A 52,117-nucleotide genomic window follows, 5' to 3' on the forward strand; every position below is an offset into this window, starting at 1 on the left:
ACAGCAACATCCAAAGAGACGTGGAGTGCAAGGTGAACCCAACAGATAGCTACCTGGTGTAAAAACTGTGTAGGGCCCAATGTACTGTATGTGTTTAAGTGCTAGAGCTAGGCATCCAGTGGAGTCTGACGGAGTTATGGCTCACCCGCCCCGATTCGGTTTTGAAATACGCCTGGCTCGAATTGAGCCCGATTCAATATCGAGTCCAGCATGCCTAACTAGATCTAGAGTCCAAGTCTAGTTGAACTAATTCAGACCAAGTTTGACCCAGACATAAATATTGAGTCAGGTTGAGTCGGCACCAAATCAAGTTGGATGTAATAAGTATACACGAGCTGAAATCACAACTCAAAACCTATATTCACTTGTTAGAATTGCAGCTTCTATATCAACTACACCCATCTTATATTTGAAACGGTTATTCTTTTTTTTTTTTCAAAAGATATATATGTACCAGACGAGTTTTAGATTGAGTCGTGACACCGACTCGACTTTGAATCCGGTCTGATTAAAGTCAACTCGATTTGGACCAAGTCACCCACTCAGTTTAGATCGATTTGGATCTGAACGAGTTGGACAAGTTAAGTTTACCGAGTCGAATAGTCGCGTCATTTTGAGAAATTAGAGCTCGGGTCGACCAAACCACGGGAAACAGTGGGATAAAAACATCCACCGTCAAAACTTCCCTAACGCATACAGTAATTTGCATTTGTCTTCCACCGTGTTCATGAGGTCACACAGACCCCGATGAAGGGAAAATACAAATACCAGCTTGATCCAAAACTTCTGCGGCCTCCATGGAGTTTTGGACAATAGGCATTCAATCCCCACGGCTTCCTCTCGTGTGGTCCACTTGAGTATTGGATGTGGATCAATTTTGAGATCATGCCCTAAAATGAGCTGCAAAAACGGATGGACGGCTTGGATAAAACACATACATCGTGGGCGGTTGGGGTTCACCACGCAATCCGCGTCTCATCGCAAGAATGAGAGAGAGAACTGCACCACTCTCTGTTGTGCAAGGCGTTTTCAGCCGTTAGATGGATTAAGTGGGGCGATTAAAAATAAATATTTAATACATCCAACGGCTGAGATCGCCTTGCGGAGTGGTGCAGGCAACGATCAGTTTCTTTTTCAGATTATTCGTACCTTTGGGAGAGTCTTTCCTTGAAGGTGGAACGGTCGACGCGATTCCAACGGACGGATTGAGTAATAATCCAATAGAAACCGAACCAAACCTCTGCAGCAAACACACCAATCCAAACCCATCTTCCTTCTTCTCCTTTCCTTGGAATATGAGTTGCTCTATACGCCCATATCATACAAATGCCCAAAAACATACAGATAACATACAACCTATATGCAATCCTACCCGTTGCTTCTCTCGTTTCAAAGAGAGGCAGATACCCATCTCCTCTCCTTTCACCTCCCATCTCTCTCCCTCTCTCTCAGGAAGCTTTTGGATTGAGAAAATTTTTGATACTCTGGCAGAGGGCGATGGATGATACGCAGGCACTTCGAATCTAAGTGCATAAATAGCATACAAAAGTCAAATTAAACCGGTCAAATTATGCTTCCTTACGTGAGGGTCAGTGGTCTGCACATTTTTTCTCTTTTTTAATTTGGGTTAGTATATGACATGTATATGACGTTAGAGTGCCAGCACAATTACAATTTTCTTTTTTGGGCTGGAGGCCGGATGTAATGCATGGAGCCGCAACCAGACAAAAATAAAAAATAAAAAATAAAAAATAAAACCTACTCTGCATCGTGGCTTATTTTAGTGTAATTCAGCCTCTAAATTGACTATGCTATCCTTGTACAATACTTTTATTACAACCTTAATTTAAAAATTGAAGAAGCCTTTAGAAAGTTGAAATGGGCTCACTTGCAATAACTTCGTTGATCGATTCTGTCCATCAGTTTTTTCATCTCCTTTTATATCATTGGACTAAAAAAAGACGTGAATTCGAGTGGTAGGTGGTTCGTAAAAAGTTTAAGTAGTGAGTAAAATATGAACCATTAAATGGAATCTAGATAATTTGGACCACTTAATTATTTGATGTGCTTCATTTTATAGGCTCGTCATATAATAATTTGTACATTTGAACTAACGGTGTCGAGCATCAATATGATAAAATAAAAAATTTGTGGCCGACTCTCTGTGTGGGCTCACCTTGACGTTCGAGTAATTGCCATTGAGATGAAATAGTTGAGTGAAACTTCAGTCTTATCCAAGATGGTACAACCCTTTCTATGGGGCCCACCTTTTGTATGTATTCTATATCGCGACATCCATACTTTTTCAGAAAATGGACCATACCAAACATTAGTTATTGAACATACCACCATTAAAAACTTCTTAGTGTGCACGTAAACGCATCTTTATTGCTAATGTCCCATCCAATATGTTGATAAATAAGGTCACATAAGCATGGTTGATAAGGTCACGTAAGCATGGATGAAGGGGAAAAATAAATACGAGCTTCGTACAAAACTTTTGTGGCACATTAATGATCAATCACCATTGTTTCCTACGGCATGGCTCACCCTATAATCAGATCTCTTGAATTTTTTGGATAACACCCTAAATTGACTTAGAAAAATGCATGGATGATGTTGATACATAATGAATGCATCAAAGTGCGCCCCATGTTAAGAGGTGTACTATCATTGTTGAGTTTAGGGTTGCAATGTCTTTGGTGAGCCCATGAAGGCATACTAGTAACTCAATGTACGGAGTAAACTATGTGCGGCCCACCTTGATTTATATATTTTATCCCCTCTATCCATCCATTTTAGAATATAATTTTAGTGCTTCAGCTAAAAATAGAGCATATCTGAAACTCTAGTGAACCACATCATAAGAAAGAGTTCAATGAAGTCTGCTGCTAAAATTATTATTCTAATTGTTTTCTTTCATGTGTTTTATTTTTTCCTTCAATATACTTTATTTTGGGCTACACTCATAAAAGACACTAAAAAAATTTGATGGAGAGCATGGATAAACCACATGCATTCACTGTTTGCCAGGATGGACTTCAACATATGTTCAAAGGAGTTACAGTGCAAGTTGGTGTTGGTCGATGTACGTACGTCGGTATGAGGTTTGATTGTTTGCAGAGTGTCCATAATACAACATCTTCTCAAGTGAATATGCACCCTCACATAGTCTGGTGAAAGCATTTGATTTTTGTTTGAAGGGATTGCAGTGCAAGTTAAAGTGGATTGGTGTTATTTTAGGGGTTCGGTATGTTCTGGTGAATGTCAGTGTAGGTTTTCATTATTTCCAGAGTGTTATACCCTGATCTGACCTCAACCCAAGTGGATACGCACCAACTCCTATTTCAATGAAAGCGTCTGACGTGTGTTCAAATGGGATGTAGTGCAAGTTGGAGTAAATTGGTACTATTTTATGGGGTCGGTGTGGACTTCAAGTGTTTTTGGAGTGTCCATATCCTGATGTGACATCTTATCAAGTGGATCCGCACCCACTTGTAGTTCAATGAAAGTGTTTGACATGCACTTGAAGGGACTGCAGTGCAAGTGCGAGTGGATCGGTGTTATTTTAGGGGTTCGGTGTAGGTCAGTGTTCGTCGATGTAGACTTTGATGTTTTTGGAGTCTCCGTACCTTGATATAACATCTTATAAAGTGGATACTCTCCACTCGTAATTTGGTGAAAGCGTTCGACATGCATTCGAATGGATTGTAGTGCAAGTTAGAGTGGATTAACATTATTTTAAGGGTTTTGTGTGCATTGGTGTATGGTTTGAGTATATCCAAAGTCTTTGCACCCTAATGTAACATCTTCTTAATTGGATATGCACCCATGTTTAATTTGGCGAAAGGGATTCAACGTGTTTTCAAATAGGGTGCAATGGAAGTTGAAGTAGATAGGTGTTATCAGATTAGGTTAGTCGATGTTCATCGATATAGGCTTCAAGTATTTTCGAAGAATCCATACCCTAATGCAGCGTCTTCTCAAGTGGATACACACCCACTTGTAGTTTAGTGAAAATATTCGACATGTGCTCGAATGGGCTGCTGTGCAAGTTGGAGTGGAATGGTGTTATTTTAAGGTTCGGTGTAGGTCGATGTGTGTTAGTGCGGGCTTCGAGTGTTTCTGAAGTGTCTATACCCTAATGTAGCATTTTCTCAAGTGGATACACACCCACTCGTAGATCAGTGAAAGCGTTCGATGTGCGTTCGCAGGGGCTACAGTGCAAGTCGAAGTGGATCAATATTATTTTAGGAGTTCAATGTGGGTCATTGTGCGTCGATGTGGGCTTCGAGTGTTTCTGAAGTGTCCGTACCCTAAAGTAGTATCTTTTTTAAGTGGATATGCATCCACTCATAATTCAGTGAAAGCATTTGACGTACGCTCAAAGGGGTTTTAGTGTAAGTCAGAGTAAATAAGTGTTATTTTAGGAGTTCAGTGTGGGTCAATATACGTCCATGTGAGCTTTGAGTATCTCTGAAGTGTCTATACTCTGATGCAACATCTTCTCAAGTGGATACGTACCCACTCATAGTTTAGTGAAAGCATTCGATGTGCGCTCAAAGGGGTTAAGTGCAAGTCAGAGTGGAATGGTGTTATTTTAGGGATTCGGTGTGGGCTTTGAGTGCTTTTGGACTGTCCGTACCCTAATGCAGCGTCTTCTTATGTGGATATGCACCCACTCATAGTTCAGTGAAAGCATTCAATATGCGCTCGAAGGGGCTACAGTACAAGTCGGAGTAGATCAGTGTTATTTTAGGAGCTCGGTATGGTTTAATGTGCGTCGGTGTGGGCTTTAAGTATTTTCGGAGTGTTCATACCCTAAAGCAGTGTCTTCTTAAGTGGATACGCACCCACTCATAGTTCGGTAAAAGCATTCGAAATATGCTCGAAGGGGCTGTTGTGCAAGTTGAAGTAAATCAGTGCTATTTAAGGGGTTCAGTGTGGGTCAGTGTGAGCTTCGAGTCTCTCCGAAGTGTTTGTACCCAGATGTAACGTATTCTCAAGTGCATATACATACACTCGTAGTTCGGTGAAAACATTTGATGTGCGCTCGAAGGGGTTGTAGTGCAAGTTGGAGTAAATTAATGTTATTTAGAGGTTCGATGTTGGTATGCGTTGGTGTGGGCTTCGAGTGTCTCAAGAGTGTCCATACCTTAATGCAACGTCATCTCAAGTTGATACGCACCCACTCGTAGTTCAATGAATGTGTTCGACGTGCACTCAAAGGGGTTAGAGTGCAAGTTGGAGTGGATCAGTACTATTTTAGAGGTTTAGTGTGGGTCAGCGTGCGTTGGTGTGGGCTTCAAGTATTTCCGGAGTATCTGTACCCTAATGCAATGTTTTCTCAAGTGGATACGCACCCACTTATAGCTTGGCGAAAGTGTTCGACATGTGCTCAAATGGGCTGTGGTGCAATTCGAAGTAAATCAATGTTATTTTAGGGGCTTGGTGTGTGTTAGTGTAGGCTTCGATTGTTTCTACAATGTTTGTACCCTAATGTAGCGTCTAGTCAAGTGGATAGGCACCCACTCGTAGTTTGGTCAAAGCGTTTGATGTGCGCTTGAAAGGGTTGCAGTACAAGTCGAAGTGGATCGATGTTATTTTAAGGATTTGGTATGAGTCAGTGTGCGTCGGTGTGAAAATCGAGTGTTTTCGAAGTGTTCATACCCTGATGCAATGTCTTCTCAAGTGGATATGCAACCACTCGTAATTTGATCAAAGCGTTCGACGTTCACTCGAAGGAGTTGCAGTATAAGTCAGAGTGGATCAGTGTTATTTTAAGAGTTTGATGTGGGACGGTGTTCGTTGGTGTGAGTGTCGAGTGTTTTCGAAGTGTCCGCACCATAATGCAGTTTCTTCTCAGGTGGATACGCACCCACCTGTAGTTCGGTGAAAGCATTTGACGTGCGCTTGAAGGGGTTGCAATCCAAGTTAGAGTAGATCGATACTATTTTATGGATTCGGTGTGGGTCAGTGTGCATTGGTGTAAGCTTCGATTGTTTCCGGAGTATTTGTACCTTGATGCAGTGTATTCTCAAGTGGATATGCACCTACTCATACTTCGGTTCAAGCATTTGATGTGCGCTCAAATGGGTTGCAGTGTAAGTCAAAGTAGATATATACTATTTTAAAGGTTCAATGTGGGTCGATATGGGCTTCGATTGTTTTCAGAGTGTCTGTGGTCTGATATAACGTCTTCTCAAGTGGATACGCACCCACTCGTAGTTCGGTGAAAGCGTTTGCTGGCATTTAAACATAAAGATGAAGCCTAGTAAAGTTTCAACAGTAGCATTTCTTTTCCCAAATTCCTCACAAGTGGCACACTTGAGTTTTGGATCCACTTCATTTTTTGTTTTTTTGTTTTTTTCTTATTTTGTCCTAAAATGGGATGCGGATTGCGTCCTACCCCCACCTGTCTCTAGCTGTGGACGAGCAAGAGCTTTGAGTGGCCACCATGATGTATGGGTCTTATCCACACCGTCCATCCATCTTTCCCTATCATTTTAGGGCATAAGCCCAAAAATGAGTCCTATCCAAAGCTCAAGTCGACTACACAATGGAGATTAAACTCTTAAGGTTGAAAACTCCTTGGGACCACAAAAGTTTTGGATGGAGCTGATATTTGTATATGTAACTTTATGAATAGGTTAGATGGCAAATAAACATCATGGTACACCCTAGAAAAGTTTCAACGGTGAGAATCATTATCACTGCGCTTCCTGTGGTGTGGTCCACTTGAGCCTTGCATATGAGCCCTAAAATGACACGTAAAAACGGAGGGATGGTGTAAATAAGACCCATACATCACGGTGGCCACTCAAAGCTCCTGCCCGTTCCCAGCTGGAGATGGGTCCCCTGAAATGATCTCTCAAAACAGATGAACGGGATGAAATTTTCACAAACATCACGGTGGTCCCCACCTAGCATCCAATGTAGAACTTCCTGTGAACCGACAATCCAGGTCACGTCCGACCAGTTCTGAGATCTCTGCACAGGAGCTAGGGTCACTACCGAATCCAAATCCTTGGTTTGGAGTTAAGGTACACGTGGCAATCATCTGGATGCATATGACAGGAAACGGATTGGCTACTCCCCCGGCCACCAGCCAATGGCTGATGGTCGGTACTCTGTGGGCCCTACCATGATGTATGTGTTTCATCCATTCCGTCCATTTATTTTTCAAGATCATTTTATGGTATGAAACCAAAAATGAGTTTTATCCCAATCTCAAGTGGACTACATTACAGGAAAGAGTGTTGAATGAGCGTCGACCATTAAACTTTTTTGGGGACCATAAAAGTGTTGCATCAAGCTGATATTTGTTTTTTCCCTTCATCTGGGCCTGTATGACCTAATCAACAGATTGGATGTCAAATAAACAGTACAGTGGGACTTAGGATGATTTTAATGGTGGATATTCAATCACTATTGTTTTCCTGTGGTGTGATCCACCTTAGATATATGTCCCTCTAATCTTTGGGATTAAGCCTAAAATGATCTTTAAAAATGGATGAACGGAATGGATGAAACACATACATCATGGTGAGGCCCACGGATCACCAACCACCAGCCACGGGGCTGGTGGCAGGGGGTAGCCAATCCGTTTCCCATATGACATTTGATACGCCGGCACCGTTTCCAAGTCATGTTCCCAAGATCCGGAATGCACTCGAAACTGTACACGTGGCATATATTAACTCAAGTTTAGCCGTCTAGATTTGAGATCCTATTGTTTTCAAGTCATAATCCCAAAATCAGATTGTTTGAATAACCCTAGCCTCTGATTCTTAGACACTTGATTGTGACCATTGGACCGTTCTATATTTATATTATTAACTGTCCAATAAATGACCATCAATCCGGTACTCTGAAAAAGAAATAAGCTTAATTTTTTAGTTTATAATGCATCCATGATGCGTAACACAATTTCGACCGTTTAATTTTAGTAACGATACGCCACGTGTACAATTATAAAGTGCCTGGATATCATCCATACACCTATCGAGGGTGTCAGAGCCCCCGTCTGGGAGTGGATGCTAGCTACCGGTGCGGATTGCGTACTGATTACCATGTGGGGCCACCGTGATTTTAGCAGATAATTTTAATAATTGAGCCTTAAAATGAATTATATCAAAAACTCAATTGTACCACAACACAGGAAAAACAGTGAATGTAAAGTCTGCCGTGGAAAATTTATCAGGGCCATAGAAGTTTTGGATGAAGCTGATATTTGTGTTTTATCTTAGCTTATAAACATCACCTTAAGCCTTAGGAAAGTTTGGACACTGCAAATCATTAGGCCCGTTTGGGAGAGTGGATTTGGAATCCCTGGACTCCAAACCCTTAGATATAAAACTCATGGATTTGAAATTCTCCTTTTGTGTTTGGCACCTTAGATTGGGAATCAACTTTAATCCAAAAGTAGCTACGGATATGGTATATTTAAAAGGTTTGAATTTAATTACTAAATCAACTTAATACCAGTAATTAGTGAACATATGTAATATTTGATACAATTGTTGTAATAAGCCCGCTGAAATATATATTTTACCTAAAAATGATGAAATTCCAACTCTCTAATGGCCCACAAGCACAAGATCATGTTTGAGTAACTAACCAACAATTTTTAACCATTGATTTAAATGAACAATGTTTCCACAGTGCTGATCATCATATTAAAGTAATTATAGTGATGTATTTGATAATCTAATTGTTTTGGGATATCATTAGTGGGCTTATGTGCCCAATAGTTTAATAGTCTAGTGACACACATATTACATATGCAACTATTGTAAGGATTTAGATATAATCCAACCTCTCAGGTGGATTTCAAACCGTTCTTTGAGGGATTTGAAACCCGGCTTTGAAACCCAATTACTTTATGGTGCCAAACAATCAGAGGGTTTAAAATATCCCCCTCAAATCCTCCCAAATCTATGGTGTCCAACGATCCCTTATTCTCATTGTGTGGTGGGGTGTGGTTTACTTGAGCTTTCCATATTCTTCAATTTTGGGCTGAACCCTTAAAATGATATTTTTAAAAAAAATTATACATTGACAGCGTGACTAAACCACATACATTTACTGTGTGTCCAACGGAATTTACTTATTACCATAAAATCATATGATTAACTCAATAGCTAATCCCATTTGGCTTGCCACATGAGCTATGAAATTGGATTGCATCGTGTGCCACACAAGAATAACTCCAGTGGTGTGTTGACTTCACCGAGTACTATGGGCCTCCATGATGCATATGTTATATTTACATTGCCTATGCATTTTGTAAAGCTCAAGTGGACCACACCACATAAACTAGTAGGGACTGAACGTTTGCCATTCAAAACTTTTGGGGCTACAAAAGGTTTTAAATCAAAATGATCTTTACTTTTCCCTTCATCCTGGTTTTTGTAACCTTATGAACAGGTTAGATGACAAACAAACATCATATGAGTCCTGGGAAAGGCTTCAAGAGTGGAATCCTTGTCCCCACTTCCTCAGTTGCGCAGTTCATTTGAGCTTTGGATCTGCTTCATTTTTTTACCCTTCTCCTGGAATGATATCTAAAAATGGATGAATGGTGCGAATGTAATACATACATTATGATAATGGGCCCTACATAACTTGATGACATCAACACACCATTAAAGTGGGTGGCACACGACGTAACCTGCTTCTGCATAATGAGCTTATACTTTTTGACCCGGGAGCGGATTAGCTGTTACTCGTGTAACACCTCAGTGAGTGTTGGAAACGGATTGGCTACTTCCCCTGCCATTAGCCTCGGTGCTCTGTGGGCCCACCATGATGTATGTGTTTCATCCATTCCATTCATCCATTTTTACAAATAATTTTCGGTTTAATCAAAAGATGAGAGGGATATAAATCTCTGGTGGACCACACCAAAGGAAAACAATAGTGATTGGATATCCATCATTAAAATCCTCCTAAGGCCCACTGGACTGTTTATTTCACATCCAATCTGCTGATTAGGTCATACAGGTCCAGATGAAGGGAAAAAAAACAAATATCAGCTTGATCCAAAACTTTTTTGGGCCCCAAAAGGTTTTTAATGGTTGACGCTCATTCAACACTGTTTCCTGTAATGTGGTCCACTTGAGATTTTGATATATCTCATTTTTGGTCTCATACCATAAAATGATCTGGAAAAATAGATGGACGGCATGGATGAAACAAATACATCATGGCAGGGGGAGTTGCCCATCCATTTCCGTGAGTGTTATCCTAACAGTGTGAGGTTCACCTGATTTTATTTTATTTTTATTGTTATTATTTTAATATCTATGCAGTCCATCTGTTTCACAGTCAATTTTAAGATGTGCTGGAAAGATTTTTTTTTTTGTTTTATTATTATTATTATTATTATTATTTTTAAAGCAAATAGAATCTCATGATCTATCAATAATGTGAAGACATGGATGAGGGGAAAATATAAAGATCAGATTATCCAAAACTTGTGGCTTAGAAAAAGTTTTTAAGGGCCTCTTTATGAGCGTGGATTTGGAACCCCTTGATTTAGAACCCTCCGGATTTGAAACCCCTTGGATTTGAAATCCTTCCAGTATACTTGGCACCCCAGAGTGTGAATCAACTTTAATCCAAAAGTAGCTATGCATAGTATATATATAGGGGTTTGGATTTAATTATTAAATCAACTTTAATATCTTTGATTAGTGAGATATGTAATTTTTGACATAATGGTTGTGATAAGCTCGCTGAAATATATGCTTTGCCTGCAAATGATGAAGCTCTCACCTCGGATTTGATTTCAAACCCTAAATTTGCTTTTTATTATTATTATATATATATTTTTATTACACACGTGCACACACACCTCACACACTCACCCTAGTGAAATTTCACCACCTATGTATACTCAAACCCTTGACCGGGTGTTGAAACTTCAGTCCGAGAGTCTACGCCCAAGTTAGCCACCTCCACTAGTGTATCGATGCCAAGACTTCAGTGGTGAAACGGGATATCTTTCACTCAGTCTACCACTTGAGTGTCAAGTCACAGTGGGGTAAGCTAATATATATATATATATATATATATATATATATATATATATATATATATATATATATATCAAAACAGCCATTTTCATATAAATCACACCTCCTCAATTTATATTTCAACAAAAATATTTTATAAGTTATATTTTCATTTGTACTGATGTCCATATTAACTAATTAATGCTTGAGCACTGATCAGGTGCAACTCCTAGTAAGAAGCTTGTCCATGCATCCCGACTTCTCCCACCAAACCTCACCTGTTGGGAAATCCATACAATGAAAACAAAAATTCCCTACGTGAAGATACTTGTTAGAAAAATTAGGCATGTTCACTCATCAGGTAAGCCACATATATTTATATTGATTCAGACTGTTATTTCAAAACAGAGTGGCCCGCCTGAGGAAAGTACCCGCCTGAAATTTGTGGCAGTTGATTTTCATTATTTTGCATGGTATGGATTTCCTATCAGGGTGAAAGTCAGGCAGGTAGGGTCAGGTTGGTGGTCAACCCTCTACCAATCCAAGCCTTCTTATACCTCAACCCCAACCTTGGGTTGAGAAATCTCAACCCATGCCCAGCCTACTTGGGGTTGAGAATTCTCAACCCATGCCCAACCCAAGCGGGCTCGGTCAGGTTCATTAGGTTCGTCAGGTTAATACATGCTAATATTTTCATTATATATATATATATATATATATATATATATATATATAAAACGTAAAGAACTTTATTTATTTTTTTAAAAATAAATCAGCTAAAATATACTAACACTATTCTTTTAAAAGTCATATTACATGGCATGCAATCTATTTGGAAGAGAGAAATTCAGCATATCTTGTTAGTTTGAGTCGTAAGAAATGACATAGACTAGACCTGTTGGAACTGAAATTTTCAGTGCCTTCAACACAGACGATCCACACTTAATTATAATTTGTAACTTATATATGGATCTGATACAGGTTGAGTCGAACAACTGCCTAGCCTGACTCAAGTTTTATTGGGTTGGTGTTTGTATAGCCTACGCCGAAGACCGAACCGATACATCCTGCCGGAACCCAACCCAATGCCGGGACGGTCACGGGTCGGTCAGGTTAAACCGGCCCCACTTTCAGCCCTATTTCCTGTTGTGCGGTTGGACGTCAAAGTTCCCTACTTCCCACTGTACCTGACCAATTCCTGAAAAGAAAACTTTTTTGACCGGCAATAGGGTAGAGTGAGACCGGAATCAGCCAGTACAACGACAAAGATCTGTGGGTCCCACCATGTATCTTTTGAGAAATCCACTCGGTTGATCGGGTGCACCCCTTGATGCTTGGCCCTGGAGACGATTATCAGACGGATCCAAAAATGGACCACACCACAAGGAACGATGGTTATGGGATGCCAGCCATAGGTAGGTGTCTGCGGCCACCACCACGGTGTGTACGTTTCATAAAACTCATTAAACAGCTGTGACTCATAAGGATGGATGGAAAATATAAAACTCATCCTGATTCAAAACTCAAGTGGGCCACACCGCATGAACTTGTATGTTTTAAGGATAATTTTACATTGTTCTCAGTGATGTGGCCCATTTGAACAATGTATCGGACAGATATTTTGGATTTACGGTGAAAATAAGGTTTCTTACCAGTTGGATGGAGTGGATTTCACAAATACAACCTGGTGGGCTCCACAGAGTATGGGTGTTGAACGGTTACTTAAAGCAGTTGTAGTGGACTATTCTGGTCAAGAATGGCCAACTAGAATCCTATGCAATGTCAGCCTGACACATCCCTTAAAATATCTAAGCTCTATGGGTCCCAATACCTTGCGTATGTGAAATCGAGACTGTCTATCAGGTGAGCTTCTTGATTCTAGATGATGGGCCTAAAAAATTAGCAAGATCTACAAATCAGGTGGGCCACATCACAGGAACAATTGAGGATGGGATGGGAACTAGATGTCTGTGTACAGGGCCAAATACGAGTTTTAAAAAACTGCGTGTATTATCTTGATGAGGCCTTTCTTATATTATTAAGTTTCTATAAAAGTAAAATATTCAAATCCAATATTGGCGCGTATTATTTTGATCAAGCAGCTGACAAAGCTATTGAATTGCCAATTCCAATCTTTCAACTAAAATGAGTATCTTATATTAGATGGAGAGGTAGAGAGCTAGCATGTCAACGTTGGAATAGGTTCAAGATAAACGGATAGAGCCGCCACGGATGGGCCCCACTTGTGAAAATTGTGATAGTAGGAATGAGAAATGATTCTTTATTTCTCTCTCTTATCTTTTGCGATCGGTCTCTTTTTCTTCGTGCAGATGACGCCATGGGTGGATACACAAGGCTCTCTCTGTCTATCACTCTAAGAAAAAGATAGGATATATATATATATATATATATATATATATATATATATATATATATATAAATTAGAATTTTAAAGAGACAGTAACATGTGGTATTCTATTATCTTATAATCTTTTATATACCCATATCATATAAGAGACATGTGATCCTGCTTTCCCATATACCTCATAATTGATTTAGTCCTTCCTATACTATTGATCTTATACCTATTCAAACTAAGTAGATGACCCTTATATCTAAATCATTAATGTTATTAGGTACGAATAAAATATTTGTAATGATTAAAACAAATGTTTAATAATTGAAAACATTTATAAAATCTTTTAATAAAATATTTGTAATGATTAAAACAAAAGTTTATCAATAGAAAACATTTATAAAATCTTTTAAATGTTGAACTCAGAAAATCATTTGATGAATGTATGATACCAAGATTTAAGCCATAAGATAGTTTGTAGGAAACTAGTGGATCTTCTATTGGACCATATGAATCTTGATCTAACTTTGGTGGACGTGCCCCACTATGCTCTTTTTTATCTGTCGCATGATGACTTTTAATAAACCTTGAACTCCTTACACATTCTCAGGTCTAAGGATTAATTAGATCTAATACAACCTCAAAGCAATTATACTCCAGGCATGATAGGTTCCCCATACTAACGACTTGAACTTAATTCATTAATACAAATGCCTAATAGGTCAAACACCAAGAAGTTATTTTCATAGCATGCTCACACTCTTATGTGGGGTGGTGCAAAGGCACACTAACTTGTTATACTGCTCAATGGTAGAGACTAATTCCATCACAAAAGATGGCTACAAAAAAATAATCAAAGTAATTACAATTTATTAGATAACCTGCTATATGGTCCTAGAACAAGAAGATAATGAGATCAATGCAACCCAACTCTCCCTTGGTTAATGACTGTTATGCCCATTCCTAATTTCTCAATGAAAACTAGAAGAACTCCTCTCCTTTAACCCTATGTTTACACATGTTTAAGGTATACCTACACATTGACTATGCTATCTAAACATGTTCATTTAGGATCCATGGTCATCATGATTTATGGATAAGATCATCAATATCACATCAACGTCGTCTATGGACAAATTCCATATTGGTTTTTTAAGGCACAACAAAAATAGGGCTACCATGGTGTGTATCTTTTATCAAACCATTTCATTAAGTGTGCCTCATCAAATGAAAAGAAGGTACAAAACTAAGCCTAATAAAAAATTAGGCATGCCATATTTGAGATCTGACCCTGTAAAAGAACCTTAATCTGGATTGAAACAAATAAGAGAAAATGAAAATCCAAGCAAACACACAGGAAACACATGATTTTTATGTGAAAAACCCTTGCGGAAAAAAAAAATCATGGCACAAAGCGACAATCAATCGACTATTCAGAGAAGATTACAAGGATGAAGAAAACTTACAGCCAAAACCCTAGCTCTTTCTTTCTCTTGGAGGCTCTAAAAAAATTGCAACTCACTCTTAACCCCAATATAACTAACTTTAAAAGCCACCATTTCATGCAGAAAATGTCAAAACTACCCCTCCAAGGGTCCACTAACACTTGGGCCTTATTAACATGTGAAACATGAGTCATATAAGTTCAGAAATGTGAATAGACCCAATAATGATTTTGGTGTCATAATTTTAACGACCTCCACATGGATAGCAAAATCACTTCCTTACCTTGATAAACGTCTTCTAAGCATCACCACCATCACTTCGTGTACACTCTGTCTCTATTCATTTCTTGTCAAGCCCAAAGAAATCGAGCAAAACTTGAATTTCTTTGAAGAAACGATCTTCATAAATGTCACGCCCTAAACTTGGAAACCGGGCTCACAAAATTCCCGATCGCCGAATCCGGCACCGACTGCCTCCGTAGTACCCCATTCTCGGCTCCTGACACCCATTCACCAGGTTCTAATCCTGGGATCCTAGAAGGAGGATTTCTAAATCACAAGTCTGTTTCATAATCATCATAACCAAGATCACAACCACAGAAAATAACTACAGGAACATCATTACAAACTCCACTAAGAATAAAAACTTTTTACAATACAAGGCGTATAAGAAAGATACAATGACTAATAATCAGAACTCCAAAAGAAAGCTCCACTGCACGCTCCTGCTCAGCTCGACTGCGTCCTATTAACACCTGCACGCATCTATTGTGCATAAGCTCATTAAAAGCTTAGAGGGTGGTGTAAGTGTGTGCGCAATATAAGCGTGATCAGGGTGCAATATCAAGCAATACGAAATCATACTGGTAAGTCCATAAGCACCATGTAATGTAGGATCGTAACAACTTAAATGTCATATACCAAGGGTGCAATGCAATGTGTAATGCAAAGGGATAACGATGTTGGAATGTATAGTCGGGATGATAGTACGTGGTATCGTAAGTTGTGGAATTCATCACAAGGGACTTCTATCCAAACCAGTCTCATACCTAAATTTAGATAGCCGGACTCAATGTGGTAAACTCCTGACCTCAGGTTGGTCGCGCGCCCCAACCGAAATCCCAACCATTGTGAAGGTATGCATAATGATTTGGTTGCGCACCACCAGCCCGAGTGGATAATGAATGGATGAGTTAAATGCTGAGTATGCAAACCCCTGCGCAGTAACCTGTCAGTTCAGTAGCCTACTAACCATTGGTAGCTCGCCCAGGTCCTTAGATCCCGCCTACATCAGTGTCCGCCCACGTGTGCAACAATGACGGGGTGTCATAATACCAGTACCCAACATCTCTGGAATCATCACTAGGATTTAGTACAATGTTGTCAGTCATACGAAGGTTATGTGATGCAAGACATGAGTGCTATCAGCCATACCAATGCTATGATGTGATGCAAGGCCTATATAGCCAAATGCCATACGGAATATGTAATGCGATCATGCTAGTTTTTATATCAAGTCCACACATCAGTACAATTACTTTCTGAAAAATCACCGGGGTCAAATACATTACATGCTCACTACCGCTTTCTAGGCCGCATAGTCCAGCGAGCGTAATAGATCTCACTACCCGCCTGTGGACAGCCAATCACCAACATGGCTCGACAGTAGCGGACCCCTTCACCTGGGAGGGTAATGTCACGCCCCAAACTCAGAAACCGAGCTCATAAAATTCCCGATCGCCGAATCCGGCGCCGACAGCCTCCGTAGTACCCCATTCTCAGCTCCCGACACATATACACTAGGTTCCGATCTTGGGATCCTACAAGGAGGATTTTAAACATGATTTTGATTCGTAATGAGCATAACCATAAGTATAACCCATGAACAATAACCACAAGAACACCATCACAAAATCCACTATGATAAAAAATTTTGAGTACAATGCGTATGAAAGGGAAATACAAGATAATAAAAATAATAGAAACTTCAAAAGCTCGACTGCACACTCCAACTGTGGTAAAGCAACGGCTGTGTCCTGGCATCACCTACATACATCAATCGTGCATAAGCTTATAGAAAGCTTAGAGGGTGGTGTAAGTATATGCGCAATGTAAGCGTGCTCAGAATGCGAGGTCAGAGTACTACGGAATCATACTAATGAGTACATGAATACAAGCAGCCGTACCAAGGTTATGCGGTGCAAGATATGAATGTTATCGGCCATATCAAGACCATGCGATGCATAATGCAACTCAAGCATACCAATCCTCATCCCAATCCATATACAGCTCATCAAATATCAGTACAGTTCTTATTCTGGATAATCACAGGGGTTTAATACACTCTACGCCAGCTTGCCGCCTCTATCCAAACGCACAACTAGGAGAGTGGAAAAGACCTTACTATCCGCTTACCAATATCGGGCCCGACTCGTCGATAGCGGACCCATTCCTCAAGCTGGTTAAACTCAACCTAGAAATTGCCCCCTCACTCAGGCGGGTAAGGTCACACCCCTTTCCAACCGACCACGACATAGTGGGAGACGCAGCCTACTGGTATACGGCTCTCGCGCGCTCATGTATCCACTCGGTCTTGACGTTGGAGTCATCCTCTGGTACTATCAGGTTTAGGAATTTTCACCTAGGAACATCTATGGCTCCCCGATGCTAGAAGCAAAATTTTCGGTATTCAATCTGGCCACCCACGATATGTCTGTGGAGGCAATGACCCTGATGTAGCTAGGGCATATAGTAATTACGTCATATAAATGCGAAGTGCATGAATCACACTACTAGTCATGCAACAATCTAGCACGTACCGCGCGCTCGTGTAGGGCAACTCCACCTATCAGGGAGCCCATAAATAATCTGCCCAAAGGCATATGCTATGATCAATCACTCCTCAAATCAAGCATACATATGATGCGTATGAGCATGGATCATAAATCTATACTAAATATGTTATATGGTGATGGACTTTGTTCATAACGGAGATGGACCTAGACAACCTACATACTACAAGTATGGGCCTATCAATGAGCCTTACGAAGAGTCATAATGCAGACATTTAACCAACATTATCCTTACAATGTGGACATCAAACCATCATTGCTCCTAAGGCATAACCCGCTATAAATGTCAACACATATACCATGGTGGAATCACACTACAATGGGCCTTATGTACATCCTATTGGGCCTCGACCCATGGGCCTTCAATACATCAAATGGGCCTCATAACATGGGTCTCGTATATATCAAAGTGGGTCTCGACAATGGGCCACAAACATATCAAGATGGGCCCAATCACATGGGCCTCGCATACGTCACAATGGGCCTCATAACATAGGCCTCATATCTATTAAGGCGGCCTCAACAACGGGCCTTATACAAATGAAGGTGGGCCTCAACAATGGGCCATAAATATGGTAAGTGGGCCACACCACATGGGCCACATGTATATCAAATGGGCCACACTCAAATATAAGTAGTGATAAGGATTTCCACCATTAGAATTCCCAAGGGTTTAATGGTGGACGTTCAAACCCACTGTTTTCTATAATGTGGTCCACCTGATCCTAGATCTGTCTTATATATATTTTTATTCCGTCATAGGCCTTAAAATAATCTCCAAAATGGTTGGACGGTTTGGATGAAACACATGCATCATGGTGGATCCCATAGGGATGGAAAGGATGGACGGCATAGATGAGGTGCATACCCCATGGTGGGGCCCACACTAATGGAAGGTGTGGATTGCAATACATACATCAGTGGGTCCCACGTGGGGCCCACCATAATGTTTATTTTCCATCCAGCCCATTGACAAGGTCACAGAAAACATGGGGCCCACTGTAATGTTTATTCTCCACCCAACCTGTGGCCAGGTCATGCGGACCTGGGGCCCACCATAATGTTTATTTTACACCCAGCCTGTTGGTAAGGTCCCATGGACCAGGGGCCACCGTAATGTTTATTTATCATCCAATCTGTTGACGAGGCCACATAGGCATGGGGCCCACCGTAATGTTTATATGCAATCCAAACTGTTGATAAGGTCACAGGACCTGAATGAATAGGAAAAATAAATTTCATATTTGATCCGAAACTTCTGCAACCCAAAAAGGGTTTCAATGGTAGGCGTTAATCCTCATTGTTCCCTGTGATGTGGCCCCCCCTGAGTTTCAAATACAACTTAATTTTGGGGGGACCACCGTCCCAAAGGGGACCTACCAAATGCACGGAGTGGATGTGCATCACATAATGTGGTGGGGCCCATGGCTGGGAACCACGGTCCCTGCTCGTCCAGCGTCCAGAACGTTGTTACGTCCTAAGGTGTCAGCGGCAGCAGCAGGCGCTGCTGCCTTATGTTTTTTTTTTTAAATTAAAAATCTTATGGTTTTTCTCATATGGGGACCGCATTAGATGAATCCACTCCAGCCATTGGATTCTACAGTCCAAGACCGACCAAATGAGTCCAATATACAGCGTGTTTTGGTGTATAACAACGTCGGAGTGGATTTTGATGGTAAGGTCACTTTTTCTACGCTATGGCCTGCTCGATGATCAGATTGGCCTCATTTTTCAGCTTAACGCCAAAAATGGGTTGAGCAATGGAATGGATGGCATGGATTCAGTTTGTATATCAAGGTAGGGCCTACATGAGTAGCCTAACCCAAAAGCTCATTTTTTTGTTATCTTGTAAGCACACACCCATGTCAGTACACGCACCCCATGTTAGCCACAACCTACGTCCAGCATCCAGGGACACTGGACGGCCTGGGTAGTCACAGACATCATGGTGGGTCCCACATGGACGTGGCCCACCTATTGGATCAACATGATATTGGTGTTTTCCTTCATCTTGGCCGTCCAATGGACCCACTAAATGGTGGGCCTCGCGATCGGACTGTCAATCATCTTGCACTGAAGTGGCCACAAGATATCTCACAAAAGAGAGAGAGAGAGAGAGAGAGAGAGAGAGAGAGAGAGAGAATGAGAGAGACGGTGATGGAGGGGCCCCACCAGTATGGGCCCCACATGATACAACTCATACATCAAAATAGGTCCCACCAAAAAGTGGGCCCTAAAAATAAGAATTTAACGGTGGATCACCCACCTCTAAGCCTTCTCCTTGATCCCTTAGCCTCTTTAGCTCCTATGCTTAACCTTTGACAGTGGATGATGAAATTTTGATGGTGGGGATGAGAGATGAGAGGGTGGGCTACACTTGTTATTTTTGAAAAAACTTGAGAATGCTTGGATGTGTGAAAATTTTTGGGTTGCTTGGAAGTGGAGAGATGGAATGAGAGAGAGAGAGAGAGAGGAGTGATGGGTGAGGTGTGATGGGTGATGGGTGGAGTGATGGGGTTGTAAGAAAGTGATGGGTGGAGAGAGAGAGAGAGAGTTGACTTTGGGAATGGGAAGGGATGGGTTATTGTACTTGGGTATGGCTTGTACTTGACTTGTACTTGACATGAGTGATTGATTGATTGATGGGACATATTGTAGAGATTCCCTCAAAATTCGCAGTGCGCTGCGTTTTCTTCGAATTGAATGCGGGCTCACATCTTCTGACCTAGGTATCAGATCAATGCGCGAGTCACGGCGTTGGAACCGCGGCGACGACGCGATCGGTAAGATACAAGTTTCGGGTTGAGCTGACTTTGGTATACAGGACTAGGCTTAGGGTCGCGTGCAAACGTCGGATACGGGTCAAGGGTTACCGAAATTCAATCTGAAGGACCGCGGAAGCATACAGAATGGTACGAACTAGGATAAGGGTCTTATCGGTAAGGCCACACCTCATATCAACTAACCACACTACAGTGGGAGTCGCGGCTTAATGGTATAAGGCACTCGGACGCTTATGTTTTCCACTCGGTTTTGGCGTTGAGGTCTCCTAGTACCATGAAGGTTTAAGAGCTTTCACCCAAGGATATCCTAAGTGCCCTAAATGCTCAAGTAACATTTTCGGTGTCCAAATTCAGTCATCCACGATATACCTGTGGAGGCTACGACCCTAATGAAGCGAGGGCGAATATCAACATGCTATGCAATGCCAGATTCATGAATCACACCAATCAACCATGCGTCCAATCCTGCGCATATAGCACACTCATGTGGGACATTCCCGCCTATCAGGGAGTCCCATAAACAATCAGCCCAATGACACATGCTATGCTCAATCACTCCTCATAACAAGCATGCAGATGATGCGTATGGGCATAGATCATGAAGTGTACCAAGCATGAATATAATCACGTACATCATGGTGGGCCTATATAAGGCAGCCCATGGCCCGTAATAATGAATGGGTGGTGTGCACATAATCACACACATATGGTTAGCCTCACGCGTCACAATTGGGCCTCACCCATATAATGGGCCTCATGCATATAATGGGTCTCACATAAGGGTCTCATACATCACAAGGGACCTAATCACATGGGCCTCATACAAACAAGATGTGCCTCATATAATCACAATGGGCCTCATACATTCCCAATGGGCCTTATACAATCACGATAGGCCTCATACAATCACAATGGGCCTCATACAATCCCACAATGAGCCTCATACAATCATAATGGGCCCCATACACAATGGCCCTCAAACAATCACAATAGGCTGCATATAATCACAATGGGCCTCATACAATCACAATGGGCCTCATACAATCAAAATGGGGCCCATACACAATGACCCTCATACAATCATGATAGGCCACATATAATTACCACGGGCCTCAAACAATCACAATGGACCTCATACAATCATAATGGGCCCCATACACAATGGCCCTCATACAATCGCGATAGGCCGCATATAATCACAATGGGCCTCATATAATTACAATGGGCCCCAGGTAATCACAATGGACCTTACATGGTCACAATGGGCCTCATATAATTACAGTGAGCCCTATATAGTCATAATGGGCCTCATATAATTACAATGGGCCGTATATAATCATAACGCTATACTAACTCATACATAGTGCATATACTAACTTAGTCGTAGTTAATACTCAGCCTATATATGGCGGGGTCCATAGAAGGACAACAAATCTAATCCGTAACATGAGGATCAGTCCTCAACAGTGGATATTCCAAACCCGATATCATAGATCCTTGCATCTATAGCAAGCGGTGATGTTGTACTCTCCTCATAACTAGGATGGGCCTATATAGCTTAATCATATCAAGAATGGGCCTAGGTGGCTTGCTCATACCAAGAATGGGTCTAAGGACAAGGGGTGGGCTTTCTTGCCCGCTCCTTCACATAGTAAATTGGGCTTCCTAAGGGCCCAATAAGCGCAAGGTGAGCTCTTCAAGGTATGGTGGAAGCACAATCCAGAATGGGGGCCCAACAGTTTGGGTTAACCTACTAAAGCTAATTGGGCATGGGCCTAATAATTATGAGGGCCCAATGATTTGGGATAGCCCATGAAGGTGAGATGAATCATTCTAATAATGGTGAGGGCCCAACTGCTTGGGTTAGCCCATTGAGAGGACATGAGGATTCGACGGATCATAGGGAGGATTACAATGTGGATATTTAACCATAATTGTTCCTAAGGCATGACCCATTTAAAACCTATCCTATAATGGGGTCTAAGATCTTGTATTAACTAGGAAGATGGATGGGTATCATAGTCATCATCACATACACCATGATGGACTCACATATCACGATTGGGCCATATAGGTACAATGAAATGGGTCATACGTCACAATAGGCCTCACACAAGGGCCTTACATACCCCACATTGGGCCTCATACAAGGGCCACACATACTCCATATTGGGCCTCATACAAGGGCCACTCATGAGCCTTATTTACATCACAATGGGTCTCATCATATAGGCCTTATCACATAGTCCTTACATACATCACAATGGCCTCATCATATGGGCCTGATCACACGGTCCTTACATATATCACAATAGCCTTATCATATGAGCCCCACATACATTACATTGGGCCACATACAAGGGTCTCATGAAAATAGTCCATGGCCCACATAATAGCTAGAGAATAATGGGCAGCGTTCGCAAACATTCTGCACAACATGTTGGGCCTCAAGTAACGGCCCAAAGCCTAAATACATCAATATGGGCTATATGAGGGGCAACCCATGACCCTAAAACATCGTGGCCAAAGAGAACATCCCATTCATGCATTACATTGGGCTTACAATCAGCCCACAAGGTCCAAGTAAACAATACTACGGGCCTAAAGGTTATGAATGGGCCCAAACAAAGTCTAAGGTGAACCTCCAACCACCAAGGATGAGAATGGACCTAATAAATAGGCCTAATTAAGGTGGACATTCAACCACCAATGGGCCTAGAGGGGTCCACAATGGGGACATTTAACCACCATTATCCCAAAGAGGCAGCCCAATAACAATCTACCAAGAATCAAGGCCCGTGGCCCGAGCACAATCATAAAAAAGAAATGGATAGCTATATATATACTACTTACATCACATGTTGGGCCTCAATAAAGTGGCCCAAGGCCTACATACATTACATGGGTCCAAAGGAGCAATACATGACCCAATCCACAGACAATATCATGGGCCCATAGGAAAGGTTATGGCCCAAGAATAAGGTCACTAAATCCATACATTATGGTGGGCCTAGTGTGGAGCCCATTATCTCAAATACATGGGCAAGAATCACATCCAAGTTGGGCCCAAATGAGTTTTACAACATCAGCCCAAAAACTGATTAATTAGGTGGGCAATCAAGGGCCTAACCACACATACATTTCAACTCAACCAGCCCAACATAATGGTGGACATAGTCCATAAATTCACTGGGCCTAGATAGGACGTTCCAGCCCATTTGGGCCTACTAGAAGTCCTAAAAATCTGGTTAAACATAGGTTCTTATAACCCAACTAAAGTGGGCCTCTAAGATGCATTAATCAAGCCCAAAATTCTGAGGAATCAAAGCATGAAACATTCCCACAAGTCTTCTCAACATGGTCGGCCCCACACCATTAAAATTCCAGCAACAAACAATGCATTCTTTTAAGGCAACAAGCTGGATTTTCAGCCCACTTATCTTTCTGGGCCTGTTGAGGTCTAGAAATATGTAAAATCAAGTGAATAAAATTCTCAGGGTGACCTGCAACATACACAGGGGGTCCCACCACATGGGGAGTGGCTATTCAACACATAAGTCAAATGGGCCTTACTGCTGGACTGGAAGTCCAGCAGTCAGCCCATAGCAGTGGGCGTCCCAACCAGGTGGGTGGTTCAATGGTCTGGACGGCTGCCCAAAATAAACTCAAGGTGGGCCTCACCATGGATGACCCTCCAAGCGTGGGCCACGTCCAAGTGGGCCACACTAGATGGGTGGAAGGGTGGATAAAACATTACATCACTAGATGGGTGAAGGTGGGATGGCCAGCCCATGCTGGACGTCAACCACCATGGGATGTCCAGCATGGCTACTGGTCAGCCATGTCCCCCAAATTCTGGTAGTCCAAATGACCTCCAATCATATATGATGGGTCCCAGCAAGGTGGACCACAGTGGAGGAAAATTTTGAGGTCATTAGACATGCCAAATATTTTTTACAATTTATGGACAGTAAGGTGTTTTTGAAAAATCTGTTGCTGAAATTGTTGTTGTCCCCATCTTTGGCACCTCATGAGGTGGGCCTAGGCCTGCCAAGCCAAGGGGGAAATAGGTGGATTTGATACTTTCATGTATAGACAGCAAGTGGGGTCCACTGGAGTGGCTTACTTTCCCCAAAATCAAAGTGTAAAAGATCCATTTCCAACATGCAACCTTGCTGGATTGTCCAGAAATTTCTGGACGTCCAGCCTCCTTTGGCCCATCCCATAGGCCTCAATCAAAGGATAAATGATGTGAGCCCTATCATACATCAAGGTGGGGTCCATACCTTAGAAAACCCCCAAAGAAATCAGGGATAAAAAGCCTCACAAATGGGCCTGAAATAATGCCCAAAAACAATGCAGCAAATGGGCCTGAAATTTGGACAACAACATATGCTGTCCATATTTCAGTACTTAGAAAATATCCAAAGGGATTTATACCCAAATACATCAAGTGGGGTCCACCTTAAGGGACCATAAAAATTTCAGACCCATTCCCTATCAATGATCTCTAAGAAAAATCAAGCATTTGGGGCTATCCAACCCATGCATTCAACATGCATAAGGACATCCAACCTAGTGGACCTGGACGTCCTAAAAATCTGAGGGTCTGGGACGTTTTTGGTCTCATTAGTGAGCCACCAACATCAGGAGAAAAATAGAGAGAAAGAGGGAGAGAGAGGGAGAGATATCAATGGCCATAGGGGAGGATTTCGGTACTATGAATCCTCCACCACTCCATATCTTACATCGTGCATGCATGGATCTATACAATCCACGAAACTTGCTGAGGTAGGGATGCCATCCCTACCATGCATGCTATGGTCTAGATGACCAAACAAGATCCTAGATCCAAGGATATCTATCATGGTGGGTCCATGGAGAATGACCCACCATGGAAACGTGCATGCATGAAATGGGCCCTTGGCCTCTCATCTTGGAGCTATGTAGGACCTCCACCATTGATTGGTGGGTCTACATACTCCCAAGTATGATAGAAAAGAGATATAAAAGAAAAGAGGAGAGAAGCTTCAATAGGTAACACCCACCTTCAAGATCTACCCTCTCCTTCAAGGTACTAGCTCCAAAGCTCCAAGGATGGTGTTCTAATAGAGGAGATGGAGTTTAGATGGTGGGATAAGGAGAGAGAAAGGAGAAAGGTTGCTGAAATTTTGGGAGGGAGGTGGATGTTCCACCATGCAAGAGAGGGAGAAGGAGAGAAATGAGAGAGAAGAGAGAGAGAGATGGGAGGTAGTAGCAATGTAATGATGAATTCGAGAGAAGGAGATAGCTAGGGAAGAGGAATTCATCATGGCACATTGGGGAAGCAACCAAGATCTCATGATTACTCTCTAGAAAAGACAGGCAATATAGTTAGGCTATAGGTAGCTAGCAATGAGTAGATAGCGTGGAAAAGAGTGAGCACTAGGTGGGCCCACGTGGAAAAACGTGCCCATGGGTCTAGGTGGGTCCCACATGCATGATCAAGGGCTAAGAATGGTGCGGCCAATATCTCAAGATGTATATATCGAATTCATGCATGAGACGCGACGTTGAAACCGTGGCGTCGATGCGGTCACAATGACATAGGTTTTGAGTTGATCCGGGTCGGGTCTACATGACGGGATTTAAGGATGACCGTAAATGAAATCTACAGGTCGCGGGTCGCCAGGATTTAATTGGTAAGACCGCGGGACCTAACAGAACAAAATAGATACTCAGGCTAGGGTCTTACAATAAGCATGTCTACTAGATTCTCACCAATGTGAATCTCTTAAGAGTAGCATCTTCATCTTCTAGCATATGTCAGATAAAGCGATGACGAACGTCAATGTGCTTAGTCTGGGAGCGATATGCCAAGTTCTTTGCCAAATTAATCATGTTTTCACAGTCACAATGCACGGGCATAACTTCCTGTTGAAGCTCCAACTCAATCTTCATCCCTTTCAATCAAACAGTTTCCTTGAATGCCTCCGTCACTGCCATGTATTCTACTTTAATATTGGAAAGTGCAACATATACTGAAGCTTAAACATCTAACTGATAGCTTCGCCTGCTAGCATAAGAAAATAATTGGAGGTAGTTTATTGTTCATATTCCCTGCATAATCCGAATCAACATAGCCTGCTAGTCTCTCCTCTAAATCTCTAAAATACAAGATGGAGTTCGTCATACCTCGTATATACCGAAGTAACCATTTCACCACTTCCCAATGTTGCTTACTGAGGTTTGACATGTATCTGGTCACAACATCAACTGCATGTAAAATATCCAGTTCATATAGACCATGATATACATAAGATTTCCAACTGCACTTGTATAGGGCACACGAGACATACACCGCTTTTCTTATCTCACGTAAGTCATAATTTCAAAAAAAACCGAAGGCGAGCAATGTGGGGAGTGCTAACCGGAATTTCACTTTTTTAATCTGAACTTGACTAGATACTTCTTAAGATACTCCTCTTAAGAGGACCACGGCCTGCTCCTCTCCCTATCCATGTGTATATCAATCCCGAGAATTCTCGTTACAACCCCTAGATCTTTCATTTCAAACGTCTTAGATAATTGAGCCTTTAACATATTAATTTTAGACATGTTATGATTGACAATAAATATATTATCAACATACATCACTAGAATGATGAATTCTTTGCCATTTAGTGCTCTAAAATAAACACAATGATCAAATTTACTTTTAGTAAAACTCTTTCTCAACATGAAAGAATTAAACTTTATATACCACTGCTTAAGCGACTGTTTCAATTCATATAATGACCTCTTGAACCTGCAAACAAGATCCATCTTCCCTACACCTCGAGCCCTTCTAGTTGCTTCATGTAAATCTTCTATTCTAATTCCCCATGTAGAAACACAATTTTAACATTTAACTATTTCAAGTCCATATTGTATTGGGCAACCAGAGCCAATACAAATATGATAGATACCTATTTTACTACTAGCGTAAAAATCTCATTGAAATTGGCACATTCCTTCTAATCATACCCCTTCGCTACCAATCTGCCCTTGTACCTAACTAGTTTCTTCCGGAATATCCATGTAACGCCCCGAAAATCAGTACCCGAGTACATGGACTTCGGTCCGGAGTTTCCAGGTGTTAACTTAATAAAATGCAAATGTATCTTTATTCATATTCACATTTATTCAACACATGAATAACCAGAGTTGCGCAATTCAATTTAGTGGAATCAAAGCAAGGTAGAGATAATAAAAATCAATAAATATAGGGCAAACAGTCAAAGTACAATTAAAAAGTGGTGTTACTCAAATGAGGATTATACAAGCCATAATATAAATACCTATGACGGTTAAAGTGTAGAGTTTTTAGTTTATGACGAATACTCCAAAACATGCAGACGGTGGCACGAGACGATATAAGCCTACCTGTCTAAGGTCTCACTAGTACCTACATCAATGATATACCTAGTTGGTGTTTTAAAATACCGTCCCAGGTGGGAGTGAATAGCTAACTTAATGATTTCATTAGTTCTAAGTCACACATGTTGTCGACTCAATCAACGCAGTTAATGATAAAAAAAGAAATCAAGCACTTACTAAATACTCTTGTTAAATGCATGATGAAGATTATGAAACGATGCATGCACCTCACAATCCAACACTCCTGAACAAGCGACTTCAACACCTATTTCACAAATGCCAACACTCCCTCATCATGCTACACCAACACCAAATCGTCACTTCATATCTAATGTAATGCAGTTGATGCATATGTTAGCCGAGTAATTATTAAGTTCTATTTATCCAGCATATTGGCGAAATTAGGATATCGACGTCATATCACTAGTCATTTTCTAGATCGCGTAGCTCGTTGTGGCATGTATCGGCTCCTCACCAGTGTTCATTGATCTAAATTTAGGTGTCACATATTTATCTCATAAATCAACAATTCTAAAGGTACGATATGATACCTAATTGTATGAGGATCAACTTGGTATGAGTCATTACCCAAACACCAAGTATGATCAATCAGTTCCGAGGTGCAGACTTGTCACATAAAACCAAATCACTATAAGGAAAGGGCTTGTCACCCAATTTCATTCACGCCCAGATCGTTCGAACGATACTCTGGCATAGAACCATCAGCCGGGTAATTTGACAGGGACCATTCGAACAATGATTTATCACATCAATTAGTTCTCACTGGTCACTACGGGGAGGCTCGTCACCCCAGCGTAGGCCGATAGCTCAAACATGGTGTCTCATACCACCATACTTGGCTCATGAGTCTTAGTGGGATTGTATCGTACTAACGGTTATGAATGAACCCATCTATTGGGAACGGGGTATCCTAGAATCCATTTAGTCATGTCATATATTGTGAATATACATGATCAGTCGGCTAGTGGACTAATTTGATTGACCTGCGAGAACCACGACGTAACTGGCATTGGGTGCAAGCATCCCATGTAGTCCAGCTACTGTCAATCATCCGTATTTAACCCGGGTCGATCGAACAAGCTTGGGGTAGCCGACCTAACTCGGGCCACTCCTTGGTTTGGGCGATTTATCGACTGACCCAATATCCTAAGAAATTTTAAACATCGCTAAGAGCTAACAATTTATCAGGAAATCACAATAAGATTTCATATGAAACCTATATTTGACAACACAATTATCTATGCATTTCATCGAACATATGAGCATCAATAATATAACACCATCACTTAGGCATTTCATCGAACATATGAGTATTAATAAAACCAAACATTCACCTAGGCATTCCATCAAACATCTCAGCATCAATAAAACATCACATTCAATCACTTAGGCATTTTATCAAACATGTGAGCGTCCATAAACAAGCAATAATACATGTTGCGATCAAATCAAAATATGAATATGTTAACACACACCAAGTTATTTACAAACAATAAATCATTAACTAAGACCCTCAAGGGTCAATAAATGATAACTTAGGAATAATGGTCTGCAACTTATGACAATTTGCCCGACTCATGGTACTCGTACAGTTAGGGTGTTAGGGAAAGATTGTCGAAAGACCTAAACAAACATACAAGCTTGTAAGATTAGGGGTAAACAACTAATAAACCCTAAATTACAAGTGAGATTCAGTACTTACCTCCAATCGTTGCCGGGAAAGCTTCAACGATGGCTCTGGTTACAGCGAGATGAGTAGAGAGGGGATGAAAGGGTGGAGGTGCACCAACATTCACACCCCATGCTCTCTCTCTCTCTTCTCCTTTCTTCTCTTTCTCTTCTTTCTTTCTCCCTTTTTCTCTTGTTATAGGCATGAAATTTGTATGGGAGGAGGTGCCCAAACAAGGGCCTTATATAGAGCCAGAATTAGTGAAAATGGCCCTAAGGGCTAAGTTTTTACTATACTAGCCCTAGGGGAGTATGTTTCTACCCTTTGGGGGCTACTACATGCGTAGGAGTCGATAACCACCGTTGGATAATTGTCCCTAGTGAGGATCTACACATAAATGTAATCAACTTGCCGTTTGGAACCGTCGATTGACAAGTATATGATCAGAAGTCTGTTCGATGGTCATCGATGATCGATCGGGGCCACGGCTATACAGATATGTGCAAGATATTAACTTATATTGTTGCCCTAAATTTGGTCATGATCTAACGGTCCAAAAGCTACAACTTAGGTAAAGACCGAACGTAGATAATTGACTTAAGTTCTTAGTTAATTTCAGGAATATTCACACAACTTATGCACCAACCTTGCAAGTCTAAGTTGAGCGATTCAAGGCACGATCACAGCTCGATGTCTCACGATGGACGTCAATCCTACTAAGACAAACGTATTTCTATAGCCTCGGGTTTAGTGGCTCACTAATGAGCAGTCTAGAGCTTGTTTGGATAATCAAGGTATTTTCAGAATGAATTGGGTATCGAGATTTCTTGTGTACAATGATTAAAGTTTGGATTAACTAAGTTCATAGTGTGGCCTATTCACAACTAGTGAAAATAATGATTCAAACATAATCGCTTTAAACCATCGGTTCTTAGGCTAAAAGGATACTGGGTCAATTTGGTTTGTTAATTAAGATCCGACCCCTAGTTGTCTCAACCTTAGGTAGGTCTTTATTTAGTTGTGGTTGTTTTGATTAGTCAGTGATAGGTCAACTAGATTTGGGCTCTATATGAATAAATCACAAGGCTAAGCCTGATGTTTAAGTAATCGGGCAGATTCGTTGGCTTCCTATGGTTGATTAAATTGGATTTGTGCGGTTCCTTACCAGTACCACCAGTGTATAGGCTCACCTTGAGTATTAGGGGTCAGTTAGTAACAATGTGAGCTAATTGTAATGAAAATTTTTTAAGGGTTTTTAGAAATCCAAAACAGTGAAAATTCGGGACGTTACAATCCACTTACACCCGATCACCTTCCTCCCAACAGACAACTCAACTAGCTCCAACATTTGATTTTAATACAAAGAATCTATATCTTCATGCATACTATCATCCACTTTTTTATATCTTTATCTTCTAAAGCTTTCTGAAAAGTACATGGATTCTCCTCATTTATAATCAGAGCAAATGCAATATTAAAGTCATTCATGTATCTCAACAGTAATCGGCGATCCCTTAGTGAATTTCTCCTAACAGGTGGCAATTTCACCTCTTTTTATACCTCAATATGCGGCTTAGGTTCCTCAAGTATCTCACTCTTGTCTAATTTCACATTAACAACTAACTTTTTTGTTTCCTTTTTCTCATCCTTCTGAAACAACGAACCCTTATTAAATTCGACATCCCGGCTGATAATGATCTTCCATGAAGTACGGTTTAACAAATTGTAACATTTCAACCTCATCGCCATAACTAACAAAAGTATACTTTTTTGCTCTTTAGTTTAGCTTATCTCTCTCAACAGACGATATATGAGAGTAAGCATCACAACAAAAAATTCTCAAACCCAAATAATCAACTACCTGACCACTCCAGACTTGTGAATTTTCCAACCAATAACTATAAAGGTAGACCTATTCACCAGATAATAAGTTATAAAAACGTACATCTTCAGCCTAAAGCACTTTGCCTAATTTAGAATTGCTTGACATACTTTGAGTCCTTTATAAAAGAGTCTGGTTCATACATTCTGCCACACCATTATGCTTTGGCATATGCCTCACTGTGCTATGCCTGACTATTTCTTCATTCTTACGATATTGATTAAATTCTCTTGAAGTAAATTCCACACCATTATCTGTTCTTATAACTTTCACTTTTTGCCATGTCTATTTTTCAACCATTGTTTTTCACATCTTGAAAGTGGCAAACACATTGGATTTATGTTTCAAAATATAAATCCAAACTTTCTTAGAGGAGTCACCGATAGATGTGACAAAGTAAGATGATTCTCCTTTAGAAACAATGGACGATACTACTTGTAAACAAGTTTCCCTTTACTGACATATACATATATTTTTTTGTTTTAAAACGCAGCCCCGACTATTTCCATATATACAATGCGTATATACATCCAAATCAAAGCTTTTAAAACTAAGAATTAACTTACGTCAAGAAGTACCTTCATACCCCACTTGGTCATGTGGCCTAAGCATGCATGCCACAAATGTGTTGATCTAGAATCTGTTAAAGATATTACAGTTCCATCAGATATAGTATTTCCAATCAACCAATAAAATTTATTGCGTTGTTCTACCTTCATTATTGTAAGAGCCCATTTTGAAACCTTTAAGGCACCATCATAACCGGTGAACTTGCAACCAATTGCATCTAGAACTCTCAAAGAGATCAGATTCTTCTTTAAGTCTGGAATGTACCTCACATATATAAGAGTATGCTCCACCCCATCAAATATCCTGATGCGAACTGAACCAATTTCAATAATCTTGCAGGCATCATCATTTTTCATAAGAACCAGCCCACCATTATACTTATTATATGTGATAAACCAACTATGATGAGGACACATATGGTATGATGCCCTTGTATCCAAGATCCTTTCCTGATAGGAATTCTCAGCCTTGGTTGTTGACAATACATCACAACCATCTGTGCCTTCACTAGATTCAACTGAATTAGATTCCTTCGGCGAATCATCTGACTTCTCATTCTTTAGGGCTTTGGAAAACTGACGGTCATTTTTTAAATGTCTCATCCTCTAACAATTCTAACACATCAACTTTTCTTTACTCTTGACTTGGATCTAGATCGTGGTTTTCCCTTCTCTTACTTAGACAGTCTTTTCCGAGTAAACAATGCATCCGTAGAGTTATATTCATTGTCGCTCTGATGTCGTAACTGCTTCAATTGAAGGGTTACGATAATAGTCTCGATGTCTAAAGTATCACTACTATGGCAAAGAGTACCAACTAGATACTTGAATGACTCAGGGAGAGATTTCAACAAAATTAGGGCTTTCCCGTCCTCCTCGATCTTCACCTCAACACTCATCAGCTTGTAAACTAATTTGTTGAGCATTTTGATATGTTCAGATAGATCCGACCCTATCTCCATTTTCAGAGTATAAAACCATCTCTTTAGAAATATACAATTTGTGAGAGATTTCGTTATGTAAATACTCTCAAATTTCGCCCATAAACCAGCAGTAATCATCTCATCTATGATATTGTAAAGGACTTCATTGACCAAACATAATTAAATTGTATTAATTTTCCTTTGTTCAAGTTCATCTCAATCTTCTCCTTCAAAGATTCCGAATGATGCACTTTTTCAAGGAGTGCATACTGCAACCCTTTTTAAACTATGAGGGCTTTCGTCTTCAATCTCATAGTTTAAAGTTATTTTTACCTATGAATTTCTCTGTCTCGAACTTCACATTTGACCCCCTTGACGCCATATCTCAAATCTAAAGTAACAAACCAACCTCTCTCTAATACTACCTGTTGGAGATCCGGCCCTGTGGAAGCACCTTAATTTGGATTGAAATAAACAAGAGAAAACGAAAATCCAATCAAACGTATATAAAACGCATGATTTTTACATCGAAAACTGTTGTTAAAAAAAACCACGGCACAAACTCATCAATCTACTATTCAAATAAGATTACAGGGATAGAGAGAACATACAACAAAAACCTTCTCTCTCTCTCTCTCTCTCTCTCTCTCTCTCTCTCTTAGAGGCTCTAAAAAGCATTTTAAAAAAATAAAAATCGTATGTCACTCTTAACCCCAATATAACTAACCCTAAAAACCACCCCTTCATTAGAGAAATATCATAAATATCTCTCCAACGGTCCACTAACAATTGAGCCTTGTTAACATGAAACACAGGTCATATGGGCTCAAAAAAGAAAAAAGAAAAAAAAAGAATAGACCCAATAGTGACTTTGGTGCCACAATTTTAACAGGCCACAACACGTGAACTTGCATATTTTAGGCATAAGTTTACGTTATTCCCATTGATGGGGCCCATCTAATTTTTTTCAAGCTTATCTTTTCATAACTACGGTTACCCCTAATCTGACTGCACTAGATCTGATGGCCAGTAGATCAACACGTGGTGGTACCACTACAAGCAAGATCAAGATGAGATCTCCGCAGCAGATGCGATCTTCAGGAGGAGATCGTGAAGTGTAAGAAAAGTTGTCGATACGAGACACATTTCAACACACGTGTGAAAATTTGTTATAAAGACACATTGCAAAATAAGAGAGGCCATCGGTACCATAATGACCTAAAAGGATTTTCATGACTCCTGTTTTAATTGGCAATGACTTTTCTTGTGACACATGACTGAATACAAGTGGTTCTACTTGGGAAGACCTATAAGTGACAAGCTTTAAAACGCAAGATTACCGCAACACAAGGCAAAACATATTTGGCCATAAACCTCCAGAAGCAAGTTGCACTACAAGAAAGTGAGCCATTACCGACTCTTTTTTTTTCCCTTCCGATGACCAATGTGAACCACGGGCAAAGGTAAGAATCGTTGGGCTTCGTGTGGCTACTGACGACAGAAGGAAATGAGCGCCGCCGAAAGTGTGGTGTCAGGGGAACTCTTTGCGCTAATTAAAAGAAACGAGCGTTCGTTTCTTATATCATCTCTCTACCAGCGCCCTCCACCCCATTCCCTCTCTCTCTCACTCCCAGCACCGTCCGCCCCCATTCTCTCTCTCTCTCTATCTCTCTCTCTCGGCGCCCTCTTCCGCTATTCCCTTTCCCTCCCTCTCTCTCTCTACAACTTGTAGCAGATCTAGTTTGGATTTTCTTTAGCCTTTCCCCCTTCACTCTTTTTTAGGGTTTTGAATATGGCTTGGAGCAAATCTAGTTGAGGTCGAAGCATTTGGTGGAGCGTTTCTTGTAGAAATTGCATTTTGTGAGAGAAGTCCCGTTTTTTGATTTTTTAGGCGTTTGGAGTTATAGATCTGATTGGCATTGAATTGCAAATTCCAGACGTGCTGAAGAAAGCGGAAGAGGAGTTCGATTTTCAGACGTGCAGGGGCCTAATTTTATCATGTGAGGTGGGTTTTTTCAAAGGGGTTTTGAAGATTCTCGAGAAGGACGAGCATAATTCTATGGGGTGGGACTCGAAGAGGTTTTTAAGATAATTCTTGAAGTGAGTTTTGATCCTTGCAAGGAAGCGACAGGATCTTGCCATGGTTTCATGATCCCATTGCAGAAGACTAGGGTTTTGGGGTGGGTTTTGCGCAGCAAGGCCATTTGGTTTTTTCTCCACCTCTCTCTCTCTCTCTCTCTCTCTCTCTCTCTCTCTCTGAAATCTCACCGACTTCCCCTAAATTCCCATTGACTTCATTTTTTAGTGCTTTCGCAATTCATTCTTGATGCTCAAAGATCGGTTGGGTGGTTCCATGATGAGTCTAACTCGGGACTCACTGACGATTCCAACTACTCCAAACCCCGACTGCTACTTACTGTCTTAGAATTTCTTGGTGTTTGTTGTTGTTTGATATGTGAGAAGTGTGTTTGGTGTGAGTTCAATTGTGGCTAGAGGTACCTCAATAATATGCTTTGGATTTATTATAGGCAATTTGGATGACCTGCCGATGAGCGCAAACTCACACATGACATGGCAGGGTACCACATGGGAGGCATAATCTCTGATTAATATTAAAATATTGTTGCTTTATGGCCATGAAGTCCGTTACAGCCATAAAAACTAAAAACCCCATTGTGGAATACCTGATGTATTTCATGCATGCTAACTGTTTGATGAAATGGCTCAACAAGGAATGTTTTGGTGGTTAAAACTGTTTGTCATGTCATAGATTAGATGACCTAGTCCAAAATCTCCCTGATCAGATGATTTTAGCTATTTAGCAGTGGAATGTTTCTCGTGAACTTGAATGGGCACAGTTTGAACTGCAGGGGATGCAAATGGAAATTACCTAGAGTGGGAAAGAAGACTGCTAATAAACTCATTTGGCTTCCTAGTTGTTGCTTGCATATGTAATAAGAAGGGCTTTACAATCTAAGTAATTTATCTGTTTTGTAACGAGGTTTCCTGAAGCTAATGGTGAAACAACATGTCATGTTTGGAGTCATCAAACTAAATATACCAAGAGCCATGCCAAATACTATTTTAGGTATGGCTTTCAATACAATTTGAGCTACAAATTTTTGATATGTTCATCTAATGAATTGATAATCTGAGGGAGCAATCATATATGTGCATCCTAAAATAAAATCATGGTTTGTTATTGGATCACTGGGTTTCCAGCCTATCTTTAAGCCTCTCATTGTGGTTAAGGTTCTGTTTGGCAGCGGGACTAAAAGTAATTTGTCGTAGGAACGTTTCCTGCCAGGCTCTGTTATTGGCCTTTTCCCATGGGAATTGTAATTTTGAATAAGTTCAGAAATCTTGGAATTTAAGAGCATTATAGTTTGAACACAAAATGACCAAAGAAAAGATGGAAAAGGTTTAATCATTATAGTTTCAACACTAATAATTGCTATGAGGGACCATTTTTTCCTTTTGGGCAATGCCCATGTGTCTTCTTGTTTGTAGTTTTTGGTGCTATCTCAACGCCTCTTTAATGAAGCTTGTTGTTATGTTTTTTTTATTATTTTTTATTTTTTTTATTTTTTTTATTTTTAATTTTTAAATTTAAAAAAGGATGGAAAAGGTTTAATAATTGCTCTTGGAAGGCCATGTTCCTACTGTAATTTAGTTTTAGCTCTACCAAGCATTGCCTAAAATAAAAGCCATTGTGGGCTTCTATCCTTCAATCCTTCAGCTCATGGGAGTGAATTTGGTGTTTCTATGCTTGTCATGAGCAGTGGAGTTTTGTTGGGCAGTATCCTATCAAATTCCATGGTTTTAAGTTGTAGTGCAGAATTGCAGGCCAGTAACAGCCCCAAGGATCTGTTCTGATTTTGACTGATTCATAGAGTTTGGTTGTGGCCCCATAAATTATTTCTATGGGCTGCTCAGATATCGGACATTCTTTTAGTGATTCATGCATTGCAACATCTTTTTGTTTCTGAATTGATGCAAGTGGAGTCGATTTTGTTTTAACTGGGTTTACTGGTTCCTCCGTTTTTGTGTTTTTTTTTTTTTCCATGCTTCTTCACTGGTACTTCTGTATGTAATAAGTGATGAAATTTGGACAAAATTCTCATCATCTGATATGTACCCGAAGTTGAATTTTGGAAGTATTGCATTTATGTAGAGCAATAGATGACTATTCCCAGGGATCTTTTAGGGTTATATTCCTTTTTCCTTCTCATTGCATCTATTAGTTGGCATTGATGTTTTGTTTGGAGCTGAACCTTTCTGATTGTCTTGCATTAGTGTGGATCTGATACTTGATGCAGTAGGAAAGTCCATAATAATGATATAAATGATTGAGTGATTGAACTGATATTTGGAATAAAATGTCTCCATTCCATGCTAAGGCTTCCTTATCAAAAGCTAGTTGTAAAAATACAGAATATCGTTACTGTATCAGTATGTTATGCACAAATTTTTTTTCTAATCATTCTTTGCAGTGCAGTTTGAATGGGATAGCTATCCAAATTAGAACTTTTTTGAATTTTTGCTCATTGTACTATTCCATTATCCATTTATTTCTAATCTCCTCCTCTATGAACTTGTGCACATTTGATGTAACCAGACCATCCAGTGTATAGACTGCTCATTGTGAAATTTAATTTCTGCAGTTCATTTTCCATTGGATCAGCTCTTCTTTTTTTCTTTTTTTCTTTTTTTCTGAAAGATCCAATGGATCAACTCATTCTCTTCTTTTTTATTAAAACCGTGACTTTTTCCTTCTCACTATTGAAATGGGATGTCGTATCTGGGAAACTCTGAAGTTTGTTATGTCGTGACTGATGTAACTAGCCAAACAAAAGCACTACTGATTCAGTTATAATGCAGTAGAAGGTTCTGCACACATTATCTTGACTTTTCTTGTTTGTGAACTGTCGTTATTTTACATTACTTTCATTTCATTGGTGTCATGTTCAAGTGTCAAGGCAATTTTATATGCTCCAAAGATGAGACGCATCAGGTTTTCTGTTTGTTACTGTTATTAGGTGGGAAGGCGAAAATCAGCCTGCAAATGAGAAGGGTAAGCTGTGTTGCACGGAAAGCCCCAAGTTTTAGTGGTCCACTAATGCTTTCAAACCAAGCTTCTGCAAACAGTTTATCCTTTTGACTGTGAGGGCCCAACATGCCTTATCTACTTAAAGTACCTCTTGTTCTTGTTCTTGTGTAGGAACTTGTTCTTGTTCTTGTTCTTGTGTTTGTTGAGGGCCCAACATGCCTTATCTACTTAACGCTTATTGGTGTTTGTAGGAACTTTCTTCATAACATGTCATTTGCCACTAACATGTGGGTGGAAGCACTGTTGGTTGTGGATGCTTTTACTCAGTTTTCTATTATTCATTGTAAAACAATCATGCCTCAATGTTCGAATGACAAAGCCCAATCTTCTAGATTCTTTTGAATTTCCTTAGCGGCTTTGTAGTTATGGGATTGATTTCTTGTCTTTGTCTGTTTTCATTCTTAATAATTTAATGTTTTCTTTCAAAAGAAATGCATTAAATTATGAAGCTGACCTATTGATCTGCATTCCTGCCAATCTACAGGAGCTGGAAAGGGAGAGGACTGCTAGGTCAGATTTGGAAAGGGCTGCCCATGTTGATTTATTAAACATCAACACAGAGATTTTTCCCTTCATTTCTTAGGTAATGTGACGAAGAACTTTGGAAAAGGATTAGTTTCATTCGGTTCTGAAAAACTTGAACTATCAGTAAAGAAAAATTCAGATCATACAAGCCTTCTGAAGACATGACCTTTGATGTGCATTAGCTCTGCCGTCACCATACTTATCGTGTTAAGCTGTCAATTGTGCCCTTCCTTTTTGATCTTTCTATTCTATGTTATTCAATTCCCTGGGCACTTAAATGGCTCTCATGACAGTTATATTCTTTTGGGAAGCTTATGAGACATTCTTTTACGGTAACCTCTCACTGTCCTTATCGTAGTAACCAGCGTCTTACACTAGCATGTGTTTGATGCTTCATTACAGTTTCTTTTTTCATAAAAGTCTCCACTATAGCGTTTGGTTGCATTAAATGGCCAAAGGTGCGTTTGGTTGCATCAGTGATTGACTTGATCCTTCCAATCATGGTAGTAAGTGTTTGTTGTGAGCAGCTAACATCTGATCATGTATATCCTCCACGGGAGTGTTGATTTTGCAAGAATCTGCAAGGGCAGGTCTAGCAACAAGCAGAATGGAAGAACTTTCTGCATAAGTTTTATTATGCTATATTTCCATGAATGTTTCTTGTTGGATGTGTATATTAACGTTCTTTTTGATAAGTAGAATGTCTATGAACAGATCCACTTTGCTGTATTTTTTTGATAAGAAGGAAGACCGGTCTACATCAAGAGACTTGGTAAAGCTGAACCAAACAAGCTTATGCACATTACTAGAATACACAACTACTTAAGGTATCATGTACATGAGTATGAGAGGGTCTTCCTCTATGAAAGTTCATTACTATGAGGACGTACCTAATAAGATGAAGGTTCATTACTTCACCTTACCATTTTCATATTCATTTCAGTTCTGATATGGAATAATTTTTGTTCTGGATATGGCAATATGCCTTCAACAAAGTGGTCCTCAAGAACATTGATGCTTGCAAGCAGCTCTCCACCATCACCTGAACTTCGCTCGGACCGAACGGTAACAGCTCCGCCTACTGAAGTTTCTTCGCCCGGAAAATATTCAAAATTTTCGGTGCTTTTTAGTAGACTTTCTTATTCATTTCCCATTTTTGTGTTATTTTCGGAATTGTTAATAATGACTAGGATTTCTGTTAATTATTCGGTAATGTCGATTAGTGGGTGATTGTTATGTTATACTGTTTAAGATTACTATGGTTTTCTTTTGATCACTCTCTCTTTCATCTCTACTGTACACGTGGCACATATTGAGGGCGATTGGGACCATTAATCAAGTGGTCAGCCGTATAAATGAACTGTAGAAATAAAAAAGAGAGGGGATTGGACTATCTTGTCTGTCACATCATTGATTTGCAAATGGAGGGTTTAGAAAGGTTGGGGAAAAATTCACACATTGGTCTAATTCTAATAGGCTAGAGTTGCACCTGTTATTTTCTTTTTAATAAGCCACAGTATATCCACATGGTGGCCTTTCATATTGACAAACCATGTGGCACATATACAGTGGAGATGAGTTGATGAGAAAGGCAAAATCTTGCTAATGGTGGATCATGTCTTCATAAATAGCTTGCCACTCATTGGATCATAAATCCAACTGATTAAAAAAATGCCTGTTCACATTTCTTTCTTGGATTTCTATTGTTCTACTTTTGTCATTTTTAATTTACTCTTGATCTTAAAAATTCAGTTCTTTTGATTTTTATTTATTTGTTTATTTTTATTAACAATGACTTGACTGTTGAGATAAGAAGAAAGAGTAGAATCTTAGTGAGTAAAATGTGAAGGATGGTAAAAACTACAATTCATCAAACTTGCAAGGAGTTTTGTGCATAAAGGTCCTATGTTTTGGGGATAATGACCATTGATTTGAAGGAGCCCATAATGGATGTTAGTGCTTAAAAACTTCCCAGATCGGATGATTCTAACCCGTGAATCAGTGGCCTACAAATAAATTGCTAGGGATAACAATGGTACAAAATAAAATCCCATTGAGCTCTCTGTACAAATCATCGGATCAACGTAAAATGGAGAAAATCGATATCTCCTGCTTCTTTTGGATTATATAGAGGATTAGGGTTTTCATGTTGGGACCTCGAGCACAACATCCAGGTCAGTGAGTTTTCCTCAGATCTGAGATTTTTTTTCCTGCGATGTCATCGTTTTCCGCCCTTCTACTTTGATTTTCCTTGATTTCTTGTCAGATCTAAGGTTCTTATGTGATATATGGTGTAGATATCTTGAAAAATGAATGATATCTTTTTATAGATCGCCGATAAAATGCTCTATACCATGTCCATTGTCTTCCTACAGGGATGCTAACACTGTTAATGATGTTATGGAATTTGTACTTCAAAACTTCACAGAGATGAATAAACTTTGGTTCCGAATGCATCATCAGGTTAGTTGAAATTTTAGAGAAATATTGCTATTGTGTTTGGGCACAAACAGTAAGTGCATGGCATAAATGAAAAACTGGAGCATGGGGGTTTGTGAAGGGAAGATGCAGTGCAGGTTTTTATTATTATTATTTTGTAGAAATTGGTTATCTGAAATGTTGATCAATTGCTTGAAATGTCTGACCACATAAGATTTTTTAATACAAAAAAGCTTGACCAATTACTCAACTCTGTATTGGATTGTTATTGTAGGGCCCCCTAATCTCTGATCAAACAGCTTGTGGGGCCCACTCCTGGGCTTTCGTGGAACCAACTCCTAGGCTGCAGCATCACTCGTCATCGAGTTCAAAATCAAAATGGACATTTCCTATTACACATTTCTTAAGTTGCTTATGTTTTATAGTTATCTGCTCTAGGAGTAGCTGAATAATTTTTAAGACCTACGACAGTACACTCAAATATCTACATTTTCTACACATTCGGCTTGAGCTTTAGGCCATTCATGTGGGTGTGTTACTACAAACCTTAAGCTGATGAAATTAAAAATGTTGGAAAATTGCATTTACATGATGTTGATAAAACCTAATTCAATTGCAACAGTCAGTCCCAGGTTATTACTGTAATGTTCAGATTCTAGTTTTTTCTCCAGCTTTTCCTGTTTGTGTTTTTGTTTATTGAGTTGAAGTGATATATAATTGATGAAGTCTTGGAAATTTGCCTTTTCTATTTGTCATAGTTTTTATGTTTCTATTTCCAACACCATGCTTCTGTGTCTTATACTAGTTACGTCCACAGAGATGTGAAGCCTAAAAATTTTCTACAGGATCAGAGAACTTGCTCAGATACCATGTTGAGTGCAGACAATTTTAAGTGATAGAATGCAAGATATGATATCTATAAACCTCTAGTACCAAATGCAGGAAGAATCTAGAATAGCTAGGAGGATTGGAGAGATCCAGAAAGCAATATAGTTGCAAGTTTGTCATCACAAAAGAATTACAGGAATGCCATTACAAATCATCCCTCAACAAGTACAGCTGTCTGTTAATATGCATGGGTGATTGATCTTTCTCAAAGTATCTGGGTATCATGATTCCGGGAAAATCAGTACCAATTCATGTGAAATGGATCAATTATACTTTACCTGGCCGTGCTTCCATTTGTATGTTTTACTTGCATTTCTGAATTTGAAATGGTGATGTATGGAGTGAACCACTTGTAAGGCTTCCCCTAGGATCTTGAAGAGGACCTTGGGTCATAAGGTTCTAGTTCTTACATATATGTTGATGATTTTACCGGCATGAACTTGAAGAATGTCCACATCAGTGAGAAAGTTTATTCCTATTCTGATTTGTAGAGTAGACAAGAGACTTAATTCTCCTCAATGAATATTTCATGGTAGTTTTAGATCTTGATTTAATATCCCAAATGGGTTGTTTGTTATGGGTAAGTTGCAAGGAAATTGAAATCTGAGCCATAAAACTATATGTTTGTCCACTCAATGGATTAGTGACTTCTAATACTTCCATTCTCTTTACACAGGCCATCTAACTGGAGGAAAAAGTGAATCCGTTTTCACGACTTCATGTTGGGTGTCCATAGTCGCCTTCAAGTAAGAATTTTCACGACTTCATGCTTAGTGAGGCATGCATAACAAGTGATTTCTTGTTTAGAAGCCCGCAATATAACTTCATGCAAGCCATGTACTATCTGTTCATTACCTCACATTTATGTAACATAGTTTGTTATTCCTCTAATTGATAACGGTCGCATTTGAGTAGTTTGTTATTCCTCTAACTGATAATGTTTGCATTTGATTATCTTAATATTGGGGCATGTTGTTTGCTTGCGGTCGATCACAATGCATCATTAACATGAGAGATGCATCAGAGTAGACTTCCTTTTTCTCTATCCAGGGTCTGTGTACACCGGAGTAGTCTTCTACAAGAAGTTGTGTGGAGTATCCATTATTCAAAGGTGAGCTTTTATGCAAGTATTGAATTTAGATTTTAGGCATTAAAAACTAAGCGAGTGTTTTGAGATAAATATGAGATTTTGTTTCAAATAGAATGCAGTCACGTGATATCAATATTCAGCCCCTTGACTTTATAATGACATATTGAAATATGAATATATGTGACTATTTCATCAGAGCTTTATTCTTTTAAAATGTCTGTACTATTGTGAAGCTCTTCCTGTAGGTTTGTGCTGTTTGTGTTGAACTCTTGCTAAGAACTCCGATTTCCATGAAACTCCATGGATCTCAATTTCCAAGCGAATCTGTTTTTGTGGAAACATATTTCTTGTGAAAGAGATTGCCTACGCTGCTTGGGTATTGGGAAAGCCATCCTCAGGCATTCCTCAAAAACTTATTTGGTTTCTCAAGAGCCACTTTGCAAAGCAAAAGCCAACTGCATTGTTTTGCAGGCTTCTTCAGTGTAAACATAGGCTTGATTCTTCCATAACACAAATGTTGATTTTCTCCTCTTTAATTCAATTATATTTGTTGACCAATTGAAAAGGAGTTTTGAGTCTCAGGGTTCAAGATTGAAGAATTGAACTTGAGACTTTCTGGGGTTGGAGAACCAAGTATGGTAGAAAGTTGAGTTTCCTTGTTCTATCTCGTTTGTTTTATTTAGTGAAAGGAAGTAATTTTTAAATATGTGATCTTTAATTGAAATTGGCCATTTCTGTAATAGTGTTTCCATAGCCACATGTTTTTCATAGCTGATCAGGTTCATTTTCCCACTTCATTGTGGTGGAAGACTGCTGATATTGGTTTATTTCTTCCTAGATGTGAAATTGTCTAAAAAATTATCTGGATATCTGGGCCCTGTGCAAGTTTGATTCATAGATTTTTGTAGTAACCTGGAAAATACAGAAAATAGTTGTTAATACTTGTAAAACCATGTTCTTGTTGTTTTTTTTTTTTTTTTTTTTTCCATGTAGAATTATACACGCGATTGTTGAGCCTTTCAGCTGTTAGTTGCTTTCTGTTCCACACAAAACTGTTTCCTATCTCTTCTTATGTTGTTAGTCTCCCTATATTGTTACATTCTATTCCTACACCACTCGAAGCTCGGCTCACATTCAGCTGGTTCCAAGGATTCCAATCTATGTGCGGGCACTGTAAAGGAATAACAATTCTTCCACTGTCTCTCTCTGTCTTTGTTACCATTGCCAATTTAATACCCGACTCAGGCAAGTCACAACTCAACTCAAGACCGAACGAATCGATCCAAGTTGCTGAGTCTAAAAAACATGGATGGGGCTGATTTTTGCACTAGGTGATCCTCATGGTGGCAGGGCATGGGCAAGCCAGGCCCACTTTCACCCCATCTTTAACCAGTCAGTATCTGCAAACAGCTCGAGTGGGTGTAACAAATTCCTCTAGAAAACCGTTTACTGGAATTGATATTTCCAAATAAGGGGATTTTACGGAGTTATTGTTGTACGTGCTTATGTCAAAGGCTCGATTTTGAGTCACAAAACCGTTTACTGGAATTGATATCTCCGAAGGAGGGGATTTCTCCTGCCCCTTCTGCTACGTCCATTTACAACTTCTTAGGTATAGATGATTCATTCTTTTTGCAATATAGCATTTCTTGAAAACTTGATTCACTTTACATTCCGTTCTTGTATTCGAAAGTAGAAAATGCATGACAGAACTTTTTCTCTGCATATCATTGTAAAAATCTGTAATAATTTAAAATTGTTCTCATTTAGCCCTTATTATGTGGATATATTGTGGAGCAAGACATCTAACAGATGTTTAACATCGTGGAGTGATGAAGTCTCATGGTTATGTTTTCCTTCTGTGTCCACTTACAAAGACATACACAACTGATTGTTTGTCAAAATAACTCGAAGTATACTCCAGGTTTGTATGTCGTCTCTCACATTTACAGTTTGCTGAATCCCAGTTAAACACATAATTTCAGTGGAATGCAGGGTTTTATCTTGTAGGGAGAGCAGGTTTTTAGATCAGATCCCTAGTTGGAATACTCAGCTGAGCCAACATGCGCATGTAAGGGATCCATTGACACACTTTCTACTTTCCATCATCCAAATTTGAAGTCTCTAGATATAATAGTAAATTTCTGACAGTGAGCAAGATTATCTTGTGATCTTCATTTTGTGGCCTATGAAATATATGTTGAACCTAGTAGATCTTCAACAACATAGGGAAGACAAAAACCTTTAAACTAATGGAGTTTCAGTGGTCCCATAGTCTCTCTAAATCAACAGTCTTATATGTAGAGATAAAGACAGGCAGTTAGTTTCAAAATTATGATTTAAATATGTTGATACTACAATCAAGAATTAAATGAGTTCATGACAAAGAGCATGGATGGCATTGACTTGAATATATTGGATTTATTTTTTGTGCAGTTAGGAAAATCTTTTTCCTTGGGCCACCCAAATGCCAAGATTAGGGTCCTCCATGCAGTCTTGTCTTTTGAAGCCCCCAAATTATTTAAATCGTGTGATGTGCAGAACAACATAAACCCATTGTAATCTCCCTTTGTGCAAGTTCTGGACCGTGGTGAGAAGATTGAGCTTCTGGTAGACAAAACAGAGAACCTCCGCTCACAGGTGGTGAACCTCAATATCATTGAGGGCCTGAACCTGCTGAAGGACTCCAAAATACTGGTGCTGATGCCTTTTACTGCTACACAGCTCACCAAAGATCGACAAAAGAAATGAGTCCCTTGGAAACAATGGCAATCATTGACATTAACCAAGGTATGTTAGCTGCTTAGACTGGTGTAAAAAAACAAAAAAACAAAAAAACAACAACAACTAGGATCCATGTGGGTCACCTTTTCTTTTTCTTTCTTTCTTTTTTTTTTTTTTTTTTAAAACTTTTTGATAAGAAAGATTTCCTCTATTGCTATGGATTGTTGGTGGCCATGATCCCTATAGCTACGGATTTAATACATATGGCTACGGTCGACTGTGCTAATCATCTTTAGCTACGGATTTTATCCGTAGTTTGACCAGTTTTCTAGTAGTGTAGCAAAAACTGGCGATTTAGTGGCGTCCAGCACGATCATCAGTAAAGGTCCTGACCGCCGGTAAAACCTTTATCAACCGAGGCTGTACCGGCTATTAGCTGACCGCGGGCAAAGGATGTCGCGGTTTTATGGGCCTTTGCCGGCGGTTTTGACCGCCGCTAAAGGCCAGTTTCTTGTAGTATGAAGATGATATGCCGTAATGGCCATTACGAGGCCATAAAGGTTATTACATAAAGATAACAGTGGCAACAGTTACACATTGCATGGTTGTAATGGCCATAACAACATTTCGAAAAATAAAATAAAATTGACTCGTAACGGCATGTTACACCCCCGTAAAGGCCGTAACGGCCGCATAACATTCCATAACAGAACCGGTATAGGTTTTTGGATTTTTTCTTTAAAAAAAAAAAAAAAAAAAAACAGACGAAGAAGAAACTGTAATGGCCGTTACAAGCTGTATTGTAAAGGTGATAGTGGTGGCCATTATCATTATGGAATACCTTGGTAATGAATCTGTATGACTCATCAACATATATTTTTTCTACACCAAGATTATAATTTAAAGATTGAAAATGGAGGAAATTCAGAATTCCCCAATTCCTCCATTTTCCATATTCAAAATTGAAATTTCTTGCTTAAAATCCATGTCAATGCATGAAACTCATGCATAGATATGGATTTACACTTTTTTTTTTCTTAATATATATTCAAAAAATGAATTTAAACAACTAAAATAAAATAAATAAAAAATGACCTATTGGGTTCTGACCATATTCCTGTTTCGGATCATGATTTCTCCACCAAAATCGTGTTATGATGCAAAACAACTCATCTGAGTGGAGTTCTCAAAACATGCCTAGAAACAATTTCCACCAAAAATTTTGACAAAAAAAAATGACATTTTTCTTCAATTTCCCACAATATAAGTGTGTATCAGTTTGGACTTTGATAAAGGGGAGATAAATAATACATATGTTACATGCAATAAGTGTGAGAAAGCGTGTGATGCATGCAATATATTGACCAACTGGGGGGACTTCTGTGAATATAACTGAGTTTTGAATCACACCTGATATTCATAACATCAGTGGATATATCAGCCAATGTCATTGAAACATTAATCATGGGTTGACTATGCATGTAGTAGGGCTTGTTGGGATTTTGGCCTGCGTAGTCGCACAGATCTAGATCTAGGATAGCAATCCAATGACACCAAGCACACAAGAGAACACGCAGATTTAATGTGAAAAACCCTTGCGGGAAAAAACCACGGCACGAAGCGATAGATCTCCACTATGAAAATAGAAATTACAAAAAGAGAAGACTTACCCGATTCGAACAACCTCGAATCTCACCCTTGCTACACCCTTTGATAACCTTAGAACCCTTTAGAATACCTTTAGGAAGCCTTAGAATTGCATAGAAAAACCCTAGGGACCCCTATTTATAGTTTAGCCAACTTCCCTTTCGCACCTTTGTGAAACCGCCTCAAATTTACGTAGTCCGCACCAAATCCGCGCGAGAATCTGCGTAATCTCGACTGGTCGAGCCGAGGCCTCAATTGGTTGAGGGACCCCCTCGACTGGTCGAGTGGCCTGGACACCAAAAATTTGTGCTCGCTGGACTTCGAGTCGAGCAGCTCCCTCGACCGGTCGAGCCAATCCCTCGACCGGTCGTGTATACCAAAAATAAGATTTAAGACATCAAGTGCAACAATCTCCCCCATGTCTTCAATCTTCAACCATGTAGCTCTTTGTCCTCTTCTTTTATCTATATATCACATTATAGCTTCTCTTGCACACTTCGTCCTTCTTTTCCGCCATCGCCAAGCCCCGAGAAGTTACAGAGACCTTGAAATTCTCTGCAGGAATGATCTAGGTGAGCGTGTCTGCCGGATCAAAATCCATGTGCTCAACCACCTTTGCTCTTGTCTTCTCAAAAGCAAAGACATAGTCTTCTTACCATCCCACTGCTACCCAATATTGCTTGCAGGGGTACTTGCTCACAACACTGATAGCCTGTGAAATAACTAATCTAATCCAGACCCTGGCATACACTGCCAACCGCCTTCAAATATGGCTCATGAGATATCTTACTTTTCCTCATCTATTTTGGGACATGTCCTGAGGAAAACTTGAGTAGAGACGTGTAGGGAATGCTCTCCGGCTTTACATGGTCCATCACTTCCTTGATCAATACCTACCCAAGGTATTCTACCTGAGATAACCAAAGCCTACTTCTCTTTCAGTCTCAACACTGAGAACCATCTTTGCAGCCCCCCGATAATTCACCCTGAATGTCCCACTTAACCGAGTCTTCAGTACATTGATTTTAAACATATCATAATTGGTGATCTACATGTCATCAATTCTTGACTCACCATGAAGGAATCAAACCACTGCCGAGGCGACAGGTCAAACCACGACCTCCTGTAAAGTCTTTTCTCAGCCCCTTTAACTTCGAACCACTCTGGTTGCTTCATGTAGATCTGCTCTTCACTTACCCTTGCAGAAGTGCAGACTCCACATCCATCCTTCTAGCTCAAGATCACATTGGCCAAACAGCGCCAATCACGGATCTAATAGACACTTGTTATACCATCGGCACAAATATCTCTGAGAAGTCGATCCCTTCTCTCTGAGCATAACCCTTCGCTACCAACCTCGCCCTATATCTATGTTGTATCCTCCTGAAGATCTACCCGCATCCGACCACTCTCTGGCCCACTGGAAGCTCCAACCCCTCCCATATGTCAATCTGATATAACGAATCCATCACATTGCCCATAGTTACCTTTCACTTCTCAGCACCAGGCTCACTTAGAGCCATCTGAATAGAAGATGAATCCTTGCGATATTGGAGTCGTCCATGTACCTCGCCGATATCCTGTGATCATGCTGTTTGATTCTTCTCATAGGTGGCTACTCCACCTGCTCTGTATCCACGTCCGCACGTCTCAGCCTTCCTACCCGGCCCGCTCATGTTGCCATGCCCAATATGCCACACACTTGCAGAGGTGGAATCCACTACATCCACTGCAGCTCCACATTTTGAAGTGCTCCTGATCAACCTGTACAAGTTACTGAGTCGTTGCGCTTTCATGATTACCCGTGCCCTCTTAGATACCTTAAGAGCACCATCAATACCTATGTACTTGCATCCTTTTGGCTCAAGTACACCAAGAGAAATCATATTCTGCTTCAAATTAGGAACGTGCCTGACATCAGTCAAGGTACGCTCTACCCCCATCAAACATCCTGATGCGCACCGAACCAACAGCCACAACATTACAGGCAATGTCATTGCCCATAAATACTTGTCCACCAACACACTCCCTGTAGCTTGTGAACCAACTTCGATGAGGAATCATGTGAAAAGACGCTCCTGTGTCTAACATCCACTCGTCCTTACGATCATCATATGGTCGCCTAATAGTAGACACAGACAAAACATTACCATCACATCCACTCGATCCATCTGACGTGGCAGCATTGGCCTCCCTGTATGAAGCCTTAGAATCTTCTCTCTTAGATTTAGGATTTCCATAATCCTTCTTCACATGTCCTTCCTTCCCACAATTCTAGCACTTTACCTTTCCTTTGCCCTTGCCCTTAGATTTGGATCTAGAACCTGAAGAACATGTACCTTGTTCAAAATTCCTTTCCCTCGTAAACAGTGCATCAGAAGTTACCCCCATGTCGCCATTTAACTTTCTCATAGCCTTCCCTTGAAGGGCTGAGATAATGGTGTTGACACTTAGGGTTTTATTCATGCTGCACATAGTGTCCTTGAATGACTTATACGATGCTGGAAGAGAATTCAGCAACATACATGCTTATTCTTCATCTTTCATCATTTCCTCCATATCTAGCAATTTGCAAACTAATTTATTAAAGTTGTTGATGTGAGCCTCCAAATCTCTACCCTCTGTCATCTTGAAGTTATACCAGTGCCGCTTCAAGTGTAGGCGATTTTTCGAGGATTTTTTCATATAGACATCCTCTAACTTCGCCCATAACTTAGCTACAGTTTTCTCCCTTATGATGTTGTAGAGAACCTCATTCGTGAGACATAAATGGATCGATGATAAAGCCTTTTTATTAAGAGTATTCCATTCATCATCAGTCATAGTAGACTTTCGCTCCTCAAGAGCACCATCTTCGCCTTGATTAAAGAACTCATCTTCCATAACTCAAAATTATTTTTTCCCTAAGTACTTCTCAATATCATACCTGGTGCTTGTCATTATTACTAATCCTTCAGATTCAGATTTGTGCCCCAACAAACAATTGCTCTGATACCACTTGTTGGGATTTTGGCCTACGTAGTCGCACATATCTAGATCTAGGATAGCAATCCAATGGTACCAAGCACACAAGAGAACACGCAGATTTAACGTGGAAAACCCTTGTGAGAAAAAACCATGGCACAAAGTGACAGATCTCCACTATGAAAATAGAAATTACAAAAAGAGAGGACTTTCTCGATTCAAACAATCTCGAATCTCAACCTTGCTACACCCTTTAATAATCGTAGAACCCTTTAGAATACCTTAGGAAGCCTTAGAATTGCCTAGAAAAGCCCTAGGGGCCTCTATTTATAGTTTAGGCAACTTCCCTTTCGCACCTTTGTGAAACCGCCTCAAATTTAAGCAGTCCACACCAAATCCGCACAAGAATCTGCGTAACCTCGACTGGTCGAGGGACCCCCTCGACCGGTCGAGCCATCCCCTGGACCAGTTGAGCGGCCCGGACACCAAAAATCTGTGTTCGCTGGACTTCGAGTCGAGCAAGCCTCGACTAGTCGAGCAGCTCCCTCGATCGGTCGAGCCAGTCCCTCGATTGGTCTAGCATACCAAAAATAAGATTTAAGACATCAAGTGCAACAGGGCTTAACATTCTATGTGAGTGTCACTTTTAGACTTACAGGAGAAAGGTAGATGTTCCACCAAGGCACCCAAAACTGGGTCCACCCAATCTCTAGCATCCATGTGAACATAATCCAGTGTGGATTGACTGACTGGATCACCCTTTCAATCTGATCCATTGCACTACAAATGATGCTTGAAACAAAAGAAACCTCATTGGTTATAATCATACCTTGCAGGATGCCACCGAGGTTAGGATCATTCAACTAGTATGAATTTTGCAATGTGCCCAATTCACGACATGCAATGCTGATGGACAAACAGAATATATATATATATATATATATATATATATATATATATATATATATATATATATATATATATAAATGGAAGGTTGTTGTATAGATAGGGAAAAATGTACAAGTATGATGGGTGGGCCTCACAAAAAGACTTGCAGCCACACCCATCCTAAAAATGTCCAGAAAAGAAAACCTTAAGAACAACCCAAAGGACCAGGTAAAAACAACAAATTACCCGCCCATTCTGATAACACCTAAACCGACCCTGTCGAAGAAATAAGAACCACGGGCTAGAGGAGGGAGGTCCGCTGCTAAGCGATAGGCTGTCTTACCTTGGACCTCGCTCCCGGTCTTGGCTAGGATGGACAAACAAAATATGCTGTATTACTAGGATGGTAGATATAAAGAAGAGGAATTGTAGGATCCTCACAAATCTAAATGGGAATGGTGTCAAAATGAGATTCACCAAAAATCTCCCTAATCAAAGGTTCCAGGAAAATGGCCAATTGGATTGGAGGTCATCATCCATTTGCTGCAGGTCCCACAAGACCCACAGCCCGAATCGCTAAACCATGAAAATTGCTCGGCACAAAACGAGTGCACCATGAAATTATTCACTTTTTCATACATCAACGGTATAAAATCCCTCTAAAAAAGTATCCAAGACTCCTATTAACTATTTTAGTCAGTTAAGCTGTAGAGTATCCATGACTCAAGAGCCTTAATTTTTCAAACTGCCCCCAGCTCATTGATATAAAATGTTAATAGTGTTTTCTGTTACAGTTTTCGAAACGTAGCAGAATTTAAATCATTTTCAAAAATTCCAGATTTTAATTAATCCTAATTATACAAATCCCCATCAAGATATCATCAAGCTTCTACAAAGAAAATATGAAAATAAAGGCACTCACTTTT

General features: G+C 40.0%; 1 protein-coding gene and 2 long non-coding RNA genes across 5 annotated transcripts in view; 2 read left to right on the forward strand and 1 right to left on the reverse strand.

The window, feature by feature from the left end:
- The window catches only part of LOC131258187 (cellulose synthase-like protein E6), a 15,615-nt gene extending 14,120 nt beyond the window's left edge, over window positions 1–1,495 (reverse strand). The window contains exon 1 of the mRNA XM_058259309.1: window positions 1,150–1,495. Coding sequence (XP_058115292.1) covers window positions 1,150–1,433 — 284 coding nt within the window. The 5' untranslated portion in view covers window positions 1,434–1,495. The remainder of the gene's footprint in view (window positions 1–1,149) is intronic.
- Window positions 1,496–36,520: 35,025 nt separating this feature from the next.
- Window positions 36,521–39,794, forward strand: LOC131258188 (uncharacterized). 2 transcript variants are annotated; one of them, XR_009177953.1, is made up of 3 exons: window positions 36,521–38,079; window positions 38,511–38,609; window positions 38,863–39,794. It is a non-coding gene; the product is annotated as an uncharacterized LOC131258188 (long non-coding RNA). The 2 variants fall into 2 exon arrangements; XR_009177952.1 differs by having other exon boundaries at window positions 38,511–39,794.
- Window positions 39,795–40,599: 805 nt separating this feature from the next.
- LOC131258189 (uncharacterized) lies at window positions 40,600–43,044 on the forward strand. 2 transcript variants are annotated; one of them, XR_009177954.1, is made up of 3 exons: window positions 40,600–40,725; window positions 42,555–42,624; window positions 42,929–43,044. It is a non-coding gene; the product is annotated as an uncharacterized LOC131258189 (long non-coding RNA). The 2 variants fall into 2 exon arrangements; XR_009177955.1 differs by having other exon boundaries at window positions 42,903–42,989.
- Window positions 43,045–52,117: the final 9,073 nt, after the last annotated feature.

The sequence above is a fragment of the Magnolia sinica genome, chromosome 10 (genome assembly GCF_029962835.1).
Source record: "Magnolia sinica isolate HGM2019 chromosome 10, MsV1, whole genome shotgun sequence".
NCBI lineage: Eukaryota > Viridiplantae > Streptophyta > Magnoliopsida > Magnoliales > Magnoliaceae > Magnolia > Magnolia sinica.